We start from the raw sequence: 60,948 nt of genomic DNA on the forward strand, positions 1-60,948 counted from the left end.
TCCTGAATGACTATCACTTCTATAAAATAACGTTTTGTCCGCATCTGAATTATCTCCTATTCGTAGTAGAAAACAATATATCGGAGAGAAAAATCCATTAAATTATCAAGTGGTTAGAATTTCTTTTTTGCCCCGGACAGTTTTGAGATTATTACATATTGCAAAACCGTATTCGTAACAACTATGTGTGACCGAACGCCGATATCGATTAAATTCGACACAAGCACTCGTTTAATCCATATGTCAAGCGATTTCTTTTTTTTAATTTTAATACATGATTAGGCATACTAAGGTAATTGATACAGTTTGTGAGAAACAGTGAGATTAAATATTTAATTATTTAAATTTAAAAAATTCAAAAATTCAAAATTAACGACAAGCATGTGTACCTGTGCACGAGTACTTTAATCTGTAATTGGGTCATTTATAGTAAAAGTTGTAAATTTAATGTTGTTATGTATGAATGAAAGTGACATGCACTTTAGACCGTAACTGGTAAACCTATAGTGTATTGTTTTTATTAATGAATGAAAGTTACATGTGTTATATTGAGAATGAACAATAAATATTACAAACATTAACATTAATTATATGGTTTAGGTCAGGCAGACCGAACAGAGAGAATTATCTCTCTCTTTGTTTTGTATTGTATATTTGATATGTTTTTCTGTATTTTTTTTCTACTTTGTTATATAATGTTCAACTACGTTAAGTGTATCACATATGAAATTAATAAGACTGTGAAGCCAAAACTAGATAATGGCTAATTATTGTATCAATTTAAATTCTCTTAATGTAAATGGCTTTGGAAACGATTTTAAACGCAAATCCATGTTTCATTGGATGAAAAAATTTCAAAGCGACATCATTTTCTTGCAAGAAACACACAGTATTGAATCGTATGAAACTATATGGAAAAGGGAGTGGGGTGGAGATATTTCTTTTTCGCACGGGGAAACGAACTCTAAAGGTGTTGCTATTTTGTTTAACAGCTCAACAGATAATATATTAAAGGAAAAAATTGCAGATGAAAACGGAAGGTATCTCATTCTAACTGTTGAAATTGATAACACAGATTTTGTTTTTGTAAATTATTATGCACCGACCAAAAACTTTGAAAATGACTTAATTGAATATATTGAAAAAAATAAAGATTTTATAAAATGTTAGATCAAAATCTTGTTTTGGGTGGAGATTTTAATACGATACTAAATCCATCTTTAGACAAAATGGTTGGTTCAAAATATAACACACCTGTCAAATATACGAGTAAAATAGACGATTTTATAGACGAATTTGAGTAATGTGATATTTGAAGGACAAAAAATGTTGGCTCTAGATTATATACTTGGCGTCAGAGAACCTCGCTTTAACGATGTCGCTTAGATTTTTGGTTGATATCAAATTTTTTGTCAAGCAGTGTTACCAAAACATCCATTGTTCCATCTATAAAATCTGATCATAGTCTAATCAAGTTGACACTGTCAGGCGAAAACTTTAGTGAGAGAGGTCCCGGTTTCTGGATATTCAACTCGGGTTTATTGACAGACAAAGATTGTGTGGATATAGTCAAAATTACTTCACAATTTAGAAAATAAAAATTTGAAATGGGATACCATGAAAAGTGAAATAAGAGGCACAACTGTCAAATATTTCAAAATATAAAAACATGAAACTGCGGGAAAGAGAGTCCAATTTAAATAAACGACAAGAATAAATAAAATAAATAATAAATTATTTTCTTAAAGTGTCATGCATTGATTAACATCAGAACAATATACAGTAAAACATATACAATATTTAAAATAATCAATTTGACTTATGAGACACTGTAAAAATATATTACAAAGTTATAAACATGTTTACTAATAACCATTTTCATTTCATTGAATTGTTTCATCAATATTCTTTTTAAAATATTGGGTAAAAAAACAAACTTATCATAAAAAATACCGCCGAAACGTTATATTAGTGTAGGATTGATTGCAAACACAAAATTTATAAATAGCATATATAGTACAAACTTAATAATTTCTTATCAGAAGGAATATATATCTCTTTATAAACATAATTATAGATTATGTGATATAAATATTGCAGGACATTAGTGAAACCAATATATTTCGATATGATTCCGAACATGAACCTTGCAATATTCTATGAAAACAATGATAGTAATTGTGTGAAGATGAAGAGGGAAGCCGTGAATGTTGGGTTTCGCTTTATCTTAATTATTGTAACTTAAAGGAAGTTTTGTTACTTAAAGTATACCGGTCTAGTGATTTGCCACGTTTATTGTGTAAAGTAGATGGCATAACCAGCAATAGTTTATCGAAGTGGCCCGAGACCTTGGTATCACTGCTACAAATATGTAGCAACTGCAAATAAGGCACGATTATCACTTGCAAGCAAAAGGTGTAACTGAAAAGTATCGTAGACAACAAGACATGCAAATGCAGAAAAGCTATGGTACTGTGTGGAATTACATGTCACCAAAAGAATAAATGCAAAAATACAATTGCCGATGAAAACTAAGATCAACTGACTTCAAATATCCTTTGGGTTATAAAATCAATACATTTTTAATAAATATCATAGTATTGTTTTAAGATAAAGTGTATTGTTTTATTGAAACGTTTTTAATGCATATTTGAAAAAATACCCATATGGCCAATTTAATACTCATATGGTCGGCCAATATATAAACAAAGTTAACGTTTATACTCATATGGTCGGACCATACGTGTACGGTCGGACCATATAAGTATACGAATATAATCATGACCATACACGTATGGTCCAAATACTCATATGGTAAAGAACATATACATCATTACACTAATAGAAAATATAGATAAAATGTTTCGCTTAGCACCGCCTGATAGGAACGCAGAGGTCGAACCATATACAGGTAGGGCAAATTTGGACACAATATTCAAGCTTGATACTGTCTGAACTTGAATTGCTATTAAATTTTTGACATAATATAGGTATCTGACAGAGAGAAAAAATCTTCAAAAATCTTAAAATATATTGCACAAAATTGTGCCATTGCAGATTTCTTCTTGAAACTCTTAGAAACATTTTAAATTTGAGAAATTTTGAAGAAAAAAATATGAACCACTTAACAAATGTGGACCCCCTCCCCCAAACGTTGAACCCTCTCCTTTTGTAGCAACTACTAAAAACCCAAACACAGCCGTTACTTTGTAGTATAAAATCTTGTAGTACAATTTTAGAGAGATCCTTACACTTAAACACAAGTTATTGTCTAGAAACTTCACAAATGCTTGATTTGGCCCTTTTTGGTCCCTACTTCCTATACTGTTAGGGCCATTACCCCCTAATTCAATCCAATCCTGATTTTAGTGGTATTGAACCTTCTTGTAAAATTTCATAATGATGTATTCACTAAAACGTAAGTTATTGTTTTGAAACCACATGCGTCTTCGAACGACGACGACGACATCATACCGATATAAATTTTGCGGTCGTTAAAAAATTGTTTCGGAATGGACTTATAAAAAACTTACAAAGTTTAAAGATGAAAAGCCAACGCCTTAAAAAACAATACAATCTATAGATGTCATTTAGTTGATTCTTCGGACACGTTGAAGAAGAAAAGTTTATTTATTTTAGATGGAATTGAGTTAAATAAACAGTTCAAATTTAACTGAAGCAACCACATATTTAATTTTAATTTTAGAAACAAATTAATTTCAGATGAAATTTTGACACGCAGCTCATAAAAAATCAAAACACAGACTGATGATAAAAATATAAAAGATAAAGAAAACTGATCTACCCCAGACAGACATATGAATCGTTTATCAACTAATTAACATTGACATATCTTCTATATACTTATCTAAGATGTGTTGTTAAACCGTTTTTGAAATTGTTTAAGTCTGCTTAGTATAATCGCGTTCACGGTAGTATTTCTATTGATCACAATCGGCAAACCTTTGCAGACGACGCTATACTCCTGGTTTGTCCACTTTTAATTCTACCAATTATCTATTTGTAAAGAAAACAAAAAAGACAAAAGGTTTAATGAGCATACAAGTGTATAGTCTGTTCCAACATAGGTACATGTATATAGTTTGTAAGTGTTTTCTGTATATTCAGATTTAACTTTTTTTTTTATTAGAGCAAAGTTATTAAAAAAATCAAATAATTGTTCTCAATAATTTAATATAAATTCATTCAACATACAAACATGTGCACAACAAATAGCAAAAAAATATTATTCAGTTACAAAGGTGTCTTTATAGTTTATTAGTTTCTGAATAATTTTTCATGATATAAATACATTAATACAAGATCTCTTTTATTGCAAACACAATTTAATGAATTAATCAATTTTATAAATGCATTGCATAAGGAAATATGTAAAGTGAGGAGGATTACAATTTTTTATGTGTATAATACATCAAAAGTCACAAAACATTATATTTACAAAGTCATAATTTACAATATTTCACTGCATTGTTCAGTTCAATTGGAGAAGATGGGTAATCTATCAAGTTGATCAGTCTGTTTTGGTATCTGTCTTTCAGATGTTGGAGTATGGTGTCCATTCCTCATGTTACTCTGTATCATCGTCTTTTTGGTGGGCGGGCTCCTGCTGCTGCATACTGGATAATGTTGCACTCTGTTAGTGCCGGTGTCTTCTTCAATGATCTAGTAGATGTTTGGATGGGCAAGTTTAAGTCTATTCAGACTTCTTAAGTTTGTTGTGCCATCCTCCCAGGTTATTTGTGAGTGGGGATCCATCTGTGTAGTAGTGATTCCATAAAAAACGGTAGCTTTTAACCCATAACTCTGTCATGTATTCTGTAAATGAAGTTGTAGCAGTATATTTTCAGCTTCTCCAATGTCTTCTTAACATCCTCAACAAGGTGGGATTGAAAAAGAGGTAATACTGTGGCTCTTCGTCTCAGTTGAGTAATGTCTTCATTTTCTTTATGTAATAGGACTGTAGTCCATATTTCTGTGTCTATTGCCAAATACACTTGGTGAAGATGAAGAAAATGCTAGCTTGGATGCAGATTACTGTTCAAATTGTGTCATATTTACAGTGTGGCTTCTAAACAGTTGCATTTATATTCTAGTTGTTAAATATGCCATAAAACCAGGTTCAACCCACCACTTTTATTCCCCTTTAAAAGTGTCCTGTACCAAGTCAGTAAGATGGCCATTGTTATAATATTGCTCGTTTCTGTGTGTGTTGCATTTTAACGTTGAGTCGTTTGTGTTTTCTCTTATTTTTGAGATATTGAGATAAGACGTGGCACGGTACTTGTCTATCCCAGATTCATGTATTTGGTTTTGATGTTATATTTGTTATTTTCGTGGTGTTTTGTCTGTTGCTTGGTCCGTTTCTGTGTGTGTTGCGTTTCCGTGTTGTGTCGTTGTTCTCCTCTTATATTTAATGCGTTTCCCTCGGTTTTAGTTTGTTACCCCGATTTTGTTTTTTGTCCATGGATTTATGAGTTTTGAACAGCGGTATACTACTGTTGCCTTTATTTAAACTATTTTATTTGAATCCAAATCTGTTGAATAAAGTCAAAGATATTCAAATTAGATATATTCTAATAAATCTTTAGTTTCATTCTTTTACTTTTTCTTTTCTTTTTCAGAATGTACCAATAATTAAAACTATTTGTTGATAAATTGGAATAATAATTCATTTTAAGTACAAGTTTTTCTGGTTTTTTTTAGCTCACCTGGCCAAAAGGCCAAGTGAGCTTTTCTCATCACTTAGCGTCCGGCGTCCGTCGTCTGTCGTCGTCGTCGTCGTCGTCCTGCGTCCGTCGTCGTTAACTTTTACAAAAATCTTCTCCTCTGACACTACTGGGACAAATTAAACCAAACTTGGCCACAATCATCATTGATGTATCTTGTTTAAAATTTTTGTTTTGTTACCCGGTCAACCAACCGAGATGGCCGCCATGGCTAAAAATAGAACATAGGGGTAAAATGCAGTTTTTGGCTTATAACTCAAAAACCAAAGCATTTAGAGCAAATCTGACATGGGTAAAATTGTTGATATGGTCAAAATCTATCTGCCCTGAAATTTTAAGATGAATCAGACAACCCATTGTTGGGTTGCTGCCCCTGAATTGGTAATTTTAAGGAAATTTTGCTGTTTTTGGTTATTATCTTGAATATTATTATAGATGGAGATAAATTGTAAACAGCAATAATGTTCAGCAAAGTAAGATTTACAAATAAGTCAACATGACCAAAATGGTCAAATGACCCCTTTATGAGTTATTGCCCTTTATAGTCAATGTTTAACCTTTTTTCGTAAATATCCATGGTCTTTTACAAAAATCTTCTCCTCTGAAACTACCGGGGCAAATTAATCCAAACTTGGCCACAATCATCATTGATGTATCTAGTTTAAAAATTGTGTTTTTTGACCTGGCCAACCAACCAAGATGGCCGCCACGGCTTAAAATAAAACATGGAGGTTAAATGCAGTTTTTGGTTATTACTCAAGAACCAAAGCATTTAGAGCAAATCTGATAATGGGTGAAATTGTTTATCTGGTCAAGATCTTTCTGCCCTGTAATTTAAAGATGAATGGGACAACCCGTTGTTGGGTTGCTGCCCCTGAATTGGTAATTTTAAGGAAATGTTGCTGTTTTTGGATATTATCTTGAATATTTTCATGGATAGATTTTAATTAAACTGTAAACAGCAAAAATGTTCAGCAAAGTAAGATTTACAAATAAGTCAACAGAACCAAAATGGTCAGTTGACCCCTTTATGAGTTATTGCCCTTTATAGTCAATTTTTAACCATTTTTCGTAAATCTCCATGATCTTTTACAAAAATCTTCTCCTCTGAAACTACCGGGCCAGATAATTCCAAACATGACCACAATCATCATTGATGTATCTTGTTTAAAAATTGTGCTTTTATACCCGACCAACCAACCAAGATGGCCGCCACGGCTAAAAATAGAACATGGATGTTAAATGCAGTTTTTGGTTATTACTTAAAACCAAAGCATTTAGAGCAAATCTGACAATGAGTAAAATTGTTTATCTGGTCAAGATCTATCTGCCCTGAAATTTCTAGATGAATCGGACAACTCGTTGTTAGGTTGCTGCCCCTAAATTGGTAATTTTAAGGAAATTTTGCTGTTTTGGGTTATTATCTTGAATATTATTATAGATAGAGATAAACTGTAAACAGCAATAATGTACAGCAATTTAAGACTGAAAAATAAGTCAAAATGACCAAAATGGTCAATTGACCCCCTAAGAAGTTATTGTCCTTTATAATCAATTTTTAACAATTTTCATAAAATTTGTAAATTTTTACTAACATGTTCCACTGAAACTACACGGACAAGTTCATTACAGATAGAGATAACTGTACGCAACAAGAATGTTCAGTAAAGTAAGATGTACAAACACATCACAATCACCTAAACACAATTTTGTCATGAACTGTCTGCTTCCTTTGTTTAATTCACATATACCAAGGTGAGCGACACAGGCTCTTTAGAGCCTCTAGTTTATAAATAAAAATACATTTTCCTACCAAAGATATATAAAATATAGAAAAGTTTTGCACATTTTCCTTGATTTAATAGCAGAATATAATATTCTTTTAATAATTTACAGGTAAAATAAAAGGTAGAAATTATGACTATAATTCAGAAATAAACTATAATTGTTAAAACAATAATTGCCTCTATGTTTACATATACATGCAATTAAAAGTGGGCAAACCAGGATGACACCCTAACCTACATATGTTGTTAGACTTGCCGGTGGTGTCAAATGTATTGAATCATTTAGAATAAAGAATCGGAAATATCAAGGAAAGAATCAAAACTCATTTATCAAAGGGGTACCGACAAAATTAAAGCTCATAAGATAAAAAACGAAGATAAGACGAACAATACTACCAAACACTTAGTCTATATTTTAAAGATCTAAGCAATACGTACCACACCAAAAACCTTTGACGATCTCTGGTGAGGCACCTTTATATTGGGATGTCCAAGTTATCAAATAATTGTAACAACTGTTACATGTTTCAATTTTATTTATTTTTTATCATTATCGAACTGCTGAAATAAAAAAAAAACTGTTCATATCGCACATTTAATTTACTGTTTTTGTCAGTAGCATTGTTATGCAGTCTCTATTATACAAACCTAACTTACGTCGTTTTTAATATTTTAGATGTATACATTTTGTACAACTGTGCTGTGTTTGGTTTAATTATATGATTTTCAAGATTGCAATAGTTACAGTATATTCCTTTGAAAAATTGATAATTTTATGTTGGATGTAACACGTCTTCTGATTGGCTGAAAGTATTTTGTTTATGTCCGCTTATAGTCATATAAACTGTTACTTGGATTAAGAGTTTTTTCATTGGCACTCATACATAGAGAGCCGTGGTGTAGTTGTCAGTGCATCGGACTACTAACACAAAGATTCCTGCATTGTTTCCGGGATAGAAATTACAGGGACTGAATTTTAGGCTCTCCCTTGACACCATTTGCGAGTATGGTCTGGAGGAAATGCTGATAGTCCACCGGAACGGGACGAAAAATGTCCGACTCGTGTTAAGAGAGAGCCATATTTCTTACACGTTAAAGACACCCTTGTAAACTTCGAAAAAGAGCAGGCTAATAGCGCTACGAGGCAGCACTCGCACCCGTAAAGTGAAAAGGGATTAATATAAGTTGCAAAACTTGTATCCCAATCCACGATAAATAAATATGGGGTCTGTTGTTCAACTTGTCGTTAGTGCTAACGCGTCGTTAAAATTTCTTGGTTCTCAATTTGTTTTAATATCACTTGTTAAAAGACATTGTGACGTAATAAGTTTGTGTTTAACATCCAGTGGCAAATATTTAAACAAAAATGCATATAAGTACGAGAACAGGTTACTTATATGCGTATATGAACCCTGTTTTTGCTAGACTGACACGATGAGCCGCGGATTTTTAACCCTTTAGTTCACATGGTGACATGAATACAGTACGACATGCTAACCCATCCTGTGAGCAGACAAGTCTTTATGATTACCACTAAATACCGCGTTCTGGGAGCAGAAGAAGCACATACATTTGTCCAAGGCTTTTGATTGACACTGTCAAAAACAACAATGTGCAACCACATCCAGACTACAAGCGAGCATGCTGCCACAAGACCATCAAGGCGATGTAACTAGTAAATAGTTAGACGTTATTTGACGTTGTACGTTCAAGACATTGTTTAGGTGTACAAAGTTCAATTATAGAATCACGATCAAAATTTGAACGGAATATAGCGAATAAAATCTCATCTTGAGTCATCTTGGAATTTCTACACTTGACGAGCCATGACGAATCATCATAGAAGGAAATAAAATATGTTCATAAAACCTGAAAAATAAATCAAAACAGCAGCAGTATATCGCCAAAATACACGTTTTGAAATCAAGAGGTGGGAGGGTTGGTTTTTCTTACATTACATAGAAATATATTAATACAAAACTCAGAATTTACTCTGACGAAAAATGTCTGCCTTTTTTTCTTTTAAAAATCTCTGAACGCCAATGCATGCGATATATTGACGTCACAGACGATATTGTTCTGCTAGGCCACATGACCCTTTTTCGAGAAGCGCGTAGTTTGATTTTCAGAAAGTTGCAAACCTACATTATAAAGAAACTGTATAAAGAAAGGTATCTTGAATAACTGAAACGACAGCTTAACAGAGTTAAAGCAATCTATCCTATATTAGGATATATTGAATTATTGTATATAGAGAACGAAACAAGTAAGCGCAGTCTTAAAATGCCGTTGAAATTGAATTACCTACAGGACAACATGAACGTTAATCAATCAGTGTATGTTGTGTAAAACTAAATGACAGTTGCTCTTCTAGAAATTATTATTGTCGAATATCGAGAAAACATTTCAAACAAATAAACAAAATATACCATGAATATATTGCGTTGCCCGTGTGAGGTTTTAAAATTGTTTGTATAGACATTGAACGACGGGGATATGTGACGTATGGGGTTTACTGGCGTCGAAAATGACTGTGCCAATTCAGGAATATGACAGTTCTTGTCCATTCGTTTGTGATGTTATATTTTGTCGTTTGATTTTACTATGGGATTATGGCCTTTCCAATTGGATTTTCCTCTGAGTTCGGTATTTTTGTGATTTTACTTAATACGTACATGTTTTTAATTTGAGGTTGAATTTCAATTGTTTTGTTGACTACTTATAGCTCTTTCTATTTCATAACATACAAACATACCATACAATCAACAACTCAGTTACTATCAAATAAATCATTCAATTGACACTAAGCAATGTGGTAATAGAAATGATAAGCGATCCAAACGAGCTGTAAGAGTAATTAATGAAGCACCATGCATACTAAAGAACGCGAGAAAAGGTGTCAAACTTAACATAACAAGCACAACTGATAAAAATTATCAGAAACTGTATCACGAAGATACCGTTGCAATCTGTTTACTATTTGTAAGTAATTAGAAATGTTTAGGACGATTTAAAATAAAGCGGATCATATTGTAGTACGCAGGTAGGACATTGTTTTAACGTTTTAATTTGTATTCAACACCAAGATGAAATAAGAAGATAAATTATGCATTTTAACTAAAAATATGTGAAAGTTTTGTACATTTTTAATTATTTTGATTTATTAAACACTAAATGCACGAGCAACACACAAGGTTGTGTTTAGTAATTTTGCTTAAATAATTTTCGAATGCTTATATTAAGTTAATATTGGTTTACTTTCAAAGGAGATTTCAAATCCAATATATAGTACAATGTAATTCAAATTAAAGGGGCCCATATGATGGAAACATTAATATTTCTTATATTATTTTTCATCATGTGTATATGCATATTGTATTATGCAGTTACATCTATATGAGTAAATGCAAACAAGTCGTAGAAAAAAATCATACTTAGTCTAGTAATGGACTAAAAAAGAACAAGCATACGACTTTGATCTTCTCACCCTCTATTTGGTGTGCGGTTGGTGTTGCTCAGTATTAATTTTTCTATATAATTATTGTGTTAGGTGCACATTTACTTTTTCCAATTTGGTAGTTTTTCGTTTTTGCCATGGCATTGTCAGTTTTTTTTTTTCTTACAAGTTTGCTTGGACAATTTTTCATAAAGATAAAAAGGTAAAGTTTATAGATATAGGAAGATGTGTTGTAAGTGCCAATGAAACAACTCTCCATACAAATTACAATCTAAAAAATCCTGTTTGTTGAAGAAAACTTCAAAATTTCAAACAAATCAAAATTTCATAAAAGTGGGACGAAAAATTTCAGAGCGACAGTCAAACTCATAAATCGAAAATAAACTGACAACGCCATGGCTAAAGATGAAAAAGACAAACAGACATACAAGTACAGTACATATGACACAACAACATAGAAAACTACTGAATAAGCAACACAAACCCTACACAAAACTAGGGGTGATCTCAGGTGCGGTCTTTGTGTTTGCGGTGATTAATCATTTTATCTTCAACCAGATACTTGCAATTGGAACTACGAAATAACATGTTTTTAAAAGTAAGAAATTTCAAAATGGGAACTGAGTATGTCTGGCGTTTTCAGACTGGAAAAAGTTAATTTTTTACTGATTAATTTCAAGTATAATATATGAAAGACGCAAATGTCTAATGAAAACGATATTTTTGTTTTTAAAAGTATCATGATGCCTCACTAATAACCCCACAATAATGTCAATCCGGGAAGGACGTAACAGGTAATATTAGCCATTGCTGTGATGGAGATTAATATTCATCAATGTGGGTTTTTTTTTTTAAATATTTCTTTTACCGTTTTTAGTTCCAACTTTGCGGGTGCGAGTGCTGACTAAGTAGTAGCGGCATTAGCATGCTCTTTTTCGAAATCTAAAGGATGTCGTTTACGTGCAAGAGGTGTGGCTCTCTTTTAGCACATGTCAGTCATTTATCGTCCCCTTCCGATGGACTACAATCGTTTCCTCAAGACCATACTTTCAAATGGTGTCCTTTTCAAGTTGATTTGACATTGGCTTTCGTTTACTGATTTCAAACTAAGAGTACGAGGTTCTAAATGTCACACCTACAGTTTTTTCATTTATGAATCATGGTCAATTATTTTGAAATTTATTATATATAGATATAGGAAGATGTGGTATGAGTGCCAATGAGACAACACTCAATTCAAGTAACAAGTTATAAAAGTAAACCATGATTATAGGTCAATGTACGGCCTTCAACATGAAGTCTTGGCTCACAACAAACAACAAGTTATAAAGGGCCCCAACAATTACTAGTGTAAAACCATTCGAACGGGAAAACCAACGGTCTAATCTATATAAAAACATGCCTGGATTCTTTATTAAACTAATTTAAAAATGGGAGCGGTTTTAAACAACCTTGACTACACACGATTGTCTTTCACGGTCGCTTTAACTAAAGCATGTAAAATAAGTGAAACTATATGTCTTCCAAGAATTTAAATCAAAATACAAGTCTTTCATTTAACTTTTTGTTTTTTTATGGTTAAATCGTTGATACATGTTTAATCCGTTACAAAATATATGAACACTTAAATTCTGCTAGAAAATTGAAAAAATTGGGCGATCGAGAATCATAAGCTCAATAAAAACAGACATCATTATGGCCAAAACATAAAATCTGACGAAAGGAAATACAACTATTACGGCATTACACGCAAACTCAATTGAATGTGATTGAATGATAATTTAGTCTTAGATACATGATTTTTGTATTAGTTATCAGTATCTGCGAGTACTCTCAGATCTGTACTTAGTGTCTTTTTGATGTTGGGATGTAAAAGTACAAGACCTCTGACATCCACTTGTATTTGTAGTATTTGTTTTTTTTATCATATCAGTGTTTAGTTTGCTTTAATTTACTGCATGATAACAAAATCAATATTTAATTATTTATATCTATAAAAACAATACTCAATGATCGCATTACAGTGTCCAATTTGTAACAATTTAGAATCAGTTAATTTAAAGGATCGATAAGTTACCATGTGCCTGTCCAAAGTCGGGAGCCTTTAATTCAGTGGTTGTCGTTTGTTTCTGTGTTACACATTTGTTTTTCGTTGGGTTTTTTTTCATACATTAGGCCGTTCTCGTTTTAATTGTTTTATACGTTGTCATGTCGGGGCCTTTAATAGCTGACTATGCGGTATAGGCTTTGCTCATTGTTTAAGGCCATACGGTGACATAGTTGTTAACTTCTGTGTCATTTGGTCTCTTGAGGTCAGTTGTCTCATTGGCAAGCATTCCACGTCTCTTTTTTATATATCAAGGCTGCGTGCTAAAAACGAACTTCACCCAAAACTTGCTGTACTTGCAGGAACGGTAAGCATTCCTTGTACAAGATGTTGCAATTATTGTGCAATTGCTCGAGTAAGTGAAATTTTGGTGAAACGTACGGTTACCCAAAACTTTGAAACGAGTACAAAACATATCATTAATGTGCTGTCAAATTGTTACTTTAAACACAAAAGTCATAATCATTAAACTCAACAACTGAAAAGTCAAAGAGACCTCCTGTACAACAGCAAATAGATGTTTCTTAAAAAAAAAGAAGTAATAAAATATGATAAATGGGTAAACGAAGAAAACGTTTCTAAAAATACAATAAGTTATGTAACAAATAGATTAATATTTGTACTTTCCAATTATAAAAACATCATTTACTATTCAAAATAGTAACAACTTACAAATGAGAGTTTAAAGTTGTCTAAAATAATTAATTCAAGAAACACGTCAGCCGTCACAAGGAGTAATTTAGTTTTGACGGCTCAAATTTATCAATAAGGCACTGGCATTCATCTTTTTTCTGCATGGGGTACTTTTATCTAAAGATAATATTTTTGATTCCAAATGTCTTGAACAAATATAATTGTTTCAGAAGGGAGATTTAAATCTATGGTGTGTTTCATTTGAATATTGGAGGAAAAAAATCATATCATATATTCTTATTCCTCTTGATTATCAAATAAAATATTTTGCTGTCGGTTAAAATTGAAAACAAATGAACACACGAACATACACACACACTCAAACAAGATGAATGGACGAAGCCACACTCCAGAAACATCAGTGGCGGATCAAGAGAGAGGGTTCCGGGGATTGTTACCCCCTCATTTTTGGACGATCAATTCATTTGATTGGGGACATATAGTTGCCCCCCTTTTTTCTCTTGGGTTTAGACCCCCCCCCCCCCCTTTTGACAAATGGTTGGATCTGCATACATCTGTATATTGAGTTTAATTGATCTTTCTATGAAAAGTGCACTTTGTGTTCACGATGAATAGATGGAATATCAAATGGTTGCTGTTTTCTCAATATTCAGTGGTAAATATTTCATGTATTTTCATGATCATATTAACAAGTAATGCAATAGGTTCTAGTAAGTGTTTATTTCAAACTGCTTTTGACTGACTTATTTGAAATGGGATAATCATTTTTTTTGTATTAGAACATAAATTGGCATTGCAAAATAAACCACCGTGGACACTTTAAAGAGTTGTTGAAATGGTTTTGAGACGAACAGAGAGTATTGCGCTCACCCTTCCCGAGGCTACGGATTTCGTTTTACGTTAAACAAACATTGGCTGCATATCTATACATTTCGTTTTATCAAACAAATACCCTATTCAACTTTGGCTTTTATTGCCGGACTGATGATTTCCAGTGGTTGTTCAAAATCTATACTCCAATCAATTATTGGGTTTTGGCATTTTTAAACGAAAAACTTCTTGGATTCGTATACAGTAATACTATGATGTTGTCGTCGTCGTCGTCTGCGTCCGGACACACATTTGCTTTCCGTACAATAACTTTAGTTTAAGTTGATGGATCTCAATGAAATTTTACAAGAAGGTTCAATACCACAAATGAAGAGTTGGGATTGATTTTGGGGATTATGGTACCAACAGCTTATAGTATAAAGGGTTCAAAACTTTTCCAAACATCTTTTTTTGTAGTTTCATGACAATCACTTGTGTGTTAGTGTCTGGATATCTCTAAAATAGTACCACAAGGTTCAATATCATAAAATGGAGGCTGGGACTTAAGTTGGGGATAATTGTCCCTGACATACAGGAATTAGGGACAAAAAAGGGACAAGCATTTATTTTTTTGTTTCCAGACAATTACTTTTGTCTAAAATTGTACTTTACGGTTCCATATCACAAATGGAAGGCTGCGATTGAGTATTGGGTTATTTCTTCAAGGGAGGGGGGGTTCATATTTTCTTTCTTCAAAATTTTTTAAATTGTTTATTTTTTTAAAAGTTTCGAGAAGAAATCTTCAATTGTACAGATTTACGCAATAGATTTTTAAGATATTTGCCCATCAGTTTTTGTAGGTCAGAAACCTATATAATGTCAAAAATGTAATCACAATTCAAATTTAGACAGTATCAAGCTTGAATATTGTGTCCAAACTTGCCCCGACCAACTGTCTAGGGTCAACCTCTACGGTCCTATCAGGCTGCACTCAGCGAAGTATTTCATTTACTATTATATTTATAAATGAACAAGAAATTATGGTGAAGATACATTTATACGATACAAAATTTGCAGCTACAAAAAAATGAGGGTATCTTTAAAATTCTATTTATAATTTTCATCTTTCATGTACAACGTATGATTAAGTTGATTAAAGCATATGATTAGATTTTCACCAAGAAAAAGCGGCAAATCGGTCAATTAAAATTGCACATAATAACACAAAAATGTAAAAGCAATAAAAAAATAAATCTTTTAAATCAGTTAAAGTGACAAAAGTAATTGTTCTGAAAATTCAAAGCGAGGATAATTTGATAACTTTTGAATATTGTATATGCTTCATTAACGTTAAAATGCATACCTTTGATCATTGCTTACATCCATTTGTGAAATTTGATGGATAGTTGTATCATTGCCAATCATACCACACTTTCTAATTTTTATATTGAAAGATCTTTACGTTCCGAGTACCAAAATCCCACTCCTTCGTTTGATGGGATTTATAACAAAAACTACTCTTCTTTGCGTTTGCTTTTCTAGATATTGAGTTTTCTTCTTATTTTTTTATCTTTCACAAACAATACAGCATTAATGATAATTTTTTGGTTAAGTGTGTATGGAATCAGTTTATATAACAGTTACATTGTAGATGACTATTCTATTTTCATGAGGGAAGGAGGAATTTTAAAATGAATATTCTGCTCTTATAGTGCAGAAACGAAATGAACCATGCATAAGACGGGATTCAAGTTGGGATTTTATGACACAAATTAAAATGCAAGAGACAATTGTGTTCAAAACTGGAAACCGCGGGAAAATAAGCATGCGTAGCAACCTTACCTGCCAACTGTCACTATTTGCGGGGGATTTTCACGATGGGGCTTCCAAATTCAAATTTTGAAAGAGCAATTTTGTCAAAAATTTAAGCAAACCAATTAATTTTACAATGACTTTAGGCTTATAAAAGTATGAAAAAGCCAAGAAAACAACATTAAAATGTATTTGAAGGCCCCCTTTAAGGATTTTTAGGACTATGACAGCCATCTTGAACGCAAAACCCTTCATGGGCATTTTGAAAAATTGGCAGGTATTATTGCAACAGACGAGAGAGTATAATAGTCAATCCAAAAAACATCTCCTGTCTCCCGCCAACATATTTGTTATAAATTACTTCATACATAGAATACAAAATTTGAAAGAAATGTATTGAAATTATATAAATTTCAACACAACCGTTTAGGTATTAACTTTCTGCAGTAATAACCATTATAAAGTAGATGTTTACTGTTCATTTGAATTGTCAAAGGGTTACTATTATATATGCATTTGAGATTTGATAAATTAAATTAAAAAAATTAAAGTGTCAAAATTAATGTTCCAGAACTTTTTGTTTTTATTCTAGCCCCAACTTTTCCAATGATATGTTGTATCAGTCATGTTTACAAACGAACACAATACAATTTAAGGTATTTGTCAACAGCAGCTGTTTCATGACTATTTTACATTACGTAAAAATGATGTAATTGTTATCTTGCTTGTTTTTCTCGTAAATACCACATCGTTGACATTTTTGACGTCGGCTACAATTACGTGTCAAATGTAGAATTCTGCGTCATTTACATTGTGTTCTCAGTTTTTGACCTACAGTCTTGGTTTACTTATAACTTTCCACATTCACAATTCCATAAGTACATGTGAACGTAATATACCAAAATACATGATACAAGTCAAGATTATTTAGGCAGTTTATCACGTCTGGAGACAACTTCCAAGCTTCCAAGTTGGACTGTATTTAAAAGACACAGACACCAATTTCCATTATACTTATATTTCCACAATACATATTACACGATTTAATGAAAAGTGAAAAACATTAAAAGCCTCCCCAGTTTTTCTCCAAAGTATTTGAGATTAAAATTGATCGTTACTAAGTTATATTGAATAAATATGTATTTCTCTTAGGTTTTTTTCGTGAAAAGAGTCACTGTATTGCAAATACGTAGACATCATATTCCCAAATTACGTCATATACCATAATCTATGAAACAATACGGAAATAATTGGGAATATCAAAAAGTTAAGGAGCTTTATAGTAAATTCGCATGCACTATTAAGAAATACGCCATTCGGCATCACCTATGAGACCATGCACGAATAAATTGGAGCTTTAAAAAAACCGCAGACACAATACCCGATTGCCCCATACAGTCACCATACCCCCATGAGACTGATCACAATGAATAAGGAAATTTTCACTATTCAATAGATGCATGTGTACAAAAACTTAACCCAAGTCAAATGTAAATATAGTCAGCTAGTCTCTGCTTTTAAACATAAAAATTTATTTGACCTGAGAGACGGTGCTACATGTATTACATTTGTTGACGTATTTCTTATAGTTATACATATTCGTAGTCAATAAGACGTGGAACTACAAGATCGGCTTGTTTAGACTGATTTGTTGACGTATTTCTTATAGTTATACATATTTGTAGTCAATACGAGTATGGACCACGAGATCGGCTTGTTTAGACTGATTTCGCAGTAAAGATATAACACTATTAGAAATAAACGCTAGAGTAACAGCCTTGTAGCCAGTACTGACATGAAAATACAGATGTTTTGTGTTATTAAAATTTGCTGTTAAAAAATGTTAAAAATTATTATAAATTCATGAATGTATCTCCCTCGTGCAAAGCTCTGATTCCTTTCACGGATTTGGCTTTACTTTTTTGGACCTTTCGGATTATAGCTCTTCATCTTTTATATAAGATTTGGATTTCAAGCATTTTGGCCACGAGCATCACTGAAGAGACATGTATTGTCGAAATGCGCATCTGGTGTAGGAAAATTGGTACCGTTAATTGTATTTAGTTATATTCTAAAACAAACAAATCAACTATTTTCTGTGGTATGAAATAAAACTTCTAAAAGCAAATAGCATTGTAATTTATGATAAATATTTCTAGAATCTGAGATTAATTTATCTTATCGCAGAAATATCAATATTTTTAGATGCTGCTAACAGCTGAAGATAAACCCGTAACAATACCTCATAAATTAAGAAAAATAATTACTAGTATCATTTTGATGTTCATTTCACGTCATTTTTTATGAATATGGTAATTAGCCAGGTGGGACGAAACTCGTAAAAGTCATCATATAATATCTGCTTATGATTACCTACTAAACGTATATCAAAGTGCCAGAAATTAATTCGGCAGGCATTATTACCGTAGCGCTGTATTTCTGCCAAGAGTTTATAATATTATGAATTAGAAGTTCAATCGTTTGTGTAATATAGACACCTTGTTTAAGGGACCAGCTGAGGCCTACTTCCGGTTGCAGGATTGTTTTCGCTGCATTTAAGACCCATTGGTTCTTTGGTTGGCAACCAAAGAACCAATGAACTTGGTTTGTTGTCTCTTTGACATATTAATCACCAATTTCATTCTCAATTTTATTTTTCATATTACATTTTTGTACCGACGTTGAACTCTGAGTCAGGAAAATATTTGTTACACTGGTATCTATACTCATTTAGTGAACTTTCTGGTACTCCGGCGGTCTAATTAGAGCAAATACAAGAAGTAAAAATTGAGTTTACAATTGGTGCAAATTTATTTGGGGGGGGGGGGGGGGGGAGGGATTCTATTTTCCGATTAATTTGTTTTCCGATAATTTTGTCGTTTTGAAGAACAAAAAAATCATTCAACAGTTATAGTATTCCTTCAAAAATTGAAAATTTGCAACCTAGTAGTGACGGTACATTTTATTTGATCCATATTGGCTGAAGTTAGTACGCATATGTCGTTGATTTGTTGTCTCAATGCCTTTTTACTCAATGACATGTTATTAACAAAGATTATATAAATTTCGAATACACATTGTATGACATGTGTGGAGAAAGCCTAGTCTATAGCACATAATCTAAAATCTAAAAAAAAATTGGTATTAGAAATATGTTCCATTCGGTAATATTAACCTACGATGGATGTCACATGTGGAGCACCTGATATTACCCCATTTATTTATGGGGTTCGTGATCCATTGTCTTTAGTTTTCTAAGTCGTAATTTTGAGATTTTTATTTGTCTTTGGTATATATCAAATCTTATGATAAACCGATCTCTCATCGCTCCCGTTTTCTGATTTGTCGCGTGTAGTGCGGTGACTGAAGGTAGATTTTTTTTAATTTAATCTCCCCACCGAACACACACCTATATAATATATCATTGGAAAGAGGAAATCGTTTACTATAATAATATGCCTGTCGTCAGGACTTGGTATGGTCACAATTTTTTTTAAATTGAGGTCAAAGGTCATATGTAAAAATCGGTGAAAATTTGGGAGGGTTTCAATTTTGACATTTTTTTCTATTTCTAAACTCTACATAAATACAAACGATACTGTTTTGGCTTTATTAATGTTTGTTATTATACATAAACCTTAATCATTAAGATTTATTTTATCAAAAAAATCCTAAAACGACGTTTTATAAACAAAACTTCAAAAATTAAGTTTTCAACCTATAAAATGTTTAGAGCACCTTAACCTTTTGAAAAATTTCAATTTCAGGTAAAAATCAAGTGCCATGCAGGACAATACTTTAAAATTATTTTTTAAACTATCATATTGGGTAAGGTATCAAATCAAAGCAATAGAAGACTACAGTCAAATATGACCTCAAATTGCAATTGAATTGCGGATACTTCAGGTTTTATTCTAGACTATTCGTTGCTTTTGGGTTTTTTTCTCACTATTTTTACTGCTTCCATATAGTTTTATCTGTTGTTGCGTATTTTACTCTGGTTAATATCTATTACAATATAAGTTTTGTACCTATATCCCCCCTTTTTTTCCTTGCAACGTACCACAAACTTCAAAAGTATTCCATATAAAAAAAGAAGATGTGATATGATTGCAAATGAGGCAACCCTCCAAATGAGACATTAATTACCAATACGTCCAGTACGGGCTTCAACAATGAGTAAAATTTATACATAGTCTTCAATTCACGAAATGAATATTGTAAAACAAACGAAAAATCTCTCGACCTGATTGATGTACAAAATGAAAAGGAAACAAAAAAATATAGTATATAGAAACATACGACAAACACTGCATTACCGTCTCGTGACTTGAAACAGACACAAACAGAATGTGGCGGGGTTTGTCTTTTTTAAGGGCACGACAACACTCCCCAAACCCGGGGGCTGGGACCGTGTGTTTCAGTTCAACAAGCTCTGTACCTAATCAACCGTTATCTCCATCTTCATTTTCACCAACCGTCACAAGACATGTTTTTAATATTTCTATACATTTCACTCATGGCCACAGGTATGCACATGAAAGGTTCTGCTCAAAGCAAACACATTATTTTGAGTTTTTCTTTACAAGTACAGACAAGGTATTGTAGGAAGTCCGAAGACATTTGTTCCCAAAGAAATACCAGCTTCAAACCATCCCTTTCAATTCATCCAACTTTGAAGATTTAACAGAGATCTAAAATGGGGTTAAGATGACATCCATATGCTTGTCTGCAAAGATGATGGGGAAACATTATGCATGAGACATACACACTATCTTGAATTCGCTCAATTTCATGGTTGGCAACACATTAGATGTAGTGTCGCACTGCACTTTAAGAAGCATAAAATCCATTGGCATTCAATATTTCAACAAGGTGTTTCGAACCAAAATCATGGTACATTTGTAAAGCCAATCCTAAATGAAAAGGAGTAAAAAAAAATGGTCACACAAACGGTTGACCCAACAATTGCTTAAGCAATTACGCAATTTATGTGATGCCATTTCCCGAGACTAGTCTTGGCAATGCAGTTTCATCGAGTTACCATAAAATGAATTGCAATAAAGACGAAGGCATTGACTGAATTGAAGAAGAAAAAGACAATTCATCCGAAGTTGGGTATACTTCTGTAGAGTTTGTAGAGCTGTCTTTTCTATTGTATACTTGCAGTGGAATGACATATCTGTCCGTTATTTGTGTCTATTACATTTGACATAAAAATTTTGTGTTCAGTTTTCAATCGACTAACAGCTGATATGGCATCTCAAATAGTTATTTTGCTACAAAATATTGTTATATTTGCCTTGAACTTGTTGAAGTTGTTTGAAATCAATGAGTTAAGACTGCATTTTAAGTAGAATATTTTAAATTAGAATCAGCTGGAAGAAAAGATCTACTACTAAGTAGTATATTTATCTAATAACGGTGTCATGAGGAATTACCATTACATCGTTGTCAATTGCCAAAATAAAATTAGTAAAAGCAGTATCGTGATCTGAGATATCTGCTTTTTTTTCGTTTTTAGCAAATAATTTGTAATGCAACCAAAATGACAGAGTGCTGAAGAAGTTTAAAAGATGGACGGGAAACTATTTCAACTTTAACTTTATCTGACACGGTTAAAACATTCTTAATACGCTCATCTGATTCAAACTTGAGTAGTTTTTTATCTTTCTAAAATGTTTTGTTGCAACAAAATATACAAGCGCTCCAGTTGAACGACTGCATTCTAGAACGCGTACACATACCCGAAACTGAGGGACAACAGTCCGATAATTGTATGTCGTCATTAAATATCAGATTAGAAGCTTACTAAAAGGGAGGACAAATATGTTTACTTGTGTAACTTTTGAAGCATGAACAATGATACACAGCCTGCACGGAGTTCTGTAAATTAACAGCTTTCGCATGAAACAGTTTGATGTTCACCTCATCTAATCTTGTATTCAATACAGATACAAAAATCGACTTTCCTATACTGGGAAATTGACTCAAAATTTCAGTCCATTTTTTTCTTTTCTTTGCAAATTAAGCACTGCATAAAATTTAACAACTTTTGTCTTTTCTTTGGACTTAATGGAGCAAGTTGAAACATACTTGACATATCACGGAATATTTACTGAAACTATCCGTCAATTATTTTGATTTTACAATTAGACTTTACAAAGTATATTTAATGTTTTATAACAAAAAAACAGAGAATATAAACACATACAAACAAAGAATTTAGCATATACCAGTGCAAATATGTGTATATACTAGAGAAGAGGTAGTAATATCATATATCAGTTGAGAGCAAATTATTGACTAATATACAAAATGTGACGGAAGGCAAGTGATTAAGTTCCGTGTTGAAATTGAAGTTTTTTATTCCATTCTTTTTCCATTGATTTCTTAAGTTTTTTTTCATATTTTGGTTCCGAAATTTTTATCACTGATTAGTTTTATGAAATACTATTTGCTAAAAATATAATGGAATAATTTGTATTGCTACTATGAAGAAGAAACTAAAGTTTGTGTCTGAATTTGAAATTAAAAATACCTCAATTTTTAACAGTCTTAACTTCGCAAATTTTATAGAGTACAAGAAAATGAAATACTAAATAGAATATTTCGATATATGAAAATAGCTTCAGGAAAAACTAATTCAGTTAAATGTAAGTGAACATACACATTTTTTCATTTTGAAAAAGGGGGGTTGAAACTCTCCAATATACTACTAGTCATTAAAACGACTTTTTAGAAAAATGTGACCGTACGAAATTCTGACGACAGGGCAAAAACTTAAGAAGACATATTTGTCTTTAAGTTAAGACCATTTTTAGCCGTGTGTTATTTGGGGAGATTAAACTCGCGATCTAGACGACTTTTTACACTTCTGTCACCGCACTAGTGGGAGCTCGTCGTATCAGAAAACTGATGCGATGAGAGATCGGTTTTTAATTAGAATTTGGTATACTGTGGATTCATTTATTTTCGTGGGTACCAATTTTCGTTGATTGATGAAAACTTGCATATTTGTGGATATGTAAATTCGTTGTTCTTGCAAATTCTGCATACATTTCTTGAGAAAATCAGTATTTCGTTGAACATTTAAATTCGTGGTTCCCCTGTACCCACGAAATCCACGAAAATTGGTATCCAACGAATATTAATGAATCCACAGTATATCATAGTTTTTTTTGCATTTTGGCTGTCATTGCATTGTTTGTTTGTTTTCAACAATTGCGTTTGAATATCGATTGATATATTTCGCCTCTCTTTCTTAAATAATACATAACAAAAATTTCGCTCTAAAATAAAGGGTGAATAAAGAACAGTAAAATGATATTTGTTTGTAACATCGAATTGTAGTATAAAAAGGTCTAGAACATATTATCTTTTCTTACTTTTTTCAGGATTGAAATGGAAGAAAATCAATGCGTAAAACGATCTACAGCCGAGAAGATTCTGTGTATTTTATTTACTGTTTTGCTGTGTGTTACATTTGTTTTGATAGGAATTGTCATTTTCTTTGCAACAAATAGAGCAGATCACAACGAGGCGACAAGTAAGCATAGGTTTTTTTTTTTAAATAAATAAATTTATTTATTTTGAAATTATTTCACTGCAAAACTTTATCAAAGACGTTCTTTTAAAAAAATTCTGAATTAAACAGTATCAAAGTTTTATTTATACACTTATAAAAAATTACTTTATGTACATTGTATATATCCAAATCGTTCTTACATAAAATTATCTATGCATGACGTTTAGTTCTGCAACATAGCATTTTTATAAATATTTTAAGGAAACAAGTAATCATACCTTTATTGTATGTACTCTTTGAAGTGATGTTTTTCCAATATAATGGTATTACTGATATAACTATGTGTTTTATCATGCAATCCAACATGCACAATGGGTTAACAAAAAGACAAGTGAGTGGAATGAAGTAATGTGTTCTTGCAGCGTATAGATTGTAAACTGGTAAACGACCGTTTAAAAAACAATGACTTATATACAGAATCTATGACCATTTTTAATTCGATGAATATGACGTTTGTTTTGTAAGAATGTTAGCTACTCTGTTTCAAAATAACGAGCTTTTTAAAAGACTGTTTTAAATTAATCGTATACAAATAAATAAACAAAAAAGCCGAAAAAAATGAAGGATTCGTGCGCTTAAAAACCTTTAAAAAAAAGGTGTAACATCAAGTCCATACATTTATAATTTCAGGGAATTGTTTTCTTTCTTAAGGGAAGTTTTGAAATTGCGGTACTGTTTTCATGTCATTAAAGATTGTGGACTAAAAATGGTTGCACTCATAGGATCTTTAATTTCATTGTCTTTCTAAAACCGGTTATTGGCATTTTACAGGTTATGTTCTTCTCATATAATTGAGAATGTTATGATACTTAACTTCCTACAGTTGGAATACGGTCGATTTCCTTTCATCTGTTGGTCAGTTGGGATATTGAGCTTGCATGTCAGCAACTGATATTGTCCTTTGTAAATTTATGCTGATCTTTGTCAACTTGTCATTTAGAAAAAAATATATTTATAGATTTAGAAATTAGTGTATGTATTTTGTTTGTAGAACCCTGTTCTGTCGTTGATGGAAGATGCTTGTTGTTATTTTGCGATTTAAATGTTACTAGTTTACTATTGATTTATTTATGCGTTGCTCTGTGCTGGGTGATTTTGTGTTTGTTTGAACATTATTCCTGTCACGTAGTACTGACACTTTAACGACATTTTTTAACATTGTAATATAATCGCGAGTTTTGGTTAGCCGTAAAACCAGGTTAAACCAAGTACCATTTTTTTCTTGAAATAGCTCATACAAAAACAGGAATATGGCATATTATGTCAAATAGTCCGATTCTATGCACGATGGGTTAACAAAAAGACGTGTAAATGAAATGAGGTTCATATAAAGTGTTTTGTAGCATATAATAGATTGAAAACTGATGAACGACCATTTAAAAAAATCATGTATATATCCGGAATCTAAGACCTTTTTTTCATTTAATGAAAATGACGTTTTTTGATTGAGAATGTTCGCTACTCTGTTTCAAAATAACAAGCTATTTAAAGGACTGTAATAAATTGATAGAATATAAATAAATAGACAAAAATAGCAGGAAAAATGAAGGATCCGTGCGCTTAAAAAACTTTTAAAAAAACAACAAAAAAAAAAAAAAAAAAAGGTGTAACATCAAATCCATACATTTATAATTTCAGGTATTTGTACCACTGCTGCCTGCGCAAAAGCGGGTAAGTTGTATGTATGTAAAAAACATTTATAAATTAAATTACTTAGGATATTTTCTGATAAAAAGACCTTTATTTGTTCCACAGGTCCCGCGCATTTATTGATGATATAATGACACTACAAAGCGTGTTTTCTTTTTGAAGGGAAGTTTTAATTTGAAATTGCAAAGCAGACGTAAACTGAAACACTCACAATTGCGATACTATTGTCAAGTCATTGAAGATTGTGGACTAAAAATGATTTCACACAGGATCTTTGCATTCTCTTTCTACAACCGGTTGTTGGCATTTTACATTGTGAATCCGGTTTTTTTAAATTTAAACTAAAAAATATTGTGTATGAATTATTTAACTTACAGCTTCGAGGATACTAACTGCAGCCGACTTTTCTGTAAAGCCATGTGACAATTTTTACGAGTTTGCCTGTGGTAAATGGATGGAGAGGAATATTGTACCGGAAGATAAATCTTACCATGCTACCTTCACAATACTGCGGGATGAAGTTCAAATTATTATTAAAGGTTAATGTTTATAAAAGAAAATATATGAAAGGGGATGTGAGTGGGGGTAACAAAATTGAAAATAATGTATATCAAAATAATTGAGAAAAATGTGCCAAAAATAAAGAAAGAGACTAATACGGTGCTAAAATATAAAGAATTATACATTACTATGAACATATAAAAACATGGTTTCATGGGTTAAAAAATGAATTTATCCTCGTCTCATGGGTTTTCGTACTATTAAGAATGTAATTAAAGGACGTCGTCACAATTTCTATTGAAAAAAAACATGCATATTACGATTTCAAATGGCGAACGAAAATATCTGATCTGACCAGACATAAATGATACTTCCACCAGCACTCACACCCTCACTATCAATATAACCTGTTTTCATCAATATAACCTGTTCATTGGTTTATTTCTATCTTGGAATAGGTTATCCAATTTTCGAAAAATAAACTTGAACTATGTTGTTTTAAGAAAATTACAAAACAATCAATTTATTTTTCAATTCGTTTTAGGATTACTTGAGAACAACAGAACAGAAGATGATATAGAATCGGTTTCCAAGGCAATAAATCTGTACAAGTCTTGTATGAATACAGGTAGGAATATTATTACTATTCCTGTCTGAAAACAGATAAGAATATCAATATCAGTCCTTAATGCGCACATAGGAATATCACTATCTCTCTCCTATAAGTATCAATACAGGTAGGGATATCAATACCATTCTTGTATGAACTCATGTAGGAATATCAATACCTGTCTTGTATGAACTCATGTAGGAATATTATTACTATTCCTGTCTGAAAACAGATAAGAATATCAATATCAGTCCTTAATGCGCACATAGGAATATCAATATCTCTCTCCTATAAGTATCAATACAGGTAGGAATAGCAATACCATTCTTGTATGTACACAGGTTAGAATATCAATACCTGTCTTGTATGTACACAGGTTGGAATAATCAAAAGCATTATTGTATGAGTACAGATATACATATCAATACCATTCCTGTATGAACAAAGCTAGAAATATCAATAGCAGTCTTGGATGAGCACAGGAAGGAATATCAATACCTGTCTTGTATGAATACAAATAGAAATAGCAATACCAGTGTTTCATGAATACAAGTAGGAATATAGAAATCAATTGTGTATGAAAACATATCAAAATTCTTGTCTTCTCCTCCTTAGGTATTTAGAGAACGTTCGTTTGGTTTTGCGACTGGTCATGGTAAAAAATCGGTAAAAAATATCTCTGGTTGCAATAAGACAAAAAAAAAACAGCGGTCAATTGCTACTCATACTTTTGTGTTTTTTTCAGACTTAATAGATAAACGGGACATCTCAGTTCTATTTCCTGTGTTGGAAGAACTCGGTGGTTGGCCAGTTCTTGGAAATTCTACAGGCGGTAGACTGACATTTGATGATTATAGCCTAAATGAACTATTAGGGAGACTAATGCGATATTATAATAGTCCCCTCATTAGTATGTATGTATATCAGGATTATAAACAAACCAATAGGAATATCATTTATGTAAGTATTCAAAAATCATGAAATGATATCAATTAATTGTGTATTAATGCACTATTTCGTGTTTAACCTTTGATTGCCGAATTTGTATAAACATTTCCTAAAGACAATTTGAAACAAAAAAAATCGGTAGCCGTATAGTCTGTTTTTCACTGTACATGCTGGTTTTATTGTCTTATTCTAGATAATGGGTCATCCTGTCAGAGCATGTGAAATCATTCCGTCTTTAGTTTAATTTGTTATGTGATGTTTTTCTCGTCGTTTACCGTTTTTCGTCATTCATTTAATCACTTTTCTGCTTTTGGGAAATTCTGTTTCTTTTTTTGCTTTCTTTATTCAGTTCTATTTTCCTTTTTGTGTGTTTTTACTTTAAAACCCTTTATTGATATCACTTCAAAAACTTCCAACAGTTCTATGAATTTATATTATAGATGGACCAAGCCAGTTTACTCCTTCCGAGTAGAGATTACTACACCAAAGGAAAGGATGACATTGTTATACGAGGTCTAACAAAAGTTATCACTACATTCTGTAATCTGATTGGCTTACATACTGATGACGTACGACAAGATGTATCAGATATGATTGATTTTGAAATAGGTCTTTCCAAGGTAAAATATACTGTAGTTTGTAAGATTGTTATATTATTTTGAAATGGTGCAATGATACTTAAAATGAGATTGATAAGGGTTCTTTTTGTTTCTTCGATAACACTTTGCAGATAAATGAAAATAGTTATTTACGTTACAAGCCCTTTTCTCGGATTTTATGTTCATCCGGAACGCTCAAACCTAGACGCTTCGTTATTAATGGTGGCACGGTAGTATTTCCTGGCCCATAAGGGATAATGATAGCCTTTTTATACGACCGCAAATTTTGAAAAAAAATTCGTCGTATATTGCTATCACGTTGGCGTCGTCGTCTGCGTCGTCGTTGTCGTCGTCGTCGTCGTCGTCGTCGTCCGAATACTTTTAGTTTTCGCACTCTAACTTTAGTAAAAGTGAATAGAAATCTATGAAATTTTAACACAAGGTTTATGACCATAAAAGGAAGGTTGGTATTGATTTTGGGAGTTTTGGTCACAACATTTTAGGAATTAGGGGCCAAAAAGGGCCCAAATAAGCATTTTCTTGGTTTTCGCACTATAACTTTAGTTTAAGTTAATAGAAATCTATGAAATTTTGACACAAGGTTGATGACCACAAAAGAAAGGTTGGGATTGATTTTGGGAGTTTTGGTTTCAACAGTTTAGGAATTAGGGGCCAAAAAAGGGCCCAAATAAGCATTATTCTTGGTTTTCGCACAATAACTTTAGTTTAAGTAAATAGAAATCAATGAAATTTAAACATAATGTTTATGACCACAAAAGGAAGATTGGTAACGATTTTGGGAGTTTAGGTCCCAACAGTTTAGGAATAAGGGGCCAAAAAGGGACCCAAATAAGCATTTTTCTTGGTTTTGGCACCATAACGTTAGTATAAGCAAATAGAAATCTATGAAATTTAAACACAAGGTTAATGACCATAAAAGGAAAGTTGGTATGTATTTTGGGAGTTTTGGTCCCAACAGTTTAGGAAAAAGGGGTCCAAAGGGTCCAAAATTAAACTTAGTTTGATTTTAATAAAAAATGAATCCTTGGGGTTCTTTGATATGCTGAATCTAAAAATGAACCTAGATTTTTTATTATTGGCCCAGTTTTCAAGTTGGCCCAAATCGGGGTCCAAAATTAAACTTTTTTGATTTCATCAAAAATTGAATAAATGGGGTTCTTTATTATGCCAAATCTAACTGTGTATGTAGATTCTTCATTTTTGGTCCCGTTTTCAAATTGGCCTACATTAAGGTCCAAAGAGTCCAAAATTAAACTAAGTTTGATTTTAACAAAAATTAAATTCTTGGGCCTCTTTGATATGCTGAATCTAAACATGTACTTAGATTTTTGATTATGGGCCCAGTTTTCAAGTTGGTCCAAATCAGGATCTAAAATTATTATATTAAGTATTGTGGAATAGCAAGTCTTTTCAATTGCACAGTATTGTGCAATGGCAAGAAATATCTAATTTCACAATATTGTGAAATAGCAATTTTTTTTTTAATTAGAGTTATCTTTCTTTGTCCAAAATAGTAAGCAAGAAATATCTTATTGCAAGAATTTTTTTTAATTGGAGTTATCTTTCTTTGTCCAGAATCAACTTAAATCTTTGTTATATACAATATACAATTTATATTCACTTTTTACTACCAACTGATAAATTTAAATAATCTTTACCATTCAGTGATAACAAGCAGTTTTTTTTTACATCTTTTAATATTTTATGATGTATTTAAATGAGTAGTTATTGTTGCAAACTCCATTAGAATATTTTAATTGAGATTAGTTTTGGAATAAGGGAAAGGGGGATATGATTAAAAAATTGGGTTCAATTTTTCTCATTTGAAATTTCATAAATAAATAGAAAATCTCTTCAAACATTTTTTTGAGAGGATTAATATTGAACAGCATAGTGAATTGCTCTAAGAGAAAACAAAAATTTTAAGTTCATTAGAACACATTCATTCTGTGTCAGAAACCTATGCTGTGTCAACTATTTAATCACAATCCAAATTTAGAGCTGAATCCAGCTTGAATGTTGTGTCCATACTTGCCCCAACCGTTCAGGGTTCAACCTCTGCGGTCGTATAAAGCTACGCCCTGCGAAGCATCTGGTTAGAATTTTCACCACTTTCTAACACTGCAAAAAATTCTACATTCACAGTTAACTGAAGTACTTTCATTTTACCATTTAGAAATGAATTGGAATATGTATCATGACCGTTTACTTTTTTTGCTATTTTTAAAATCCTACGGCCACTAGTACTTTTATGTCTTTTATGGTGCAGTGAATGCAAAATTTAAAAAAAATCTCAAAAATTCATTTTCATCTGTATGTAAAATTATTTCATATTTTTCTACACCTGATTCATCACTCAGTTTGGGAAAATATGTTCAGTTGATACTGTATTTTTTGTCCAATCACACTGTTTAGATACATTTACCTAAGCAACCTAAATTCTGGAAATCAAATACTACCGTGCCACCTAATGCTTGACGAGATGTGTATGTTCTTAATTCGAAAATGAGAATTATCAAACTTTAGTTTTAGTTAAATTGAAAAGTATATTGGGCATTGGCAGGGTTCTAATTTTAACTTTTTGTGTACTGGTCAGTCGGACAAGTGGATTGAAAAATCTACTGGTCAAATGATATATGTTTACTTTGATTCTTTGTGTGCTTTCCTCTCCCTTATTCTCGTAGATTTGTTATGCTGTTCTGATTTTTCATAACCGAGTACAGAATCTTACTTGAAGTTTGAGATTCCGTTACAAAAATAATTTTCTCATCTTGGTCTGTAACTGCAAATTTTTCACGTGTTATTCAATTCATTTTTTAAAATAACATTGCGATCGACTTATCAATTTAATCATTCGCGATTTTTTCCCCAGGATTTTTTTATAATTTTAAGTTTCCTTTTGTCAACTTTCATTATAAACTTTATTCCGATAATCCTTTAGAATGCCGCATTATTCATATGAGGATGTCGATGATTTTGACTCCATTGAAATGATTTGTATACATTAATATTTAAGATTTACACATTTACAAAGTTACACTCCCCTTTTGCATCTCTTAATCTTAATGTGTGAGATATTTGAACCTAACACATACTTTTATTATAATTGTCAATCGGAGTAAGTGTAAGTAATAAAAATACAATACACTCAAATACTTAGTGGACAGTGCTTTTGATTTTGATTTTTTGAGACAGGTCATGATCAATTTTTAGTATTATTTGCGGTCCTACTAAAATGCTCCCGGGTGAAGAAAAAGCGCCCGGGGAAAAGAAAAAACGCCCAGAGAAGAAAATATAGAGCCCGGGGAACCGAAAAAGCGCCCGGGAGAAGAAAATAATTATATTTCATAACAATTTTTTTTCCTTAAATCATTGCTTGTTTTGTCCTTAATGAAAATGGGGATATGTACGATGCTACATCTAAATTGTTGTTGTACTTATACATTTTTGATTTCAAAATTGTATATAAGTAAGTAAATAAATATAAATAAGAGTATATAGAAGAATCATGAAAGACATTGTCCTCGATCAAAATGTATATTTTGCCGGTTACTAAAAATATTCGGTGCCTGAGGTGTATTATTTTCGAAACTGCATGGTGAAACATGTCTTTTGATGTCTTACATTATTTGTTTTAATCGTTTCTCGAACTTAGAAGGCAGCTTTTATGTTCAATAGATATAGGAAGATGTGGTATGAGTGCCAATGAGACAACTCTCCATCCAAGTAACAATTTATAAAAGTAAACCATTATAGGTCAAGGTACGGCATATAACACGGAGCCTTTGCTTACACCGAACAGTAAGCTATAAAGGGCTCCAAAAGTTACAAGTGTAATACCAGTCAAACGGGAAAACCAACGGTCTCATCTATATAAAAACGAGAAACGAGGAACCCGTATGAACTGACGACAACCACTGTACATCAGATTCCTGACTTAAGACAGGGGCAAACATTTGCAGCGGCATTAAACGTTTTAATAGTACCAAAACCTTCTCCCTTTCTAAAGCAAATAGTATAACATCACAGCATAGAAAGACACACTATAAAATTCAGCTTATTATACGTTGAACTTGAACGTAGTTAGTGGACAAAGTCAGGACTGGTGATGCACCCGGGGTATCATAGACATATCTCATTTATTTGGACATTATGATAAGGAAAACAGACACCTATTTGTAGATTAACAGTATACTGTAGTCATCAATACATCTTTATTTACAGATTCTGACGCCTAGAGAGCACAGAAGGGATTATGAAAAACGATACAATCCTTTCAAAGTTGGAGACCTTAACAAAGAATTTGGAATATCGTTAAAAGTAAAGTATTCACTAATACTTTAATCTCCTTTCACCATGACTCTCCAATCAAAAATAACATGACAAGGACACATTCTGGCTAGATGATATCCTTAACAAGATGTTCTCAAGAGCGTGAACCGCTCACCTATATTTCAGAGGAGAAGATTTTTAAATGTTAGCAAAATTGTAGATGTTACTTTGCTAAACATTATTGCTGTTTACAGTTTATATCTATCTATAATAATATTCAAGATGATAACAAAGAACTGCAAAATTTTCCTTAAAACTACCAATTAAGAGACAGCAACTAAACAATGGGTTTATCGATTTGTCTGAAAATTTCGGGCTGATACATCCTAACTAATTGATCAATTTTACCACATGTCAGATTTGCTCTAATATAGGTTTAGTTTTTGAGATATAAGCCATAACTGCATTTGACAACTATGATCTATTTTTAGCCGTTTTACATAAATAGAATTTTTCTATTATTAAATTCAATCACTGTTTCAAAAAAAAATAATTCAAGTCTCTCATTGCAGATATTGACATAACATATTAAGATGGCAATACCCTACATTTTATTTACACAATGTATTTGATGATTTTGTTTCCGGTAGTGTTATACGTTTCGTGGTAGTTACATGTATCTACTGTGATTAGCACAAAAAAAAGACACACTCGAAAAGTGAGCAAATAATAAGTAAAAGAAACAAAAATACCGAACTCCGATGAATTTCAAAAAGCAGTACAGTTTTACATACAATGATAAATAGGTTTTCCTTCATATGATAACAATCACTTTTTTCCAGCACTGTACTATCTTTTCAATAAACTCATCATTGATACCAGTAATACCATTTTACATGCCAAACGCGCGTTTTGTTTACAAAAGACCTCATGAAGAGAAACACTGTTTAAAGAACTCGTCTACGTACATGTGCATGTATCTTCTTTCGAGCTGCATTTCTAAGGGAATAAACACAAAAATGCAAAGAAGAAATACACAAAATAGTTTTGTTTGTAAACCGAATACTTCACACCCGATATGAAAACAAATCTTACAATTAAACATATTCGTATCAAAGCATCACTGTCAGTATCATATGTTCATGCATGACACTAATACAGGGTACATATAAAAACACTAAAATTTAGGTAAAGGTATATTTAATTTTGGTGATCTTTTTTCTAATTTTATTTTAGCATAATTTCAGTTTGGAGGGTTACCTTCGGGAAACGTTTTCCATGAAAGGTGTAGAAATTGACCTAAACGATGATGATACTGTAATTATACATGACATGAATTACACGTCACAATTTATTGACTTTTTGGATACCTATCCTCCAAGGTAAGTTTTTCGTGTATATCATATCATTTAAGAATTGAATGCTTCTTTTTGTTACTTCATTGGTGTGTAAAAGCGTTGACCGAAGTAGATTTTGTTTCCGAGCTTCATTCTAAAAATGTGCGCACGGTCAACGCTTTTACAACCCTATTAAGTTACAAAAAGAAGAATTCAATACTTATAATTACATTTGTTAGCTATGAGAATGAAAACACGAATATTTTTTATTTAACTAATCCTGGGCTCTTTATTGTGGGTAACGTGTTATGAATGATTACGTTTTATTGAGTGATACATTTTCTTCCGCCCCAGTCCCACTAGACCACGATCACACCACGCTCATCGCGATCTAAAATAAATTTAGATCGTGGTGAGGTCGAGGAATGAGCGGTATGAAAATGTAAATTTTCGTTACTTTCACGATGCTTCTACTTCCTCGTTACGTTTATACAACGATCCTGCTAAGATTATACCACGTTCTTACTGCGCTTATTCTGCGACCTCACTACGCTTATCAAAATCTTTTTACGCTCTTCATGTTGTAACTACGACCATACCACGAGTTATCCGATTGCAATACGATCTTACTGCGATTATAGCACGTTCTTACCACGATTATACTACGTTCATACCGCGATCTTACTACGTTCTCAGCAATAACGTCAACATCGTGTTCCATATCAATACAGTCCCATTCTTTCTATTTCTGATTGATACGTAGATTTCTCAGAAACAATACAGTCATGCCACCAAAATCTACTACAACATGAGGATTTGGTGGTAGGGGTTGATGTAGAGGCATAGAGAGTAAAAGTAAAGAATCCTGATCAAGCAGAGATGTCGGACCGACCAATCCAATCTAAATTTGAACCTATTGCTGGTCCATAAAGCTCAAATGACGATATTTTAGTGAACGATAGTAAAGAGGACACATATTTGTCAATAGATATAGGAAGATGTGGTATGAGTGCCAAAGCGACAATTCTCCATCCAAGTAACAATTTATAAAAGTAAACCATTATAGGCCAAGATACGGCCTTCACACCGAACAGCACGCTTTAAAGGGCGCAAAAAAATACTAGACTAGTGTAAAACCATTTAAACGGGAAAACCAAGGGCCTAATCTGTATAAAAACGAGAAGCATGATTGAGTCGTTACAGCAAATGGATAATAACATTCAGACAAACAAAATCTAGGCTGCTTTTTATATATTTTATTTGACAATGACAATGACGGTCATAGTGTGAACGTAGTAAGAAGAGCGTGATGACGACGGTAAGGGCATGCTAGAACCATACTATGACCATGAACAGCGTGACACAGTCGTTTGGAAGCGTAGTTTGGTCGCGGGGAGAACGTGATGGTCGTAATGAGGTCATGATAACGTCGCTGTGAGATCGTAGTGCAGTCTCTTTGAATACAATCACGCTTTTGCTACGCTCTCACTACGATTGTACAGCGGCCTTTGCGATCTTACTACGATCTATGTGCGCTCTCACTACGCTTCTACTACGACCTTATTTCGGCACGACCGCACCACGATTGATTTGAACATGTTCAAGGTTGGTCACGCTCTTCACGATCTAGAAGACCTCACCACGACCATGATACGACCTTACTGCGATCAACACGATCGTGCTACGATCATCAAAATTTTCATATTTATCACAGATCGTAGTGCGATCGTGGCCTAGTGGGACTGCGGTATTTATTAAGGAATAACACGTGATGTGCAGTTAGCAAATCGGAATAAAGTATAAAAATGAAACATACATTTAATGTACAGTAATTATTACTAGGTAATGATTATCGCTAAAACTCATATATGTACTCTACACACTTCAAACTTGTTTAAATCTACCGCTTTGTAAAAACACGTAAATTTTTGTGTGTACCTTCAAGTGTTTTTATGAAGTTCTAAGGATTTTTATTTACTCTAAGGTATTACAGAAACTCGTTTTTGTAGGGGAATGTCTTTAAAATTTTGTAGAAAACATGTTTTCACTCTATAACTTATTTTGGAAACACTTAAAAACGATTTTTACCATTACTTTTGCACTATACAGTTTTAAGTGTAAAACTTCAAACAGAGTTTCTCTTAATCATGTTTATATTCTGAAGTACAGTAGTTGTCGTTTGTTTATGTGGTTCATATGTGTTTCTCATTTCTCGTTTTTTTTTTTTTTTTTATAGATTATACCGTTGGTTTTCCAGTTTGAATGGCTTTACATTTCTAATTTTTGGGGCCCTTTATAGCTTGCTGTTCGGTGTGAGCCAATGCTCCGTGATGAAAGCCGTACCTTGACCTATAAAAGTGTACTTTTATAATTTGTTATTTGGATGGAGAGTTGTTTCATTGGCACTCATACCACATCTTCCTATATTTATTATAGTTTTGAGGAAAAAGCTAAAAGCATGTTTTCACCAAACAGTTTAGGGGAAAACACATACAACATGTTTTATCGAAATAGTGTTAGGAGAAATACTTAAATATAAATATATTCGTTCTATAGTTTTGGGGAAACACTCAAAACATGTTAGCAAACTACAATTTTTGTAGGGAGCAGTTTTGGTTTCATTTTTGTTTAAAAAAAATACTCAACTTTGTTTCCACGTTACAGTTTGAGAGAACACTTAAAACGTGTTGCTATCAATAGTTTTGGAGAATTAAATCAAGTTTTCTTTTTATAGTTTTTTAGGGAACTAGTGCCTTTAACAATTTTTTAAAACTCTTAAAAAGCATGTTTGAAATTTCATGTGAAGTTTGATAGAGGGATCTCAGCGTTATATTTTGCTTGGCAATAATTAGAACATGGTTGTATCCTACGGACAATATTAAAGGGACAACATCAGCATTCAATGCAGGATAACAAAATAAATTCACATAGTTTTTTTCACTGATCACCACCACCAACCCCCTCTTTCTTAGCTTAATTTGAGAAAAATTGATTCACCAATAGGGATACATGTAAAATCGAGTTCAAATAAAAAAAAATGCAGCACTTTTAACCCCCGCTCCCTAACTATTTGATTTAAGATTTGTATCCAACATTAATCTTTTGATGTCGTCCCTAAAACATGTTTGCACTTTATAATTTTAAAGGGAGGAGTCGCTGTTACTTTTTTGATCAAAAACCATTAAAACATCCTTGCACCATACAATCTTGTCCAAAATGTAGCCGTTACTTTCTGAATGACTACAGTAAATGATTGTATGTTTGCACTTAACAATTTGTAGGGAGTAGTCGCCGTTGCATTCTGGTTGACTACAGTTAAAGTGTGTTGGCACTCTACAATTTGGTAGGGAGTAGTCGCCATTTTGGTTGAACACAGTAAATGCATGTTTGCGTTCTATAGATTTGCCGTTATATTTTATAGAAAACTATTAAAACCTGTTAAGACTCTATAGTTTTGTAGGACGGAATCGCCGTTATAATTTAGTTTGCAACAATTAAAACATATTTTTTCTACGATTTGGTAGAAACCTAAATACTGAGATTAAGATGGAGAAAATTTAATTGATACTCGTGGAAAACAAACAAATCTGATAGAAATAAAAACAAAGAAACAAATACCAATATAAGTCATCGTAGATACCAGGATTTAACTTTTGAATTTGTGCCAGACGTGCGTATCGTCTACAAAAGTCTTATCAGTGGCGCTCGAATAAAAAAAGTTACAAATTGCAAATATAGTACGGAGTCGACGAGCATAATGGATCACAAAATTCCTAAATGTTATGCCAAATACTACTGATGTTATCCATTCTTGAGGTAGAAAAGCCTGAGTATTTCAGAAATTCTCAATTTTGTGTAAACAGTTAATTTATAAATATGACCATTTCAATGATAATTCATATCAACAACATACAACAATAAATACAACAAATATATTGTTTTGTTGTCTGACTATATACTATGCACACCTTTACTTTTTAGAACGGTTGCAAATTATGTCATACTACGATTTCTCCGAAATAGATTGAATAACTTACCTGAGAGATTTACAGATTTAATATTAGAGATATCGAAGGTAAATAGTTGTTGTACGTTATTCCTATGTCATTTTTATGTCATTTTTACGACATGATAAGACATTTTCAGTTCAACTTCGTGTTAGCAGGAAACGATTCAAATGAATCTGATTAATTGGTTATCAAAAGTACCATGCTTATAATTTAATACGCCAGACGCGCGTCTCGTCTACATAAGATTCATCAGCGACGCTGGGATCAAAATAGTTATAAAGCCAAACAAGCAGAAAGTTGAAAAGCATTGAGGACTAAAAAAAATTTTTAAAAATGGTGCTAACTACGGCTCTGGTAATCTATGCGTGGGATAAGAAAATCCTTAGTATTAAACGTTGTGAAGTTTTTATTCAGTTACATTTTAAAATTACAATAAATGCACATTCCAAATTTTACAGTATAGAATAATTGACTAACAAAAAAAATAGGAAAAGAGAAATAAAGACCTCCTTATGCAGACTCTTATTAAGTGTTGGTTTTTAGCGTTGGGATTTATGAACAGTGATAATTGTATTTAATTTAAAGTCTGAAATAATGTTAACAGATGAATAGTTACGCATCGCTCAATACAAACCAAATTAAATTGAATTAGGCATTTTTGTTGTAGTTAACAGACGGAAGAACAATTTCGAAACCAAGATGGAAGAAATGTTCTTCATTAGTAACATCTTACATTGGACTCGCAGTGGGACGTCTATTTGTAAAAGATAATTTTGCTCCGGACGCAAAACTTGGGGTAAACATAATAACAAAAAACTAAACATACTGTGTGAAGGCAGACTTGTTAACACTATGAATAAAAAACGTAAGTTTGAGGAATATGGAAAGCTCCCCATTAAAGCACGAGTTCCATAAAAACTTTTACTTCATTAGTAAAATTTAACCAAAATGTCATCAATTGAAATGACATGACTAACTGTTCAACATTTTATTTAAATTCCAGACTAGGCAGAGGTATTTTCAAATGTAAAAGAGGCTTTAATTTATAAAACTATATGCCAATGTATGTACTATGAATTCGTCTTTTTGTGGTTACCTATTTAGTTGATTAAGGAAAACTTACATCTCGTTGATATTCAGTATCGTGATTTTGCCGCCCGAAGTCTGCATACACGCCTATAGAAAATTTCTTATTCGTTGAACATTTTACTTTGTACTCAAGAAATCCTGAAGAATTTGTATTCAACGAGTTATGTTGAATACTCAGAAAATATGCACATAATTTCCAGAACCATTTAAAGATAAACAAGATGTTTATAACATTATACATGTTAGACGAGTCATCTCTAGTTATACAGATAATATAATTATGTGTTAGTTTTATCATATGAAAAGGGTTGATATGTGGGATTTTAATACGTTTTTCTGAACATGTTTGGCTATGATCAACTATAAAATGTGTAACAAATAAAAAGGATGGAGATGTGCTGTATATATGCTATGTGGAGACAGTTAGTCACCATTACAGTACTAGACATACATTAAGACGTTAACAAGAGGCTCATAACAACAGACGAGTCCTCTGTAGTTGTTTAGCTAGTACAATTATATAACAGCTTCCTAGATTTTGTAAATGAATAAAGTAAAGCAATAGACATGAAAAGTTGAAAATAGTATGATTTAAACTTTACAATATGCCACCAAGTTAATCAATAAAAAAATATATATAAAATTTAAGACAGGATTTAAATGATCGGCCGTCAACTCTAAATACTGCAAAATCTTTGAATATAGTAAAGACGATTTTCTCTTACATGTTGAGATGGGTTTTTTATGGTTTTTTAATTCATTTTTTAGATGAGCACTATGATAAGATATATAAACGAGTCGTTTAATGATATTTTAAACGAGCTGGATTGGATGGATGCCGATACAATGACCGCAGCTGAGGAAAAGGTATATGATTACACTAGACAAGGGACATATGTATTTCGATAGAACATTCCATCGTGGTACGCCCAGTTGCAAGTAGTGCATGTATGTGCCTGTCTCAAGTCAGGAGCTTGTAATTCAGTGGTTGCCGTTTGTTTATGTGTTACATATTTATTGTTCGTTCATTTTCTTATATCAATAAGTCTGTTAATTTTCTCGTTTGAATTGTTTATATTGTCATATCGGGGCCTGTTATAGCTGACTATACTCTGTGGGATCTGATCATTGTTAAAGGCCGTATGGTGACCTATAGTTGTTAATTTCTGTGTCATTTTGGTCTCTTGTGGACAGTTGTTTTACTGGCAATCATACCGACACTCATGTATATTTGGTGAACAGAGACCTGAGCTATCAAATCGACTAAAAGAGAAAAAAAAAGGGGTGTGTCATATTTATAAAGAGGCATACACAGCTATGAGACCTGAAATTATGAAGACATTCAGGACCGATAGCATGGGTTATACGGTTTAACGGTAAAATTATTTTGTATGACAATATTCTATACCCCCAGTTATCCCTTAAAATCAGTATCTTTTCAACATACTTCAACAATTACACACATGTATCATGAACTAATTTTAGATTCAATAAGATACTTCGACTGTTCTTGGCATTGCAAACATAAAATCTAATATACACTTGGAAAGAAAAAAGTATTGCAACACTTCCATTGAAAATAATGTAAAATGACATTATTTTAGAATGTGTATTAAAAAAAAAGTAAAATCACAAAAATACTGAACTTAGAGGAAAATCAATTCGTAAAGTCCGTAATCACATGGCGAAACCAAATAACAAAACGCATCAAAAACGAATGGACAAGAATTGTCATATTCCTGACTTAGTACAGGCATTTTCAACTGTAAAAAGGGTTGATTAAAGCTGGTTCTATAGCGCTAACCCTCTCACTTAAATGACAGTCTCATCAAATTCCGTTATATTTACATTGATGCGTTAAATAAATTAGGTTTTACCAAATACTTTTAATCCGTTAATGTTTTTAATTTGAAATTGTGTTATTAACTGACATTTTACCCAATGTTAATGCTACATGGATAGGACATACAAGTTGCACGTAAATAGTTTTTCGCGATTTTCTTAACTATTTTATTCGGTATAGAAGACAAGACAAATCATGAATAACTGTTTCAAGAAAGCTCTAATGATGCGCCTCTCTAGTCTTAATTTTAACTGAAATGTAAGTTAATAACATGCATACACGAATTCAATATTAAAACAACAAACGACGGATTAAAAGTATTTGGTAAAACCCAAATTTTACACAATCTAAAATCATGTCATTTTACATTTTTTTAAATGGAAGTGTTGCAATACTTATTTCCGGGTGTATAGAAACTGAACAAAACATATGTATGACTACTGTCGAAATTTTATTGATGAATAGGTTCCTAAGTAGCAGTCAGATTCATAAATTTGTTTCCTGTACTGAGAAAACGTTTTACATAGTAAGCAATAATCATTAGTTTATTATATTGTATTTGTGAAATATGTCAATGTAAGACAACGAAGTTTGAAAATTGTTATTCTTTTTCAGATTGAATTTATGGACGTCAAAATAGGATACGATGAAGATATTTTGGATGACGAGTTATTGGACAGGCGCTACGAAAATGTATAATTATAGTAAAATTAGTTACTTTAAAACTTTAAAAACGTTTATATCATAGGTAAAGGGACATGCATGTAAATCATAGAAAAAAGATGAATACATTCTGAGCTTAGTATTTATTTCTCTGTGCATATTATTTTCTCGAACAAAATGGCTCAGCATACTTACAAGTTTTGACAAAAACAACTTGCCATAAATTATACATGTCAGAGCTACACATTGTCAATTCTCATTTCAGATTTTTTCCATTTTTTGTTTATTGTGCAGTTGATTGATCTTTCCGTAAAGGTATATTAGCTGTCAAATTCATTTTCACCAGTTTGACTTGAAATCTCATACTTGATTTATAACATACTAAAACAATTTTCCAAATTGTAAAATATTTATATGGGAAACAATTTCATTACAATGCATAATCTCGATAATATCTATCAACGTTTTGTATTTATCTAAGTGTAGACGCCATGCAATTAACCAACGAGTTGACCTCTGAACACTGCTGACAGTCATTTAACCAGATATAAACATAATATAAACATACAAAGATATAGATAGCAAACTTGTACTATTTGATTTGTATAGGTCTGTTTGATTTCATATACTAGTAATAGGTTAAATATATATGATAATCGTCGTGTTTAGTTTAATAGGAATGAGTTTTTGTGGATAGAATCAGTCAATCAACTGGCTTACCTTTGTTTCACTTTCAATGTTGACGTTGTTTTCCTTTTAATATATGAACACAACTAATGCATGCGTAACCCATCTCTAGTTAAGGGGTTGGATTGATGGTCACACAAATACAGATTCAATAGGGTCGAAATATTCACTTGCAAGTGAAAATCTCATTGGCGATGCTTCTTATAAGATAAGAAGATGACCATATTCTTGGTTTATTTTGACAAAATTGAACAAAACTGTTACATTTAAAAAATCGACTTATTGTTCAGACTCTTTCACTTCCATTATTGATTGAAAAAAAAGCAAACTTATACCTTTTTGTTTACATCTCGCATCTAATCCTCTTTAACATGTTTAACATCAAATGAAAAGTATACGACGTTTGTGTACGTGCTCGAAACAATAAAACCTCTGAGCTATGAGCTGTTATTTATTATGGTTTGTTTTGAAGCTGTTAACGTACTGTAATTAAACATGAGGATACACCATTTTTTTTAAATTGAATTGTTTCTACAACAAAATCATTTTTTTAAATTTTTTAGTGTCCGATTATTTTCTATTCTTGATGTTTTGCTATTTTTCTTTATTCGTTGTCACTTCTTTTTGACATGCTTTGTTGTCTCTTTGGCACATTCCTCATTTCCATTCTCAATTTTATTAATCTAGTAGTCTCTAATTCTCTAAACCCCATCCTGATATTCAGATATATAATTTCAATTTTTATTTCAGGTTAGCATTGATCCTAACTTTTACTTTGATAATATATTAGGATTATTAAACACGGCTGTTAAAGAGAACTTGATCAAGCTTCGATCAAAAGTATTTCGGCTTGGGTAATTATATATTGCAATTTCCTGTATGATGCATGATGTATGTTCAGTCTTTAAACTTTTCCAATACAAAAAAACGTGTATTGTGAAAGGGTGTATTCGGATGATGTTCGGCGGATGTGGCATGGATGATGAATTTTGCACGGTGTATGAGGCGTTGTTGGATTTTTTATGTATTTTATCTCGTTAAAACTATTGAAAGTAACATTTCCTCTCAAACACATTGCATTGTGGACATTTTATAATAAAGCGACTGCGCGTATGATTCAATTGGGAATTGATAGGGGGAATAGTGAATGTCATTAATGCAGTTTGATATATAGTGTAATATATAGTGTAATGGTACATGTTGTATGGTGAAATTGGGAAGTGTTATTTTTGAGATATTGAGATAAGACGTGGCACGGTACTTGTCTATCCCAAATTCATGTATTTGGTTTTCATGCTTCATTTGTTATTCTCGTGGTGTTTTGTCTGATGATTGGTCTGTTTCTGTGTGTGTTGCGTTTCGGTGTTGTGTCGTTGTTCTCCTCTTATATTTAATGCGTTTCGCTCGGTTTTGGTTTGTTACCCTGATTTTGTTTTTTGTCCATGGATTTATGAGTTTTGAACAGCGGTATACTACTGTTGCCTTAATTTAACCATTCAAGGACTTATTTAAATTCAGGATGTTTCAAATTTTCTTTAAATTTACCTTAATAATGTAAACCCCCACATTATACAAGTTTACCTTGTATCCCCCCTTGTTTTTTTCTTTTTTTTTTTTTTTTTTATCTCAAATGCACACATGTTTCCAAATATGTTTCCTTTTTGTTTTAATAAACAATGTTGTCAAACTTGACCTATCACAATCAAAGATAGTCTCTAAATTCCGTGTTTTACATCCAATTTAAATCAAATGTTGGTCACATGAAGGGACCAATCCAAAATTGATTTGCTGGCAAGATTCCTCAAAATTTTCCAAGTTATTTGAGAGAGGAAATTCAAATTAAAACGTTTACGGACGATATATATCATCATATCATAGATACTAGATAGATTCATTATAAATCTATAATACAAACTGCTCAATATTTTCGCATAGGATATATATTGCAAACAAATCCGTTTTAACATCATGGCTTGTTTGTACGGAATGCTCCGGGGCAGTGAATCGGGTGATAACTCTTCGGAGATAGAACTTGATGTTTATTAGGTTTTTTTTGGTGTGAAGGTCGGTTGTCATGAATCCGTTTTGTAAAGTTATGGTGGTGTCGAGAAATGCATTTTTTTCATTTGAAACTTCAGATGTGAACTCTATCGAGTGATGGAAGTTGTAACAGAAATCGAGAAATTCTTGCAGATGTTCTGCAGTTTCGTTCAATTTGATGTCGATGTCATTAATATAACGGAGCCATGACAAGGGTTTGTATGGTACATTCGAAAAGATGCGTTCTTCGAGACTCCCAATGGAAAAGTTGGCAAAAGAAGGTGCCGTTTTGGTTCCCATACTGGTACCGTCAACCTGCAAGTAGTGCTGGTCGTTGTTTTCGAGCACTAGTCTCAGCAACTGAACCAGACAGTCTGTTCGGGGGTGTTTATCCTAACGATTGTTCTAAACTTGTTCACAAGCAACTATTCCTTCATTTTGAGGAATATTTGTGTATAAAGAAGACACATTCATCCATACCAAAATTGTGTTGATTTAGTGGATCCATTTTCTTCAAATAATCTGTTGTATCTTGAATGTAAGATGGCATTGTTCTAACATGTAGTTTAAGATGATAATCCACGAATTCAGATATTTTTTTGGTTGGATGGCCATTTGCAGATACTATCGGTCTTTCTGGAACGCCTTCGTCATGAAGTTTTGGAAGCATGTAAAATCAACCGGCTGTGCAGATCTCATCAGGGCGTAGATAGCCGTACGTGTCGTCATCTATGTGTTTTTTGCTGTTCATATCTGAAAGGACCTCATTAATTTGTTTTCTTATTTCTTTTGTAGGATCACTTTCTAAATGTTTGTACAATTTTGTGTTTGCAAGCTGACGATTCCCTTCTTCGATGTAGTCGGTTTTGTTGATCACCACAACTGCACTACCTTTGTCTGCTTGTTTAATAACAATATCATCACGGCTTTTTAAATTATTCATGGCTTGGCTTTCTTGTTCAGAAAGATTCCTGATACGTTTGCCACTGACTGATGATTTTACGTCTGTTTTAATAGATGATATAAAGGATTCTAAATTGTCGTTCTTACTCCTTGGTGGATTCCATTCTCTTTTCTTTTTAACTCTTGGGATGCACTTGTCCTCTTAATCACTCTTATATTCCGACTCATTCATTTCGGCTTCCTGTAAGTTTTTTTTGTGTTGCCTATCAAAATGTTCTTTTAGGCAAAGACTTCTTGCAAATTGATCCATATATATATGGGTTCGAATCCAGGCGAGGGAAGAACAAAAATTTGCGAGGCCAATTTACTGATCTAACATTGTTGGGTTGATGTTAAGACGAGTTGTATATACATAATGTACACAGCCATGTATCAACATCAATGCTGGTGAGATGGATAAATCTATGGTAGATTTGTTACTAGCTCAGATGTACTTATAAATATAATTATTTTCTGTGACTGTAGCTTACATTAATTTGTAGGATCCTTTACTGTAGATAATTTAGCTGATCTGTAGTAATAACTTCTTCATGCCTTATATATATTATGTACTGTAGTACGACGCTAGATTAAAACTGACGTGGAAAGGTAACACCCGGCCACCGAACACCAGGGTGGTCGTGTAGACTAGCGGGACGGCTACAGTGCAGGCGATTCGGTGTCACAGTATCTCAGTAGCATGGATTCGAATTCCGGCGAGGGAAGAACAAAAAATTTGCAAAAGCAAATTTAATGATATAACATTGATGGGTTGATGTTTAGACGAGTTATATATATATATACATATCTCGTACCTAGTGGCCCTTTAAAGAGAAAGCATCATATACAACATGCACGCAGCAAACAGATATTTGAATTTCATTTATATTAGTTTAGCATCATCAATAGAATGTCCCAAACTAACATTTTTGTTGTCAATGTTTTGTAGTTGGGAAACTTCTCCGTCAACTGTCAATGCTTACTACAGTTCTTCAGACAACAGAATAAGTAGGTACATTTTTGCCTTACAGTATTTTTTAACAGAAACATTAAGGAAAGCATTGCTTGGACTTTTGATTTTTCTACGGAAAGCTTTAAAACTTAAATACAATGTAGCAACTTTTAAAAAAAAATCGAATGTACGTATGACCAATATTTTATGTAAGGCATGCAAAGCATATTTTATTTAACAATTGAACAATGTTTCAGAATAAGGAGAAATAAGATTTTTTTCTAGCAAATTTATATAGTTAAAAAGTACCAGGATTATTATTAAGTACGCCAGATGCGCGTTTCGTCTATAAAAGACTCATCAGTGACGCTCATATCAAAAAAGTTATAAAGCCAATCAAGTACAAAGTTGAACAGCATCGAGGATCCAAAATTCCAAAAAGTTGTACCAAAAAAGACTACGGTAATCTATTCCTGGGACAAGAAAATCCTTAGTTTTTCCAAAAAAAATCAAAGTTTTGTAAACAGGAAATTTATAAAAATTACCACATAATTGATATTCATGTCAAAACCGAAGTGCTGACTACTGGGCTGGTGATACCCTCGAGGACGAAACGTCCACCACCAGTGGTATCGACCCAGTGGTGTAAATTGTTCCAGATTATAACTTATATATTTTTCTATTTATAGTATTTCCTGCTGGAATTTTACAGCAACCATATTATCATGAAGATCAATTGTGGTAAATTATATTGTGTTGTAATTGTTTTCTTATTACGAATGTAAACATGCAAAATGTTCAGTTAGTATTCGATCAAATGTTATATACCAACTGCAACTATCCTGCTTTGGCGGTACTTAAAATTACTTGGAGTTAACTGAATTTCTAATCACGTTATACTAAGCTTCTGATTGGTCAAAATTAATGATGATCAAACTACAACCGAAAGAAGGTTTTTCGATAAAGAGTGTGGTTTAAGTTTCTTTAAAAAAAATTGTCAAAAGTTTATGAAAATTAATCGAGCCAAATTAATTTTATTCAATGTGTTTGGCACCACCTTAAAGTCCAATACTAAAAGAAAGAACTACTATTATAGGACGCTCAAATGTTTAGTGCTGCCATTGTGTGTAATGATTACTTAACTCCATCACTAATGTAACAGCCTTTTTTATTGGGAGGGGGATACCCGTGGCAAGGTAAATGAGGGAAAATTAGCTTTTGCAAGGTTAACAAAAAAAAATTCACAGGCAGATTATAAATTTTCACCAAGTTTGGCCTTATTTCTAAAACCTTTTTAAAAAGATTAATTGTTTAATTTGTTTTCAATCTGGATATGTATGACATATTCACCATTAAAGAGAGGAGAACAACACCGATGGCACTTTTAAACTCATAAGCTGAAAATAAACTCACAATGCCACGGCAGAAAAAACTAGAAATAAATGTATTAAAAACACAATATAGTTTAACTAAAGACTGAGCAACACGAACTTACAATGTAATTAAATTTGGTAGTGTTATCTGGAACTCAGAAAGGGGAAGTAATTTCGGCTCAACATTAGTCATTGGTCGCTTAGCAATAACAATGTATGCGTTAGTTTCCTCAATATAAATTCAGTTGATTTATTTCTTCTACAATATCTCAGGTCTTAGTAGTTTGAAATTGTATACCTTCTTATTCTATATGATATGTTAGAAGAAATTTTATATCAGGTCCCTGAATTTCGGCGCCATCGGAACTTTGATTGGACATGAAATAACACACGGATTTGATGACGGAGGTATGCATACATGTATATTATAATATGGATGATTATTTACATACTAAGTACTTACACGTGGGAAGGATGTATTGATGTGCATGTAGCTCAGCTCCTCCTTAATTTCATAAAAAAAACAATACGCATATAGAAGGTAGACCTATGTTAAAATCATCATTACATTTGTGTCTGCTGTTTGTATGAATATATATTTTAAGAATCTGTGGTACGAAGATTATTTCGAATCTTTCTTAGGTAAATGCTTGAAATACATTGACTTTTACAATCGCATAACTGATTTAAAGAGTTATATCCCTGAACCAAGGTCTACCAACTCGAAGTAATTCTGAGTTATATAGTCGCCTAAATTCTACAAAAATTAGTGTAGCAATTGGAGATTGGAAGAATTTCAGGACTGTTGTTATTAGGTTTAGATGGGCATTAAGAAAATAGAAGTGCCGAAGAATATATACTGCACAGAATGCCCAAAATGCAAATGGTACTTGCAATGTAGTATATGGAGAAAACTCTGTTTAAAGAACCAGTATGAGCAAACTCTATATATTCAGTATATGATTTATCTCAAACGCCTAAACATAATAAGCGTGTGAATATTTATTTCCTTTCAAAGCCGCAAACAGATTTTAATTTGTACGGCATATCAGTGTTGTCTATATAAATGTATTTCAACTGTACACACATGTTATTACTATTGATGCAACATTGTATTTTGTGTTGCATTTGATAGAGAATGATATTCATGAATAAAGATATTTAGATTTTTGAAATAATTCAGAACTCTTTTTCGTTCGAAAAGGACTAAAAGACGTCCACAATGCAGTCATTTGTTGCCAATGAAAGTTCGTCATATTCTAATTGATTCACTATTAAAATATACAAATATTCTATACTTATTTTCAAGTTCAATATCAAACTAAAGTTGCAAATTAAATGTTCAAACAAAGCACGTGCATCTCATGTTTTGTTCAAATTATAACATATTTTGGAATATATCATGTCTTTTAATTGATGTTGAAGGTCGTCAGTTTGATAAAGATGGCCGACTTGATCAATGGTGGAACGATAGTGCAATTGAAAGATTTAACAAAAAAACAGATTGTTTTAAGAACCAGTATGGTAACTTTATAATACCAGAAGCAGGAGGAATTAAGGTAATATTTGATTTATGGTTGACAGGGAACATGAAATTTGGTTTTGGGCAAGGTACATATTTGTAGGTTGACTTTCAATTCGCCGTTTCAGATTCTAATACATTCTGGGTAATATTTTTAAAAGCGATCACCTAAACGATGTGATTGGTTTAAAACGTCCTAAACAATTGAATTTCAACCAATGACGTAACGTTATTTTCATTTCGGTGTACGAACAATGAGATAACCCATATTCCTTTAGATTATGAAAATGCGAATCACCTAGATTGTTTTAGTACTTACCTGACAAGGTTAATAAAGGCAACAGTAGCCTACCTTGTGTTCAAAAGTCATAAATCGATTGAGAGAAATCAAATCGACGAAACTACAGAATACTAAATTGCAACAAAAAACAAACGGCAATGCAACAAACATAGAAACGAACAATGATTTCAATAATCCTCGACCATACTAGCAATCAATCAAATGGTCGTCCCCTAATCTTTTCAGTACAACTGGTTCAATCCTTTGAATCATATTTGCTCCCCTGTTAATCAAAATACTAGACTATGCGTTTTGGTCATGTCTGTGAGACATTCATTATTGATGTTCATTTCTATATTTTTGTATGGTACTATCCTTTCGATTCTGTGCAGAAAATACAAAGTTCCACTTTAAGAACCACACACTAAAGTTATGTGCCTGTTCTGATAGTCTTCACTACAAAGAGTATTCCTTTTATTTATCTTTAATCTATATCAATTTTCATCGTTTCATCACAAAAAAGGAGAATATGTCGGAAAAAACAGTAAAGCAAGGAATCCGTTGTGATCACTTAATCATATATTTGTGCTATGAAAAACATGACAGGTGCCACTAGTGGAGAAAGATTTGCGTAAATAGTTATCAGAGGTACCAGGATTATGTTTTCCTTGTTGTTCCGTCTTTTGTTCTATCTGAAAGAGATGCGACAAATATTGAAAGGAAATTCAAATCAATGAGAGTTGTTTCTTTAACTGTTAATTGGAAATTAAATGTATATAGAATAATATAACAGATTCTTCAAAATTATTTCAGATGAATGGTATCAACACTCTGGGTGAAAATATTGCTGATAATGGTGGCATAAAGCAAAGCTTTCGTGTAAGGCAGTTTTTAAAACAAGCTTCTGTGAAAGACAGATGTAAAAACAAGCTCATGTGCAAGACATATTAATAAGTAAACAGACTCGCCTGCAAGACTGGTTCAAAACAAAGCTTCCGCATAAGACTTGTTCAAAACAAATCTTCCTTTACTTGTAAAACAGATTACAAAAGTGTCCGTGCAAAACGGATTTAAAACAAGCTTCTATGCAAAACAGATTAATTAAAAACAAGCTTTTGTGCAAAACAGAATAAAAACGAGCTTTCATGTGATTAATATTACAATGTAACCTTCCATGAAGACAAAGTAAGTGTACGTAAAAAAAACGGAATAAATACGACCATCTCAGTCTCTGACAATTCATTTCTTTTTGTTGTCATATTTGACGTTGACAATTAGAAGGGATCGGGAAAATAAATTCAACGTTGAGGGTTTTTTTTAATTGCTTTTTTTTCCTTTATTGAAAAAACATTTTTTTGGTGAAAGCTGGAGAAAAAAATGTGTATTAATTTTCAATATAAATCAAACCGCAGTGGTAACTAACTCATTATCGAAATATTGTTTATTTTTGAAAACCAATTTCAGGGATATCAAAAATGGTTAAAGCACAATGGTGGTGAAGAAAAGTTATTACCTGGAGTTAATCTGACCAATAATCAATTGTTCTTTATAGCATTTGCTCAGGTACCTTGATTATGAAAATACAATTACTAGAACACCAACCTACGAAAAACAATTACTCCAACTCGGTTTACTTCGTTTTGAATATGCATAAAATATTTACCCCAAAACGTTTAGTAAAGATGATTGCTAACTTCTACGTTCATTGATCTTTGATGGGATGTTGTCACTTATAACTACCCGTTTTCTTTTATTATATATTCAGACCATATTTCGTATTGCATCAATTCATTGCACCGGAAATTTACAATCATTATGACTAACCTCAATTGTATGCTGTTGACAAATGACGTTTCGAGTTTTACATGTATGATCCGTTGCTAAAGTGTGTTAAATAAAATTGAGAATGGAAATGTGGAATGTGTCAATGAGACAACAACCCGACCATAGAAAAGACAACAGCAGACGGTCACTAACAGGTCTTCAATGTAGCGAGAAATTCCCGCATCCGGAGGTGTCCTTCGGCTGGCTCCTAAACAAATATATACTAGTTCAGTGCATGTAATAATGAAAGCATTAATAAACTCCAAATTGTACACAAGAAACTAAAATTAAAAATAATACAAGACTTACAAAGGCCAGAGGCTTCTCACTTGGGACAGGCGCAAAATGCAATGGTTAAACATGTTTCAGAGATCTCAACCCTCCTCCTATACCTCTACCCAATGTAGGAAAGTAAACGCATAACATAACGCACATTAAAATTCAGTTCAAGAGAAGTGTGAGTCTGATGTCAGAAGATATAACCACAGAAAATAAACAAAATGACAATAAAACATAAATAACAACAGAAACTAGACTACTATAAACGCTGAATTTGTTCGTTGGTTTTGCTACCACATTGATGAAATTGCTATTTAAGTTTAGGTGCAAGTAAGAATTCACCACAAATAGACGTTCCTCGTAGAATCTAAATTATAATCATTTAAAATATGAATGCTAAAATAATTTCAATATAATTTCAGATTAGATGCACAAATATGAGAAAGAAAGATGCCATCGGTAGTATATTGACTGCTGTTCATAGTCCAGCAAGGTTTAGGTAGGTTTAAAAAAAAAACAATTCTTATGTCTTTATAAATTGATATTGATAGAGTTTTATGCTGAAGGTCTTTAAGGGAGGGAGTATGTTTTTTCATAAAATATATTCTGATTCCCACTTTGATGAAAAAAATATATTCTGTTAAAGCATTGGACAAAAAAATATTCTGATCTCAGATTTTCTTCATTACTTATAGTGTTAAATTTAGAAAAAGAAGTATGTGAATGATAACGTTACGATGACGAACTAAATAACATTGTTCTGAATCAAACACAAAAAGTATACTTATATTATTAATGGTACATGACAAAAATAATTATCTTTTTGTTTGGCTTTTATCTTTCATTCAAAATATACCACGATGTTGCGTTTTTTTTTGTTATTACGTATTCTTAAGTATTTACGTTTATTTTAGAGTTATTGGCACTTTGCAGAACTTCGCAGAATTTGCGAGAGTTTACAATTGTCCGGTGGGGAGTTTTATGAATCCTGTAAAGAAGTGTTCCGTTTGGTGAGGATATTCTCTACAAGGTAGTAGATCGGAAGCTGTAACAAAGCTCGATGAAATATAAATAGCAATCTTCGAAACAGAGGCTACTGTTGACCCTTTTACAAAATGATACTGGTTCTCTCTTAAGCTTATTCCTACGATTGGACAATAATAAATTCAAAGGACCAGACAGTTGGCTAAAGCATTATCATTTTGTTTTGTTTTTCAAAGAGAAAAGCATGTGCAAATTATTCCAGAAATTGACGATTTCAATTTTCATCGATCGCGCGCGAGCAGTGTATTTTCAAATCGCAAACGTACCCAAATCAAAAATATACCCTGTAATTACTTTATGATAATCAATGATTGGCTGTGATCACGTTATGCTAACCATTGATTTGACTCAATTTCTTCATGTTATTTTTCTTAAGAAATATGTAGAAAAACGTGAATTCCGACACAACGTATTCAGACGTACAACCAGTTACTGTTCAGTAAAACTGTTAATAATAAATGCTTGTTATGTAAACATTGAGCACATGATAAAGCGTTACAAAACTTCAATATGCATATCAAGGAGTACATGTCTCACATGGATTAATCTAACTTTCTGTTTCAAAAGTTGTATGAAAGTGTGATAATTCAGTGCATTCGATTACAAGTTGCAAATGCAGATGAACATTTACATTTGGAATACAATCATAAAACGTCATTTTAAATTGCATCAACTAATGCCTTTTTCATTATTCAAATTGAACTCTTCATTATTCAACAATTAAACCGCATGTCTATTTATAATAGTGTCAAACGAACACTTGATTTTGCAGATAAAACATTTGAGAAATGATATGTCATTTTAAATAGCATAAACTACATATTATTTAGTGCTTCGTAATTCAAACTGAGATCATTATCATTTGGAAATTGATGTATGCTTATGTATGCCATGAAGTGTCAAACGAGCACCTGATTGATGTTGCAGATTGATCATACCGGAGGGATTATACTTTGAGCACACCTGTATTAAATATGCAAATAATCAGGAGCGGAGCAACAATTTTTTTTGTAAAGGGGGGTGTCATTCTAGAAACGCAATACGTATGGCAAGAAAATAGTGGGACGATTTAAGGATAACGAAAATCGTATAAATCGTCAAATAATAGTTTGCGATCAATTGGCAGCGCGTACGCCCTCAACGCCATTCACCTGGATCAGCCAGTGATATTGTAATACAGATGTATTTAACAGTTTGTGAATGTCAGTGGTAGGAACCAGCATTATAGAATTCTGCAAAACTACACAATGTTGATACTTGTTCGACAAATATATCATTTTTCAACGTGTTTACATGATTGAGTTACCATGAGATAGTCCTATATAATTAATATTTTTCATAATAAAACCATACAAATATTTTCATTTTGTTGATAAAATATTAAAAATGGCGGAAATGATGAACAACGTAAGTAACCATTGAACTGTCTATATAGGATATAACATCTCGTATGGAGAATTGTCATAAATGCTGCATCTTCCTTTTTAAATTGGCAATTTTTTTAACGAATTGGATTACCAAAAACACATAATGTCTATCATAACTCATGTTACATGTATCATGATAGTCTACAATCCTACACACACGACAGATACTTGGTTTTCGGGAATACATTTTAAAATTGATCAATAGAATCAAGATTGTGATCAATAAATACAACGTGTACGAAGATCTGGATGGTAGAAGGTTTTATTTATAGATAAAGGCAGACGTGGTATGAATGCCTCAATCTCCGGCGCAGAGATCATATCCGTTCTGTTCAATACTTTGTAACACAACACTCATATTAAGTGCAGTATTGCGGAGGATGGAACGGTTATGAACTCTGCGTCGGAGATTGTGAATGCCTATGACATGTACTCTCCATCCAAGTCACAATTTATAAGTAAACCATTTAGGTCAAAGTACGGTCTTCAATACAGATCCTTGGCTCACAACGAACAGCAAGTACAACATGTACAAATGACCCCATACATAACTAGTGTAAAATCCTTCAAACGGGAAACCTACGGTCAAATCTACATAAAAAAAAAAGAAAAACGAGGAACCTTATGAACCACATCAACAAACGATAACTGCTGAACAGCACATTCCTGACTAAAGACAGGTGAAAACTATTGCAGCGGATTTGAACGTTTTAATTGTACCAAATGAAAACTTCTCCCTTTTCTGAAACAATAGTATAACATCACAACATATTAAAACACACTATAAAATATTAACGCAAATTAACACACAAGGAAAGGTCTCTGAAAACACCGCAAAGGACCTCCTTTGTGCACAAAGGAGCACAAATGAGCACTTAGGACCCCAAAGAAGTTTGTTAAGAGCACAAAGGACCTAAAATTTCCTTAAAGCATATAAATATTATTATTCCTGAAGGAAAATCTAAAAAAAATCAAACAATTTCAATAAAAATTGCGATTTTTATAATGTACGATTTGGTGTTATCACCGGTATTGGTTCGGAACCGACTTACCACCGGGCTTGGTTTGTGTATGTAAATTTTTAAATAGTTATAATATAATGCGCATGAAAGAAAAAGTCAATTATTATTCTTAATATGTTGTTGTTGTTGTAATGCTTTTGTAAGATCAGAGACTTTACCAAAACTACGAAAATTATGTAAGGATACCGATTATTTGCTGGGTTTTGTGTCTGGTATGTCATCATCAACTTGTTTCCCTATGTATGGTAATATGTATTGCCATGACGAAAACGTTTCTAAAGGCACACAGGGCAATAATTCCAAAAGTAGGAAGTTAGTTTGAATACACAGTATTTCATAAATTTCAAATTTTAATCAAACTTAATTCTGCACAAACACAAAGTATGTACCAAAATTTTCTCACATTGAGATTCTTAATTGATTTAGGACACACAAAGTGAACAGTATAAGTTTTATTCTTAAGGTAGGAAATTGGTTTGAATTTTTCAATCCGTTTTTCAGAAAATGTATTCTGGTTTTTTTATTCTTTTATAAAATTTTGAGTAAATGTTTTATATTTCTCCTTTTTTTTTAACTTCAATAGACGATGTCTTTGATTGCGGAAATCTCTATTTAGAACATTTTCAAATTATTGTGCAAATGTCTGAAGTTTTTTTTGTTCGTTTGTATATTAATCAAAAACACATTGTAATTATTTTTTAAATGGCATTGTTTTAAAAGACTGTCTTTTATGAAACTAACTGTAAAGAATTTAAAACGGTTTGTTCATCATAAGTGCAACCAAGTCCTCATTAAACATTACTTAATAATTGTAGAGTTGAAATCTTGATAAACATTGTTTGCTTTATATTTTCGTTTTAATGTCTAGTCTGTATTTATATGTTTGTGTTTTCTTAATATTTTTCAATACATGAGTGTAAATTTAAATCTTATAGAAAAGGTCCGTAATCTTGTTCATATCCGTACCGATTACAGACACGGTTTCGTAAATCTTCAACGTTAATACGAATTTAACTCAAGTATTTTAATAAAAATCAATATTTTTTTCGTCAAAAATCCCTTTTACTCCATTTTATAAACAATTGCAGGTCCTTTGTGCTCTTATCAAACCTCAAAGGGGTTTAGTGCTCCTTAGTGCACAAAGGAGGTTCTTTGTTGTGTTTTTAGAGACCGCACAATGAACGAATAAATTTATCTGTGATACCTGAATGCAAATACATAGTTAAAAAAAAATATAAGGGATAAATAATAAAGGTGAAATGTGAATAAACAGGTTCAAACAAAGTTAAAGTATGATACCGCTGTGAAATGTTAAAACAATTTTGAAAAAAAAACTGCGCCATATGATACACAGGTAAATGAAAATAATTTTGTTGTTTAGCATACTTCTTCATCTGTGTGTTTAATCTTTCGTTTAGGAAAACCAAGAAATTTCTGGTTTATCAATAAAACTAATCTAACACTCAATAATAAAACTATACAACTGTTGCTAGATAAAAACAGCCTGTACAGGTGCCAAAACAGTATTTAAGGAGAAATGAAATAATGTTGATGTTCGTAGTACGGAGAAGTGAACATTTGTAGTAGTTTTAAATAATCAAAGCTGGTATAAGATCCATATTAACATTAAATAACAAAAAAAACATTGCAAATAGGGTCAACAGGTCAAATAAACAAGAAAGTACGAATTGACAGTACTTGCAGTTACTGACAGCTAGGTTGAAGCCAAAAGCGCCCGGAACAGATACTTGTTTTTAGGGAATTTGAAGAGTGATCAACAGAATCAAAAATGCAAGGAAGATTCCATGTTTAGGGGAAAAAATGGGGAGGTAACGCGGCAGGAACATAACATTTTATTGACAATGAAGAGCTGACGACAAGACAAGAGGTATTCGTGCGTAATAAATATTTTTCTTCAGTGGTTCAATCTTTTTCTTACATTTTTTTTTCTAAGCTTAACAGTTGATATCAAGTTATTAAACGGTCAAATGTACATAGGACACAGCTGAATCCTAACGCTCTCTATAACATTAACCCTAAGGATGTTTATAACCCTAACCCTATTGCTGTCTATAATCCTAACCCTAATGCTATATATAACCCTAACCGTAATGTTGTCTATAAATCTGACCCTAAGGCTATTTATAACCGTAACGTTAGTGTTGTCTATAACACTAACCCTAATGCTGTCTATAACCCTAACCCTAACACTGTCTATAACCCTAACCCTAGTGTTGTTTATAAACATAAACGTAACAAACCGTAACCCTAATGCTGTCTATTAACCTAACCTTAATGCTGTCTATAACCTAACTCTTACGCTGTTTATAATACTAACCCCAATGTTGCCCATAACCCTGACGCTAATGCTGTCTATAAACGCCTTACCCTAATGCTGTTTAAAATCCTAACCCTAATAATGCCTATAACCCTTACCCTATCGCAGTCGATAACCCTAAACCTAGTGCTGTCTATAACCCTAACCATAATGCTGTTTTTAACCCTAACCCTTATGATTTCTATAACCCTGACGCTAATGCTGTCTATACCCCTAACCCTAAAGCTGTCAATAACCCTAACCATTATGCTGTCTATACCCGTAACCCTAATGCTGTATATAACCCTAACCCTAATGCTGTCTATAACCCAAACTCTAACGATGTCTATAACCCTTACCCTAATACTGTCTATAACCCTAACCCTAATTTTGTCTACAAACCTAACCCTATTGCTGTCTATAATCCTAATCGTAACGTTGTCTATAATCCTAACACTAGTACTGCTCATAACTCTAGCCCTTATTATGTCTATAACCCTGATCATAATGCTGCTTATAACCGTAACCCTAACGCTGTCTAAAACTGTAAACCTTATGCTTTCTATAATCCTAACCCTAATGCTGTCCATAACCCTGACGATAATGCTGGCTATACGCCTTATATACCCTTATTCTGTTTAAATGATGTCAATAACCCTAACCTTTATGCCGTCTATAAGCCTAACCATAATGCTGTCTATAACCCTAACCATAATGATGTCTATAACCATAACCCTAAGGCTGTCTATAACCCTAATTCTTATGCTGTCTATATCCTTTACCATGATGCTGTTTATAACTCAAACCCTAATGATGCCTATAACCGGAACCCTAATTATGTCTATAACCCTTACCCTACCGATGTCTCTAACCCTGATCATAATGCTGTATATAACCGTTACCCTTATGCTGTGTGTAATCCTTACCCAAGTGGTGGCGATAACACTTATCCTGACGCTTTCTATAACCATAACCCTAGTGCTGTCTTTAACCCTACCTAATGCTGTCTTTAACCTTAACCATAATGCTGTCTATAACACTTGCCCTATTGCTGTCTATAACCCTAATCATGACGCTGTCTATAACCCTTACCCTAATGCTGTCTTTAACCTGAACCATAATGCTGTCTTTAACCTGAACCCTAATGCTGTATATCAGTCATTTCAAAATAAAGTACAAATTCGGAATCTGAACTTTTCAAAAAAAAAAGTTAAAATAAATGCAAATTAATTTAAAAACCAAATACCATATTGCTTTGTCAATATTTTTTTCAAAATATGCAATCTTACCAACACCTGAGAAAATTTTATTTTAACATTGTGTGCCAGCTGGTGCTGAATTTTGTCCATCCTGTTACTTTTTTTTAACTGATAGCAAACGTGATAATAGAAAAGAAAATATCCAATGAAATGTGTGGCTCACACTTGCATAGCAGTGTTCATTTGAAATCACATTGACATTAATCTTTTATGTAGATTTCCTAAAAAAATCTTCAGATAGTCGGTACGTTAAGGAAAATCATCACTTTTCTTATTTTTCAAACGCTCTCAAAAAAAAGATTGTGGAGATAGTGGCATTGAAAATTTACTATTATGTCCCTTTCAATGATACTGACTGGAAACTTAGCCAATAGATCAGTTATGTTGATTGTCAAAATTATTTTTCACATTTTTGGGGGTAACAGGAACGAACAAAGTCAGTAACAGGGAGGACAAAGGCAGTAACAGGGAGGACAAAGTGGTAACAGTAGAGACAAAACTTAATTTACATCACAAAAAAATCGATTCTGAATTTCCTAGGGATACAAACGAGAGATATAAGTATTTAAACATTATACACGAACCATTTATACGTGTTTTATCCCTGTCCGGTTCAAACAAACAAAACAAAACAAAAAACAAATAAAAAATTGGTATTGCTGTTGTGTTGTATGAAGTAAGATTTAGGTGCCACAAAGTCGTAAAAATCAGTACATGCATAAGATGACATGCCTTTCTGTGAACTACCGCTTTTAATATTAAGTTCAGCATGTTGGTTGTTATTTATTTATCATATAATCTTCCTGAATATGCCTTTAAGTGTCCACTGGAGGCTAACCAATCACCAGAACAACCACCCATCGTACCGTCTTAGAGAAGGTTGAAGATGTAGGTGTAAAACGGAAAACTAATTTCATATGTTTAAAAACATAAAGACATGTTAAAGAACACAGCAATATAACAGAACGAAAATTCAAATAAAACATTTTTTTATTGTCGATGCTTCTGATATATATGTATCTGGTTTCTGACACATTTTAACCCTGAAGGCTTGTCATTCTTGTAATTTGGATCAACTCCATAAGGTAACGAAGAGCGTCTGATTTTGTTTGGATTCGGAATAATAGCTAATATTCAGGAAGTTGTAGCAGCTTTTGTCTCTCAATGCTTTTGGCAAATAAAAGCACGGAAGCATCCAAAAGAATAAGGGGGGGGGGGGTGTATGTCATTATAAAAATGAATAATACACACAGACTTGCCGCTGGTGTAGGTATTTATATTTGGAATGGCAAATAATGGAAAATAAATTAATGACCTGCAACTTTAAGACGGCAATAAATAATCAATGGGTAGAAATTCTTATTCCAATTAATGGGTCGATCCATACGTAGTGATGTGCACCTACTGTAGACTTAAACTTGTGTTCTAATCTTTTTATCTCCTAATATCATCTCATTTGAGTAAGATAGTGGTAGCTGTGAAATATATATGTGATGGAGAAGGGTTTTTCACATTGTCATTTTATGAATAGGGCAATGGACTTCAAACCACAACCGGGAGTATAATATACTGACATTTATATGTTGTGCACCCCCCTTTTTTGGAATAATAGACATTCGTTTGTGTCATAAGTATTGCTGTCGTGTCGCAAGGTCTGTATCTCTATTTGCCTGTAACGAGAAAGTATCATGTCTCCTAGAAACCAGGACAAAAGTTGGCAAAATATGATGATAATTTTACAACCCAAGCAGAACAAAATATCAGATCAAGGAAAAAAATAAACCAAATTAGGTTCATTTACTTCAAGAAACCTTTTAAGTACAAATCGCAAAGGGTAAAGCATTCAAGGACTATTGAAAAGAAACAATGCGTATTTTATATGACACGCTTAACTAATAGCTGTACAGTAATATCGGCAGCTGAATTCTTAAGAATAGATGCACAATTAATAATTTTGTCCATCCTGTTACCAGTTAATCAAGCACTTGACTTGTTCTAGAAATACCACAATAGAAAGGTACATTTTATGAATTAATATACCGTACGGTAATAAATATGTGTAACAATTTATTTGCGATAATGAAAGAGACATGTTGAGGTTTCTTACAGAGTATGTCTATCCTGTTACCATTTTTGTCCCTCCTGTTACCATTGTTTTTGTAACAGGAAGGACAGTAACAGGATGGAAAAATTAGAATATGACCCGTCTTGGTTTTAAATTAGTCGCTCCCTTATAATTGATGTAGTGTTTTTATACTTCCGGCCCATGCCTAAAAGAGGGACGAAAGATACCAAAGGGACAGTCAAACTCAAAAATCTAAAACAAACTGACAACGCCAAGGCTAAAAATGAAAAAGAAAAACTGCCTAAGTTACGGTAACACACGTTTCATTCGTCTTATACACTTAAAAATTATCTATTAACTGGTAACATTAAAGACATAATAAAAAGGTACGCATACATCAATACCTACCG

At 32.5% G+C, this 60,948-nt stretch overlaps 1 protein-coding gene across 2 annotated transcripts; it reads left to right on the top strand.

Moving 5' to 3' along the window:
* The first annotated feature begins 10,288 nt into the window (after positions 1-10,288).
* LOC134692041 (neprilysin-4-like) lies at positions 10,289-53,790 on the top strand. 2 transcript variants are annotated; one of them, XM_063552396.1, is made up of 22 exons: positions 10,289-10,577; positions 23,772-23,923; positions 25,601-25,633; positions 25,990-26,151; positions 26,658-26,741; positions 27,469-27,683; positions 28,112-28,291; positions 32,516-32,611; positions 33,800-33,945; positions 37,882-37,975; positions 38,578-38,706; positions 39,768-39,866; positions 41,458-41,535; positions 42,943-43,046; positions 46,124-46,182; positions 46,816-46,867; positions 47,840-47,907; positions 48,925-49,058; positions 50,115-50,180; positions 50,766-50,864; positions 51,827-51,903; positions 52,319-53,790. In XM_063552396.1, the coding sequence occupies exons 2-22, from the start codon at positions 23,779-23,781 to the stop codon at positions 52,416-52,418; spliced, it is 2,220 nt and encodes a 739-aa protein (XP_063408466.1). In that variant the 5' UTR covers positions 10,289-10,577; positions 23,772-23,778; the 3' UTR covers positions 52,419-53,790. The 2 variants fall into 2 exon arrangements, with proteins under 2 accessions (XP_063408466.1, XP_063408467.1); XM_063552397.1 differs by having other exon boundaries at positions 10,289-10,516.
* The last annotated feature ends 7,158 nt before the right edge of the window (positions 53,791-60,948 follow it).

The sequence above is a fragment of the Mytilus trossulus genome, chromosome 12 (genome assembly GCF_036588685.1).
Source record: "Mytilus trossulus isolate FHL-02 chromosome 12, PNRI_Mtr1.1.1.hap1, whole genome shotgun sequence".
In the NCBI taxonomy this organism is placed as follows: domain Eukaryota; kingdom Metazoa; phylum Mollusca; class Bivalvia; order Mytilida; family Mytilidae; genus Mytilus; species Mytilus trossulus.

What these genes read in the sequence shown, in the direction of transcription:
- LOC134692041 (XM_063552396.1), top strand. Translation starts at nt 23,779, where the DNA reads ATGGAAGAAAATCAATGCGTAAAACGATCTACAGCCGAGAAGATTCTG. An exon ending in TGCTGCCTGCGCAAAAGCGG is followed by an intron (nt 25,634 to 25,989) that starts GTAAGTTGTATG and finishes TTTAACTTACAG; the next exon opens with CTTCGAGGATACTAACTGCA. An exon ending in TTGAAATAGGTCTTTCCAAG is followed by an intron (nt 28,292 to 32,515) that starts GTAAAATATACT and finishes CTTTATTTACAG; the next exon opens with ATTCTGACGCCTAGAGAGCA.